The sequence below is a fragment of the Pelophylax lessonae genome (genome assembly GCF_965119305.1).
Source record: "Pelophylax lessonae genome assembly, chromosome: 11".
Lineage (NCBI taxonomy): Eukaryota > Metazoa > Chordata > Amphibia > Anura > Ranidae > Pelophylax > Pelophylax lessonae.
In genome coordinates, this window is record NC_138778.1 from 190,224,427 (window position 1) to 190,296,515 (window position 72,089).

Consider the following 72,089-nt stretch of genomic DNA (forward strand, 5'->3'; position numbering starts at 1 on the left):
TTGATTTCAATTTTTTCCAGCAGAATTTCCCAAATCCCCGTAATACGCAGGGCCCCTCTCTGCTATGCGGGGATAAAACTGAGCTCTGCTCCATCTGGAAACCGCCGTAATTCATTCAAACTCCTTATCATCACTTTCTAAACAGACCTCTGAAGTCCTGGAAGGGGCAGATTTCTATGAAACCAAATCAGGGTTATTAAAAGTTTGGGAGCTGCCAATCCACCGTATGTTATTAAGCAGATTTTTTGCCTTTTGTTATTAAACCAACGTTTGCCGGTCATGCTATTTTGTCTGGTTAGGGTCTCTGTTTGCTGCTTTTCGTTACCTTAGGGTCATTGTTCTTCAAGCGTAAACCTATTTTATTGCAGTCACTCCCTGGCTGTGAGCAGCGTTTGCTCCCTCTCGGAGGTGGCTGTGTGCTTTGGCAGGAGCCGCAGTCTGGATCGCTGCTCTGCAGGATATTACACCTGGCATGAAATTCTACCAGTTCTTGGAACTCACAGTGATTGCAAGGAGAGCTGCTTAGGAGCTTCAGCAAGCAGCGAATAATGATATATTGTATGCCGTGAACATCTGATGTTGCAGATAAAGTCCACACATTTTGTACAGTGGAATGTCTGCACATATGCTAAGCCTATCTCTGCTAACAAGATCAATTAAAGGACTCTAGGAAGGTGTAGTTTACTTTTTCCACTGCAGGTGGCGCTCTTCTGCTGCAGCATTGTAGTTGGAGAGGAAGTCAAGAGGAACAGGGTTCCTCTATGGTTTCCTGGGTCACTGGGGAAACTATCCTATTGGATGCTGCCGCCCCATGTGATCCTAGCATCTTGGGTCTGGCAAAGCCTATTGAGGCCCTGGAACCCAGGTTTGGTGCACTTTTGTGAGTTGGCAGAGAAGGGATAGGTACCCTGTCTGTTACAGACAGTACTAGTGATAGTTTTTCTATTTTATTGGTTGAACTAGATGGACCTATGTCTTTTTTTAACCTGACTAACTATAAAACTATGTAGGACAGGTTCTTGACAGGGTAGGGTTGCAACTCCTTTGGACATCATCCCGTTTGGGCAAGAGATGGCCAGGCCACACTCTGCTCTCCCTACAGATGCTGTCAGTCCAGCTGATACCCACTCTCTTCACATTACTGTAAACCATGAGTGCACCCGGTGGGCAGCCTTCCCACTGGGTTTGTTGTGAATGGTTTCTGTACTATTTCAATACAAGTTTTACATTGCACCTGACTGTGTAAATTATTGCCGCCGCACCACGCTGCACCCAACTTACAGGGTCATTCCAGGCAAAACCAGAACACTGGACAGGGTCCAGTCCAACATCTTTACTGGTATCTGGGAACCCAAGGGAGGCTTTTCCCTTTACCCTCACCCCGAAAATATATGTTTGGCTTACAAGGTCACAAGGCTTAAAAAATCTGGCAGCACCAAAATGAGCTAACCAAAACCCAGCACCAAAATAGGACCTCAGGCTTGGCTTATCAGCCAAGCTACCAGAGCCACCAGAATCAATGGATCTGACACCACTCCTTAAGTTCATGCTTAGTTTTTCAGTTGATCCACCAAAGTCAGAAGGCTTAATAGGCCTTGAAATGAATGCCAAAATGGGAGCTCAGGCTTGTCTTTTTTAGCCAAGTTACCAAGGTCACCAGACTCAATGGATCTGACACCAAGCATTACTCGAAAACTCAATATTGAAATTTTAGCTGAGCTACCACAGCCACTAGGCTTAAAAGATCTGGGACCCAGAACCAAACTGAGAGCGCAGGTTTGGCTTGTCAGCCAAGCTACCAAAGTCACCAGACCCAAAGAATCAAAGATAATAACCACCAAAAAAGGCTACTGGGACTTTAAAGGCAACTTTAAAGACTTTAAACAACTGAAATTATTGTATAAAAAATTACATTTGATTACATCCATTAAAATATGATAGGTAGTATATACATTTAAAATTGGTAACAAACATATACAGCTGAATAATTCCTTTGCACAGACTTAGTGACAGTATCTCATCTCCATCCCAACGCATTTCAGGAAGAATTCAATCCTTTTGTCAGGGGTATAGTAGGAGAAGATCACATAATTTTTGTCTGGTATATGATGATCAACAATTACTACATCTGTGTATGATATAAAAACAAGATTCACGTTTGCCAGATGGTGGGATATTCATGCGCTACCACACCCAGGACCCAGGGTGACCAACCCAATGGTCCCCCAGTGGTGACTTACCGACCACTAAGCAACAATACCAGAAAATCTTGTTCATAGGAGTGCTGCTGTTTATGTGGTATCAGGCACCCAGGGCAGACTTATGGCTCGTTTCCACTGAGCTTTCTGGTACGGTTCGGTTCGGTACGGTACGCTTTTTATGCGGTTTCCATTATGAATGGTACCCTAATTCCGAACCGTACCGTACCACTTTTTTGGTACCCTTTCGTTGGGGTACCAAGCACATTAGTACCGTACCAACAGGGTGGAGCTACACTCTGCAGAACTTTGATTGGTTGACAGAGAATCGTCTATCACAGCTTTCCTGCTACACCACGCCTATCATGAAAGGGTACTATTGGCAGTGGAAACGCAATGTGTACCGTTCTGAACCGTTCCGAACCGTACCGTACTGAACCGAACCGTACTGTACCGTACCACTCAGTGGAAACGAGGCATTACATTCTGGCTGCCTGATACCACACACACAACAGCACTCCTATGAACATGATCTTCTGGTAGGCCCTGAAGGCTGCTGGGATTCTCAGAAACACAAAGCTCCCAGGGCTTTTTCTTCAATCCCTGCCATGTGCTTGCTGTTCATGAGGCCTCAGATGGGTGACCTGAGGACCTGATTTGCTGAAGTTGTGGAGAGATGACAAAGGGGCTGTTGTCTGAAGATTTGATCTGGTATCAAAGGAAAAGGATGTCGCATGGATTTTGGAAGGAGGCAACCAACTTTCAAGGGAATTTTGTGGGTACAGACAGTGGATAGATCTTTTGGGCTGCTGCCACCCCTCTGGTGGTAGAGAGTCAGCTGTGTGTTTGTTTAAAGGGGACATTGGCTGGTGTCCTGAAGAGCTCAGTCTATCTAATTCTCTGTTTTAAAGAAGAAGCTTTTGTGCTTTTAACTGCTTCCGCTCCAAAGCTAAGTCCGCAGTTTTCTTTTGCAAGGACTTTTGCTTCAGTTCCACGGAAAGAAGTATACTGTCCTCGATTTGTACATAGCTCCTTTTGGAGAATCCCACTCAATTCCCCAAACCTATCCAAGTTAAAAAAACACCAAAAAGAACACCCCTGGACTTGTCATTGAGCCAAAGAGTGGCTGTGATTGTGTGCCTGGTTGTGAGCCAATTACTGGGAAAAAGAAATAAAATGGCCCCTGCCCCCACCTATAACTGGCCTTCACAGCAAGGAGCACATGGAAGGGCAATGCATGTTTACCAACCGAATTAACCTGTCTAACAGTATGCATTAAAAACAGGGGTTTAGTTAGCACACATTTGCAAACACATGCATAAGCTGCAGGGCCACTTCACGGCACCCTGTATTACCTGCAGTCCTAACTCCTGTAAATCTATGAAAATCTCTACAGTGGGAGCATATGCATTCTAATGGATAGATAGGGGGCAATTTTTCTGGTTTTGTCTTGCATGCGTTGCCCTTCCATGTGCTCCTTGCTGTGAAGGCCAGGTATAGGTGCGGGCAGGGGCCATTTTATTTGTTATTGATGTATACTGGTAAGGGGACACACTGGATGCCTTTGCTGCCATTGTGCTATGTGCTGGGCGTCCATTGTGCCCTTGTGCCTTTTAGGAGGGTTGGGCTACCTCCAGACCCACCAGCCCCCTATCTATCCATTAGAATGCATGTGCTTCCACTGTAGAGACTCTCATAGATTTACAGGAGTTAGGACAGCAGGTAATACTGGGTGCCGTGAAGTGGCCCTGCAGCTTACACATGCATTTGCAAATGTGTGCTAACTAAACCCCTGTTTTTAGCGCATACTGTTAGACAGGTACATTCAGTTGGTAAGCAGAATGGTAGGTGAGTTGAGCTGGCAATTTTTATGGTTTTGTCTTACTGGGAAAAAGAACCTGGGCAAATTTCTAAATCCTGCACTACATTTAGTTAAAAAATATACTCACAAGGCTACAAAAGACAGGTAATCGCACTGAGCTAGAAGCACTAAATCACTGCACTGAGAAAAAAGCCAGCCATTCTGTGGACTTCACCCAGACAGCCCAGATCGGCAAATCGCTTCCAGTTCTGCTATTTAACCCTATCCATTCTTAAAATTAAATTCCACATTTTTTTTAGGTAGCGGGAAACCAATTTTCCTTGGGGATCCTAGCAGGTGTTCTCCCCCGCTCCCTCCCTGCCCGCAACCTCCTGGGACACGTCACTGGTCCCAGAAGGCTGCGGGACCATCACAGAGCGCATTGTGGCTCATGCATGCGCAGTGGCGAGCCGGCTGTGAAGCCACAGGAAGTCACAGCCAGCTTCTCGCAGTCAGCATAGCAGCACTGGGGACCGAAGACTGGCAAAGAACCAGCCCGAGTGAGAACGGCGCTGGATCCCTGGACAGGTATCTCTTTTAAAAAGTCAGCAGCTACAGTATTTGTTGCTGACTTTATGTTTTTTAAAAAGTGACTGAAGATCCTCTTTAAACCTATGTTTTTATCCAATGCAGGAGTGAGACATGTTTATTGGATAATTATTTGTTATTTGAAAGCTTACCCAGATCTAAGGACCCTTCCTTTGTACCCATGTGACAGCAGTCAAATCTAGCAATATGTTGGTAGCAGGGTAAGGTCTTCCCACCAGGGCATCTGTACTACCCAGGAACATGACAAATTTACTAAAGTCAAAGGCCCTTTTCAAAGGGGCTTTCTGATCAGGTCTGCCTGTCAGTTTTTCAGCGGACCTGTTCTGACGCTCCATGCACCCCATTGGGGCAGTGGATGTCAGCTGTGACATGTCTGCTGACACCCACTGCTATCCAATCTGATCCTGTCCTTAAAATCCAGATGAATGGTAACCCTTTTTTCCATACGTCTGGAGGATCAGATCGGATAGGATAGGATTGGATGGAAACAGACAGGCGGTCCTTTTTCATCTGATCTCCCCATAGAGGAGAAGCAGGTCAGCCGGGCGGAATGCCCATGTGCAAGGACCCAAAAAGTCTACTTATTTCATCTTTAAATAGTTTTTTTTAATTAATTTCGGCCAAAGCAGGCTTCTAGAAGGACTGTACCTTGTCACATGATTCTGTGCTGTACAGCTTCCCTCTCATACTGCAATATCAGTGGGCAAGGCTCAGAGGTCTCCCAGTGAGTAGTGCTGGAACCAGGGGACACATTGGCCTCCAAGTTGAGATGCAGGATCATTCATTAGGTGAAGATACGGGCAACCTTTGCGATTAAGGCAGGCCATAGATTAAAGAAAATAGCTACATTTCCCTATAAACACAGTCGGTGTTGATGGGGGAATCCTTCCCCCGGAGCTATTGTCTTCTCCCGACGGGGAAGAGGGGGTTGGGGGAAAACAATGATTATTGCAATGGCAATAATCGCATTTAAAAATCTGACATGTTGATTGTGTAGCACCCTACATGGTAGGTGCTAGGCAAAGTATAGTGGGCCTTGGCTGCCTAACAGCAGGGCCATGATTTTCAGCTGGGCTGTCATGTCTCCCAGGTGTTGCTATTGAGACTGGGGAGTCTCCTCACTGTGCTCCATGAGAGGGTTCTCATTGGGCAGTGGAGGAAACCCAGCCAATGGCACACTCAGGCTTGTATCTACTCCAGAAAGGCAGAGTCTTCCGCACAGGATTCTGGGAGTAGGTATAAGTTTGAGGGGAGCGCATGATGCAGCGTCTTTGGCGAGAAGCAGAGTCCCAGGAGGGAGAGTACGGCTGTCTCTCCTCCTGTCAGCAGGATTGGGTGTCCCGGGCGGCTTGCCTGAGAGGACGGAGTGAGCTGAGCTGAGCTGTAGAAAGGATCCAGTGTGCCGAGGACCAGCGGGTAAACTACCCATGAGGGTCTGCCTAGCAGAGGGGACCACTCTGGTGATGGTCCAAGGGATCCAGGAGCCAGCTAGCAGTAAAGGGGGTGCCAGTGTTGACCCTAAAGTGTAGAGGGTGTGCCTAGTGAGAGGACCCTGAAGTTCAGAGGGGGGCGCCTAGTGAGAGGACCCTGAAGTGTAGAGGGGGTGCCTAGTGAGAGGACCCTGAAGTGTAGAGGGGGTGCCTAGTGAGAGGACCCTGAAGTGTAGAGGGGGTGCCTAGTGAGAGGACCCTGAATTTCAGAGGGGGTGCCTAGTGAGAGGACCCTGAAGTTCAGAGTGGGTGCCTAGTGAGAGGACACTGAAGTGTCAAAGGGGGCGCCAGTGGTTGGGCCCTGAAGAGTTAAGTGTACAGTGTTGAGAGTTGCAGCAGCACAAGCAGTTACAAAGAGCTACTTCAGTCAGTGAAGGGCTGGAGGGAGCTGTTTACAGGACTTTTGCGCTAACCAGAGTGTCAAAAGTCAAGTTCAAGCACAAGTTCAGCAAGTTAGTATTTTTCAAGCGCCAGCAAGCGTTGGTCGGTATTCAGCTGGCGTCAAGACAGTGCTAACAGGCATTTTTCTGCAAAGTGTACCTAGTTGTACTTTATCTTTATCTTTGACACGCTGTCGATGCATGTTGATTTTTGCCTCCACACCCGTCGGTGAGACATATGATTTGGGCGGTTCTCCTTTCCCCCACACCTATCGGGGCTCCCTGGGACGTTTTGGTTGGTGCGCTTGAGACATCAGGTCCTCCTTATATAAAAATGTTTACTATATTGTAATATTGTAATACAAACTAACATTATTATCGTTATACAGGAATACTCAGGAAAATTGAATGTTACAGCACAAATTAATATATATCCCTGAAGAAGCAGTAAGAAAAACTGCGAAACATGTCGGGTTTATCCGGTAGTTATATCGGATGTATTAATTATTAAGATCTCTTATGTACTCCTGTATTTACAATGTTTCATGTATGTCTTGTGCTTTTTATTGCTTGTCATTTTAAAATTTTGGAATAAACTTTATGAATTTTAATATATTCTCCTTACTTATGCAATACTCTATATATTAGAGCTAAGTACCATTTAAAAATCCCAATTGCCCTCACATGTTCTATTCCCTCCTTTTCTGGCCTATCCGTTTCTAGGAAGGTTCCTTCCCTCTTTATCTTGAGGAGGACAGACCTTGTCACCTGGTCTTGCCTTTCCTCTTCTTTGGGGTCTTTCCCAACTCTTTAAAAACTGATCCTATGGGATGTCGGTACAATTTACTAAGTATTTTTTCAAACACTATATTCACTAGTTGTACCTAGTTGAGCCAGAGGAGTATCCCACTCATTCCCTTCTCCCATCCTCAATATCAAATAAACAAAACAAACCAAAGATGCCGGAATGGTCATTGTCTCCAATCTCACACTTGGGCATTCAGCTTAAATGGGCTGAAAGTGTCACCGCAAACAATGGCAGACCCACATCAGGCCCAATGCCTGGAAAAACTGCTACGGGATTGACTTGGGTACAATCAACCTACCCATAGATAGTTCAAATCTTGGGCAGTCCCTGCCTTCTATGGCTGGCTTTAGCTAGTGTGGCAGTCATTTTCAGAGGATGAATGCCTGGATGTGAGTTAGAGGCACTTAGCAGGTAGGCTGTCAATTTCAATAAAATATGACCCTACTTGAACAAAGCACCTTTAAAGAAAACCTTCAAAGAGAGAAATATGTAATCTGCCACTTCTGATTTCCCCTATAAAAATGCTATATTCTTGGTTTCATGAGCCATGGACACAGCATGCAGGAGTTATTTTGGTCATAGTCAAAAATATCAAAAAGTGTTGAAGCCACCGGATTAGAATGAATGCCGGCAAGGTAGCATTTTCAGAAGAAGCTTTATTTGTAATAAAATTTCCTTATATATTAAATGAAAATGCTCTTTTATATTAAAGCTGTTTGGTGCATGAGATCTGTCCCCTCCTGGAAATTGGACTGCTCCCAGTTAGATGGATTTACAGTTCTTGGCTGGTTGGGGTTTTATGCCATTTCCAAAAGGTATCAATTATTTTTGCATAACTCCGCTGGGTGTTGTTTGTTTCTAAAGATTGCCATGCAACAAAATCACGTCACAGTTCCCGAAAAGAAAGAGAAAACTATTAAGAAAAATCCTTTTCGTGGCAGGACTGTCTAAAGAAATAGTCAATCTCCCATGGTGCAATGTGAACGTGGACAACCTTTTCACACCCTTGGCGTACATGGTGTCTCTGCCTTCTATACATACCCACCAACGCTAAAGTTAACACCTAAGCTGACACCTAAAATTGAACCTGATCCAAACGCTTTCCGGGCCTTAATCCTTATTTCTTATTTGGACCTTAACCCTTGAAGAAACCCTGTCACTAGCAGTGTTAATTTTGGCATCAAATTTCAGTTCAGTTTTAGTCATAGTCTTAATCTGCAATTGTTTTAGTATTAGTCATTTTTAGTCAACTAAAATCTCCAGTACATTTTAGTAGACTAAAATCATTTTAGTTGTCTAAAATTGAATGGGTTTATTTAAATTGTAATTATTGCATTATTTAAGCATTTCTCTACAATTTCCAAACTCATTATATACTCCTGGAGTAAAAAAAAAAAAAATATAATATCATGTTATTATTTATGGTATTAAGGGTTGAACTAAGTATCATCTCAGGAAGCCTGTAATGCTGCACAGTGCTCTGGATGGTCTGAGGAGGCCTGTAATGCTGCACAGTGCTCTGGATGGTCTGAGGGGCCCTGTAATGCTGCACAGTGCACTGGAGGATGGTCTGAAAGGCCTGTAATGCTGCACAGTGCTCTGGAGGGTGGTCTGAAAGACCTGTAATGCTGCACAGTTTTCTGGACGGTGGTCTGAGAGGCCTGTATTGCTACACAGTGCTCTGGATGGTCTGAGGAGGCCTGTAATGCTGCACAGTGCACTGGAGGATGGTCTGAAAGGCCTGTAATGCTGCACAGTGCTCTGGAGGATGGTCTGAAAGGCCTGTAATGCTGCACAGTACTCTGGATGGTCTGAGGAGGCCTGTAATGCTGCACAGTGCTCTGGATGGTCTGAGGAGGCCTGTAATGCTGCACAGTGCACTGGAGGATGGTCTGAAAGGCCTGTAATGCTGCACAGTGCTCTGGAGGGTGGTCTGAAAGACCTGTAATGCTGCACAGTTCTCTGGACGGTGGTCTGAGAGGCCTGTATTGCTACGCAGTGCTCTGGATGGTCTGAGGAGGCCTGTAATGCTGCACAGTGCACTGGAGGATGGTCTGAAAGGCCTGTAATGCTGCACAGTGCTCTGGGTGGTCTGAGGAGACCTGTATTGCTGCACAGTGCTCTGGATGGTCTGAGGAGGCCTGTAATGCTGCACAGTGCACTGGAGGATGGTCTGAAAGGCCTGTAATGCTGTACAGTGCTCTGGATGGTCTGAGGAGGCCTGTAATGCTGCACAGTGCACTGGAGGAGGGTCGGAAAGGCCTGTAATGCTGCACAGTGCTCTGGATGGTCTGAGGAGACCTGTAATACTGCACAGTGCTCTGGAGGGTGGTCTGAAAGGCCTATAATGCTGCACAGTGCTCTGGACAGTGGTCTGAGAGGCCTGTATTACTCAGAGATGTATAGTAACGAAGTAGAACTACTTAAGTACTGTACTTAAGTACCGAAATGCGGTATCTGTACTTTCCTAGAGTAGAATTTTTTTCTCCTACTTCTACTTTTACTTCACTACATTTTTTCGATGATTTCGATACTTCTACTCAAGTATTTTTTTTTTGTGCTGCATAGTTACTCGTTACTTTTAAAAAAATTACCACTGCCAGAACAGTAGATGGCAGGTTGCATAAAGCTCAAAAAAATGTGTATGTCATTTGTAAATCAGCGCATACGAAAATAAAGGCTGTGTATAATAAAAGCTGCTATACCAAATCTTTCCAATAAAAAGAAAATATGAAACAAACAAATAAATGGTGCTACAGCGCTTAAAGTGCATCAAGAAACTACTAACAAACACAGGTTAATCATTTGAATAAATCATTTGAAATAATAAAAAACAATATGATGTTCAAACTTTTGACTTCTTTCTTTAATAACTACATAACACAGTACTTGTACTTCTACTTTCAGTACTTGAGTAGAATTTTTTTTTCAAAACTACTGGTACTTTTTACTTTTAGTACTTAAGTAGCAAATTTTTTGAAAAAACTACTTGCAATACTTAAGTAAAAAAAATGTTGAATACTTTAGTACTTCTACTTAAGTAACTTTTTCTGTGAGCACTTCCACTTCTACTCAAGTCACTTTTTGATCGAGCACTTGTACTTTTACTCAAGTAGAAATTTCGAGTACTTTATACAAGTCTGGTATTACTACACAGTGCTCTGGATGGTCTGAGGAGGCCTGTAATGCACAGTGCTCTGGACAGTCGGAGGAGGCCTGTACTGCTGCACAGAGCTCTAGACGGAAGTCTGAAAAGCCTGTAATGTTGCACAATGCCCTGGACGGTGGCCTAAAAGGCCTGTAATGCTGCACAGTGCTGGATGGTCTCAGGTCTGAGGGGAGACCTTACTTTCACAGTGACACTGACAGCAGTGTGCAGCAGCACTGATCACCGACACGTCCCCTCCTTAGTCACAGTGCCACTCTCTCTCCACCCCAAGTGGTCCCTTCAGTCCACTCCAATCCAACAGCACTGACAGTCCAGCTCCCGGCTTGCCTTGCTCCCTTCCCGCAGATCTGCACATGAGGCTCCAGCCACTCCGTTCGGCTCCCTTGCGTCATGACATCACACGACACACGCTCAGGCACAGCCTCTGCCAGACCCGCCCCTCGTCAGCCCTGCCTGAACACACTGTAGCTGTTACTCGGATGGTCTCGGCTGGCCCTGGAACAGAACTACGTATGCGCAGTTCCGAACTGAGCGTCACATCCGTCACATTTTTTACTGGCAACCTTTTCTAATCACTGCCATTGACTGGCAGGAGAAAAGTGCCCATTTTTTACTGGCTGCCAGTAAAAATACTGACGGTTGGCAACACTGATCCAGAAAGTAAATGCTGACCCTAGGTAATGTGTAAACAAAGGTGGCGCCATCCTTCTGGAAAAGTTGCATTATCAGGGGAAGTATTGTGATCTCTGTGAGAGGTAATAAATACCTTGAAATATTTCACTTACAGTATCTCACAAAAGTGAGTACACCCCTCACACTTTTGTAAATATTTTATTATATATTTTCATGAGACACTGAAGAAATGACACTTTGCTACAATGTAAAGTAGTGAGTGTACAGCTTGTATAACAGTGTAAATTTGCTGTCCCCTAAAAATAATTCAACACTAATTAATGTCTAAACCGCTGGCAACAAAAGTGAGTACACCCCTAAGTGAAAATGTCCAAATTGGACACAATTAGCCATCATCCCTCCATGTCATGTGACTCGTTAGTGTTAAAAGGTCTCAGGTGTGAATGGTGAGCAAGTGTGTGTGTTAAATTTGGTGTTATCGCTCTCACTCTCTCATACTGGTCAATGGAAGTTCAACATGGCACCTCATGGCAAAGAACTCTCTGAGGATTTTAAAAAAAAGTTGTTGCTCTACATAAAGATGGCCTAGGCTATAAGAAGATTGCCAAGACCCTGAAACTGAGCTGCAGCACAGTGGCCAAGACCATACAGTGGTTTAACAGCACAGGTTCCACTCAGAACAGGCCTCGCCTTGGTAGACCAAAGAAGTTGAGTGCACATGCTCAGCGTCATATTCAGAAGGTGTCTTTGGGAAATAGATGTGTACTGCCAGCGTTGCTGCAGAGGTTGAAGGGGTGGGGGGTCAGCCTGTCAGTGCTCAGATCATATGCCGTACACTGCATCAAATTAGTCTGCATGGCTGTCATCCCAGAAGGAAGCTTTGTCTAAAGATGACGCACAAGAAAGCCTACAGTTTGCTGAAGACAAGAAGACTAAGGATATGGATTACTGGAACCATGTCCTGTGGTCTGATGAGAACAAGATAAACTTATTTGGTTCAGATGGTGTCAAGCGTGTGTGGCAGCAACCAGGTAAAGAGTACAAAGACAAGTGTGTCTTACCTACAGTCAAGCATGGTGGTGGGAGTGTCATTGTCTGGGGCTGCATGAGTGCTGATGGGACTGGGAAGTTACAGTTCATTGAGGGAACCATGAATGCCAACATTTACTGTGACATACTGAAGCAGATCACGATCCCCTCCCTTCAGAAACTGGGCCACAGGGCAGTATTCCAACATATGAACAACCCCAAACACACCTCCAAGATGACCAATGCTTTGCTAAAGAAGCTGAGGGTAAACTCCAGACCTAAACCCTATTAAGCATCTGTGGGGCATCCTCATACAGAAGGTGGAGGAGTGCAAGGTCTCTAACATCCACCAGCTCTGTGATATCGTCATGGAGGAGTGGAAGAGGACTCAAGTGGCAACCTGTGAAGCTCTGATGAACTCCATGCCCAAGAGGTTTTAAGGCAGTGCTGGAAAATAACGATGGCCACACAAAATATTGACACTTTGGGTCCAATTTGGACATTTACACTTAGGGGGGTATGCACTTTTGTTGCCAGTGGTTTCGACATTAATGGCTGTGTGTTGAATTATTTTGAGGGGACAGCAAATTTACACTGTTATACAAGCTGTGCACTCACTATTTTACATTGTAGCAAAATGTCATTTCTTCAGTGTTGTCACATGAAAAGGAATAATAAAATATTTACAAAAATGTGAGGGGTGTACTCACTTTTGTGAGATACTGTAAGTGAAATATTTCAAGGTATTAATTACCTTTCACAGAGATCACAATACTTTCCCTGATAATGCCATTTTTCCAGAAGGACGGCGCCATCTTTGTTTACACAAATCATTTTCAGTGTTGTCACATGAAAAGATAAAATAAAATATTTACAAAAATGTGAGGGGTGTACTCACTTTTGTGAGATACTGTATATATCACCTACCTGCATACCTGTAACATAAATGTAACCCTTATCCTAACACTAATCTAATGTCTAAAGTTCACTGAAGCTAAATACTTACCTAGTCAGTGATGACTCCTGAGAGTCCCAGGTCTTATGGCGCCAATATCTTGGCGCTGAAATGAGAAGTTTCGGCTTTATATAACCCAAAATAAGACAAGGCTCTCAAGAAAATCTTGAACAAATTACCTACTGGCATGCTCTAATCCAATAATTAGATGCACAAAAAAGTAGTTGGCACAATTTTTCACCCTGAGCCCATTTGGGCCCTATATTCTGAGAATCTCCCGTCCTGGACTGCCTAGCACTCACTCTGTCTCTATAGCCAAAAAATGTTAATTGGACCTATTTAGCAAGTTCAGCAATGCCGGGTCTGAAATCCGAATCTGGCTTTTTAATTAGACTGGAGTTCATCAAAAAAAATATCTCTCCCCACCTCAGTTTTTCCGTATTTCCAAAAATTGTTGCGTAATAGCAGCCAATTTCAGCATAACGGCTTTCCAGGGAAATGGTCAAATATCCAGCAGCAGTGGGCCGCCGTTTGGCTTGTCAGATCGCTGAACGCAACTTCTGCTTTTCATTTTGGCCTTTTACAATGCCGGCAGCTAGAGGAGCTCAAGCTACTGTGATTTGTAAGTCTCTGCAGATGTCATTTGTCTGTCTGGACCAGAACACTGCTTGTAAAACCTGGAAAACTGATACCAACAAAAATTCCAGGCAGGCGCTTATTAAAAAAAAAAAAAAAACCCAATCGGTTCACAAATTCACCAAAAAAAAAAGCTTAAAGGGTAACTCCACTTTCATGGTAAAAAAAAAATAGCAAATAAAAAAATAATAATATAGCGTATACAATTGCGACAACAGTCATATTGTAATTGAATGTTATTAAAAATTACCTTTCCTTTTCAATCTACGGCGCTGTCATTTTCTGTAGAATTCAATATGGCTACCTGGAGGTGTTCTGTACATAGAATGTATACTGACCACACCCCAGAAACAACATTTCCTGCTTGTGTGATTGGCTGACTGATTTTCCCAGAAGTCTGCATTAAGATACAAGTCAGATTTTTGGTATTTTTGCAACAAAAATATTTTTTGGTGAGATACTCTCAAAGGAAAATCAGGTCTTAAGGGATGCAAACCCTACAAGTTTCCTCATTAGAGCCCTGCAGGTGCAGCAGCTGATTGATAATTATAAAAGCACTCCCATACTGATTCACTGCGCCCATGGACACAGACAAACAAACATCTATTCCTTCAGAATAACAAAAGGTAGGAATCTGCAACAAAGTGTGTTAAAATACCCGCAATGTACATACATCACCCAGGGGGGAATGTTATTTTCTCAATAAAAGTGGAGTTACTCTTTATTCACTTGCCGACCAACCCACGTACATATACTGCAGGGCGGCAGCTCTTCTACATGAAATCACATACAGGTACGTCAGCTCATGCTTCTAGGTCTGTGGTGCGCACGAGTGTTGCCGGCGACCTGCTCTCGCTGTGATTGGACAGCGGGAGCCGATCCTTCCCGAGAGAGGCAGAAACAAGGCAGATCGCCGTTCTGTGACAAGGGAAGATAAAGATCTTGTGTTTCTGCTAAGCAGGAACATGGATCTCTGTCTTTTCACAGTTAAAGCACCCCTACAGAGTTAGAAAGCACTCCCTAGGCACACATTTAACCCTTTGATCGCCCCTGATGTTAACCCCTTCCCTGAAAGTGTCATTAGTACAGTGACAGTGCATACAAAAGTGTCACTTATAATGAGTCTAGCTTGGAGTTAGTTTTGGAGAAGTGAGCAGCTCTAGTCCTTTCTCTTAGTGAATTAGACCGGGGCCCCATGTCCGATTTGTCCGCCACAATGTCGCAGTCCCGTTATAAGTCGCTGATTGCCGCCATTACTTGTAAAAAAAAATAAAAAATAAAAATTCCATAAGACCACAAAGGCATCAAGAGGTCCACCAAGACAGACTTTTTTGATTGGCAAGTTTTTTTTAATTACATTTTTTTTTTTTGTCTATGTTTATTAAATCATGACTGCTTTAGAGTCTGCCTACCTCTTGGCTGGATTCACTAAATGTAATGGAATAAGCTCCAAGGCCTCTTCTTTACTCACTGTAGAGGGCAGTGCCCTCTGAAGAGTGATACGCTTACGGTATATGACAGGCAGTGAGGAAACTATATAACGCCTCCTTATCAGCTGATTTAACCCCTATAATGCATTGCACGCAAGTGTGGTGCAGCCACATTGAACTCAACAGGCGAGTTTGACAGGCAGTACCACCTGTCAAACTCTGCACATCAAGGTAAAAATGCACCAGCCACAAAGCAAAGCCAAAGCTAGACAAAAGCTAGACTGTGGAATGGATTGGAGTGGAGTGGACACTAGTACTATTCTACTACACTTTCAATACTCCCAATTAAGTAGAACAATATTATAGTGCAGAAAGCATAACATTTCAGCATGTTCACCAGTTAAACAACTTCTGTTTTTTTCATAAATTGCTGCCACTTCTCTAAAAACACGCTCCCTTGGTATCGAGAAAGGAGGAGCAGAAAGGTATCTTCTAGCATGAGAAGCAAGTTTTTTGTAGCGTGCCTCATTTTCTTTCCACCACTGAAGAGGATCACCACTTCTTCTGTCAATTACTGGTTCCTTCAAATAGAGATGAAGTTCATCATCCAGGCTCATTATTGCAGATTCTGAAGAATCCTCCACATGAGGCCACAATAAAACACTGAACATGGCATTTATTCGACCACAATGAGGTTTCTCTTCTGTCCGTTGTCTTTTTGGACATTTTTCTCTTTTTGAAGCATCCTGCTCTTCCACATTAGAAACCTGCTCTTCTTGACTTTTCTTTTCGGCAGGAACCTCCTGCACCTCCTGTTGAATATCTTCTATCAGCCATTGTTTTGCCTTGGCCAATACATCATCAGAAGAGAAAGGATGGTTCTTGTATCGAGGATCCAAAAGACATGCAAGCACAACATTTTTATTCTCTTCATGCTTCTCAAAACGTTTGGCGAGGCTGTCCCTCATGGCCTGCCTACATGTTTTAGTGTTACGTGTGTTGGGTCCCCTTCATTCTCATGCAGAAGCATCTTCAGCGCTCTCACACATGGGATGACAGATGACAAAGATGAGATGACTCACCTCTAGTGTCACTTCTTCTATGGGGAGGAGGGTCTCAATGATATTGGCTACAATGTCCCACTGATCAGCAGTAGGACAAGAATATCCTTCATATTCACCTGAATATATGGTAAGAGCTCGCTTCTACTGCAGCATTCTTTGCAGCATGTGAAGTGTTGAGTTCCATCGTGTTGGAACAGCATTAATCAAGTTGTTTTTGGGTAGGCCAAGGTCTTCCTGAATGCACCTCAGTCGCTGCTTGTCAAGGATTGAATGGTGGAAATGGCCTGCGCACCTCTTCAGCATGCTAATTATGTCAAGCAAAGCTTTCTAGGTTTGACATACCATCATTTACCACAAGTTGGAGGGTGTGTGCCATGCAACTGAGGTCTGACACTTCAGCAAGTCTCATTCCTTTCACCATGTTCGCTCCGCTGTCTCGAAGCACAAGCATCACTCAGTCTTTGGTGATTCCCCATTCTTCTAGCATGCCTAGAAACATTTCTCTAATGTACTCCCCAGTGTGGGATCCTTGCATCACTTTTGTATTCAACAACAAATGTCTTCTTGTCATCCGCTGTCAATGAAGTGGCATGTAAGACTCATTAGTGTCCTGACCAGCAGTCAGTCGTGAATAAGAGTGAGTTGTCAGCATTCTCTGGTTTCAGCATAGCCTTTACTTTCTCAAAGACTTGTCACTCTTCAGTGTGTACCTTGGCTCAACTATGGACATCAACCGCTTAAATCCAGAGTCAGACACTATTGTAAATGACTGGTTATCAGTGACCATCATCTCTGTCCAGCAGTTGGGATCTTCCATCCGATTTTTGCCACCTGTTTTTTTTCTGAAACATATCTGTTATTGTTGCCTGGGATAGTGATGTCTCACCTTGTGATTCATTTTGTTTTTTCCCTGCTGCATGATATAATTCAACATGATGAACTCTTAAATGGGCCCAAAGATTTGACGTATTTTTGGTTTTTGCAGTTATTGATCCCATGCTTACATTGTTTGTGCATGTGTTGCACACTGCTGCTGCTTTTCCTAGAGATGGAGATGAGAAATAGTCCCAGACCACACTTTTAATTTTTTTATCTGCATCAATCTCCATTGAAATTTGAAAGACACTACTGAAATTGAATATTGGCTTAAAAAACTGTCTGGCTGGCACCCTGTGGTGATGAGAGGCTGGCACCCTTTGGTGGGTGGCTGGCTGGCACCCTTTGGTGGGTGGCTGGCTGTCTGGCACCCTATGGTGGGTGGCTGGCTGGCTGGCACCCTATGGTGGGTGGCTGGCTGTCTGGCACCCTATGGTGGGTGGCTGGCTGGCACCCTTTGGTGGGTGGCCGTCTGGCACCCTTTGGTGGGTGGGTGGCTGGCTGGCACCCTTTGGTGGGTGGGTGGCTGGCTTGCACCCTTTGGTGGGTGGCTGGCTGGCTGGCACCCTTTGGTGGGTGGGTGGCTGGCTGGCACCCTGTGGTGGGTGGCTGGCTGGCACCCTTTTGTGGCTGGCTGGCTTGCACCCTGTGGTGGGTGGCTGGCTGGCACCCTGTGGTGGGTGGCTGGCTGGCACCCTTTGATGGGTGGCTGGCACATTGTGTGGTGGGCGACTGGCTGGTACAGACCCAGGGCCTGTGGCTGGCTAGCTGGTACAGGCAGGGCCTGTGGCTGGCTGGCTGGTACAGGCCTGTGGGTGTGTGGGTGTCTGGCTGGCCCTGGGCACCTGTGGGTGGGTGTATGTATGGTGGCTGTGTTAAAGACACTGTGTGCACTGTACACTGCACTGTACACTCACTGTCCCAAAACTCCCCGACTCCAGACGAGGCTGAGGGAGGCGGCCTAAGAAGGCAGAAGCTGTCCCAGTGCATGGAGGCGCGTGGCGCAACATACGCAATGGCGTCACGACAATATCTTCAATATCGGTAACCTCTGGGGCCAATTCCGATATATCGGGGAAAGTGCATATCGGCCCTCGATATATCGGCCTCGCCGATACTCGGTCGATCCCTAGTAGGGAGCAGAACCAAGGAATGGTGCAGAAGGTGGGTAGGGGGTGATACCAAGGAATGGGGAATGGTGCAGGAAGTGGCAGAACCAAGGAATGGTGCAGGAGGTGGGTAGGAGGCAGAACCAAGGAATGATGCAGGAGGTGTGTAGGGGGGAGAACCAAGGAATGGTGCAGAAGGTGGGTAGGGGAGGAACCTGTCAGGGCTTACCTTGGTTGGAGTCTGTAGCGCAGAGATGTACGCTCACCCTTGCAGATATGGACAGTCCAAGGTGACCAGGTAAGAAAGCCACCTGGGCTGGGAATCTGTGCAGGGGGGCTTGGCAGGAAAAGTGCTCCAATTAGCAGTACCGGCAGGAATACCAACGGAAGGATAGTCCAAGAATAACCATAGTCAAAAGATGCCACAAGTCAGGATAAACACGGAGTGGAGGCAAGGTAAGAAGCCAGAGTCAGTCTGGAAAACACAGGTGACAAGAACACAGGAACTAAATCTGTCAACCAGGAACAATGAACTGACACTGCTGTCAGGGAGGCAGTGTTTTATACCTTACTTAAAGGAGCAATTAGCTTCAGACGGACAATGTGAGACAGGAGCATTCTCAGGTAAAGTCTAGCCCCCTACGGTGCAGGAGGTGGGTAGGGGGCGCAATTAAGGAATGGTGCAGGAGGTGGGAAGGGGGCAGAACCAAGGAATGGTGCAGGAGGTGAGTAGGGGCGGAACCAAGGAATGGTGCAGGAGGTGGGTAGGAGGTGGAACCAAGGAATGGTGCAGGAGGTGGGTAGGGGACAGAACCAAAGAATGGTGCAGGAGGTGGGTAGGGGACAGAACCAAGGAATGGTGCAGGAGGTGGGTAGGGGGTAGAACAAAGGAATGGTGCAGGAGGTGGGTAGGGAATGGAACCAAGAAATGGTGCAGGAGGTGGGTAGGGGATAGAACCAAGGAATGGTGCAGGAGGTGGGTAGGGGCGGAACCAAGGAATGGTGCAGGAGATGGGTAGGGGCGGAACCAAGGAATGGTGCAGGAGGTGGGTAGGGGATAGATCCAAGGAATGATGTGGGAGGTGGATAGGGGCGGAACCAAGGAATGGTGCAGGAGGTGGGTAGGGCGTGGAACCAAGGAATGGTGCAGTAGGTGGGTAGCGGGTAGATCAAAGGAATGGTGCAGGAGGTAGGTAGGGGGCAGAACCAGAGAATGGTGCAGGAGGTGGGTAGGGGACGGAACCAAGGAATGGTGCAGGAGGTGGGTAGGGGATGGAACCAAGAAATGGTGCAGGAGGTGGGTAGGGGCGTAACCAAGGAATGGTGCAGGAGGTGGGTAGGGGATGGAACCAAGGAATGGTGCAGGAGGTGGGTAGGGGCGGAACCAAGGAATAGTGCAGGAGGTGGGTAGGGGGGTGAGTTCCTGTATCTTTTGTCTTTCTAGCTAGTTTCATACAGTTCAGAACATCTGCCATATTTTCTTGATTTTTTTCAAGCTGTAATAAAAACATTTTGCGGGTAGACTTTTATATCAGCTGGGAAAACAAAGCTATAGATCCACTTGGGTCCCCCTTTAATTCCCATAAAAGAAACGTTTTAAATTCGAGCCAAGCCTCAGCTACCTGCCAAGGGTTTTTGTCCAGACGGTACTAACAAATCCTTTCGTTTCCATTTACAGAATATCTAGATACGCCGACTCGAAAAATACGCTTAAAACTATGTTGAGGTCATTTAAGGAGAATTATTTTCGTCATAGGAGAACAAAAAAAAAAACAAAAACAGTGGAAGGGAGTACAACTGAGGATTTAAGTTGATTCTGGTGGAATATTCCTGCATTTCAAATGAATTTCTGTTCCTTTCTGTACACACAAGGCTTACAAGCCCTACGCCAGCAGAAGGTTTGCAGTGTGTGTAACTGTTTGCTAAATGTGTACAGCCAGGCACTAAATCACCAAACCTATCTCCTTCCCAAACTTTAAGACATTCCCTGAGGTGGGGTGGGGGGAGTCAAGATGCAGATTCAGTTTCAGATGCCATCAAAGACTTGTAGGATTTGCCCACGTTAAAAATTCTCTCTTCTACTTGTGGATGAACAGGTTGCTGACAAAAGGTCATTCTCTCTCTCTCTCTGCAGCAGCTAACACTGTTCAGCTGTCCCTGACCCGCTGCTTCAGGTATGTGGATTAATGTATGAGCCCAATACAATCCTCTGTTATCAGATGCTCCTTTTTCCTTATCCTCTCTGATTTTTTATTTTTTTTTTCAAACATTAATTTTTTTTTTTTTACAAATTTTAATACATTTATAAATATTTCAGGGTTTTTTGTTCCAATTATTTAAAATTTTATAGGCATACAGTAAGTACAGTACAGCTTTTATTTTTCTATGTTTTTTTTTTTTTTTTTTTTGCTTTTTTAACTGTATTGTAGTTTTACATTTTAATTTTAGAGTATGTGTAAATTACGCCTAGGCAAAAAATAATAATAACTACATCTAGTAATATTTATGTGGCTTTTAAATACTGATATACACTATGGTAAACAGTCTATATTTATGATATATTTTAAATATGCTATATTTTAAATGTATATACTTTACTCAATTACTTGTGTTTTATATATATATATATATATATATATATCTATATCTATAGTGTAAATCTATAAAATCTAGTAGTAGTAGTAGCAGTAAATAAAAGTGTATAAATAAGTATTAAATACTGCACAGAGATCCCTTTTGATACATTTTGTAATGTATAGATTTTATTTACTTGCTTGTGTAATATATATATATAATATATATATATATATATATAAATAGACAGACAGATAGAAAGATAGATCTATATGTATCTATATAGATATATACAGATATAGATATATATACTTTTATTTATTTTTTATTATATAAATCCAAGTGTATGAGTATGTATCAAATGCTGTAGATATAAAATATTGCAATCCTTTTTATACATAATCCTTGTTATACATAAGCCATATAATAATAGGATTAGGTAAATATATTCTTTTTCTTGAACATTTATTTATTTTATTATTGTTTTCCTGTTTACTTATTCCTTTCGGTATACATTTAAAAATGTATTAGGTCAATAATAATAATGATAATTTGCTATTTTTTAATTTACTGTTTTGCTATTTTTTAATTTACTGTTTTTTATGGCATTTATTTACACCTAATGTGTAAAGCTCTGATTTATTATTAATTTCTTATGATTGTTTACGGTTTATCTTAATGCAAAAAATGTAAATTATGCTCTGCATTTACCTATAATATGATATGCAGTTTTTTTATCCTGTAACACCATATTGTAGCCAGTAGATGTCATTATTGACAATATTATTCGAAGATAAGAAGATCCATCACATGCACAACAAATGCAGCTACAATATAAGCACAGCCCACATAAAGGTAGCAGTAACTATTAACCTTAGGAAGAGATAGAAAAGGAATGACTACCCTTTACAGCTATGATAGCATCATATTTCATGTTCTGATGTTAGGTGGAGCAGTTGGGAAAGCACAGATGAGGCAGTATTTACATGCTTGTCAGGAGATTCCTAGAAAAATACCTGCAGACTTATAGACTGGTAGTCTCAATCTTTAGGTTTTTCTGGTGACTACTACAGATCCAAGCATTAGGTACCTAGTAAGATGTTGCAAATACATTGGATATTGCTGTGTGAGTCCCTTTATTTCTTTCATACATTCCTTGCACACATAACTTTAACTTACCAATACAGTATTGAGTAGGGTAGAGGAGGTAGACATTATACTTTCGGTGGTGAAGGTTTTGGTGTATTTTGGAATTGCCATGTTTCAAAAAAGTCTACCTCTGTCCAGAGTTGTATAAAGTACTCAAAACCCATACTTGAGTAAAAGTACAAGTGCTCGATCAAAAAGTGACTTGAGTAGAAGTGGAAGTGCTCAATCAAAAAGTGACTTTAGTAGAAGTACTAAAGAATTCAACATTTTTTGTACTTACGTATTGCAAGTAGTTTTTAAAAAAAAATTGCTACTCAAGTACTGAAAGTAAAAGTACCAGTAGTTTTGAAAAAAAATTGCTACTCAAGTACTGAAAGTAAAAGTACAAGTACTGTGTTATGTAGTTATTAAAGAAAGAAGTCAAAAGTTTAAACATCATATTGTTTTTTTATTATTTCAAATGCAGCTTTTATTTATACATACAGTAGCATTTATTTTCGTATGCGCTGATAATACACATGTTTTGAGCTTCATGAAACCTGCCATCTACTGTTCTGGTAGTGGTAATTTTTATAATAGTAACGAGTAACTATGCAGCACAAAAAAAAAATATTGGAGTAGAAGTATTGAAATAATCGAAAAATGTAGTGAAGTAAAAGTGGAAGTAGGAGAAAAAAATTCTACTCTAGGAAAGTACAGATACCGCCTTTCGGTACTTAAGTACAGTAGTGAAGTAGTTCTACTTAGTTACTATACATCTCTGCCTCTGTCTACCTCTACTTTAGAAACAATTGTAGTAACAGAAAAAAGCCGCTCAGGTGAGGCAAAGCACTCCGGTGCAGGTCGGATCCGCCATCCAGTAGTCAAGTAATCAAAGAGAAAGTTTGACCGTACTCAGGAGAAGATGAAAATGGAAGTGTTTAATTCCCCATAGAACTTGAATACATACAGTGCATCATACAGACATGGGACAGGTTGACGGGTTTCACGATTCTTTAGATCGGTTACTCATAACCAAATGATGGCTATGAGTAAGCGATCTAAAGAATCGTGAAACGCGTCAACCTGTCCCATGTCTGTATGATGCACTGTATGTATTCAAGTTCTATGGGGAATTAAACACTTCCATTTTCATCTTCTCCTGAGTACGGTCAAACTTTTTCTTTGATTACTTTACCTCTACTTTAACCTTGCTTCCTTGTCCTTTAAATCCTCAATTGTAATGCTCTAAAAATGCCACGTAAATACAGCCTTTGTAAATGTCAGGATGTACGTAGGGCAAAGGGACCTAATGTGACTTCGGACCTAATGTGACTTCCCCAGGCTGGCAGTAGGCTCTCAGGCACGGACCTGGAATAGTGGAGAGCTACTCTACGCACTTACTCTTAGGAACCGGGTTTTTCTCAGGGCTGACATGTCTGATACAAGAGGATTGGATGCAAGGGTGTCTGTTAACAAACTTCAACGTTACTTTAATATACAGCAGTGATTTCCAGAGTCCTGTATTGCAAACCAAACTTAGCATCTACATGTAAAACAGTGACTAGGATTTAGCATCATCTTATGGCCATATGTTTTTTTCTGGAGAGCTAGCACTCTGTCTGAGCTAGGAAAGAGGGTATCAGGACAATATCCCCCCGGACAATATCCCCCAGACAATACCCCCCCCCCCCGGAAAACATCCCCCTGGACATAATCCCCCCAGGACAACATCCCCGCGAATAATTTCCCCCCAGGACAACATCCCCTGGGCAATATCCCCCGGGCAATATCCCCTGGGACATAGGGTTAGGGTTAGAGGGTTAGGGTTAGAGGGGGGATATTGTCCAGGGGGATATTGTCCAGGGAGGATATTGTCCAGGGGGATATTGTCTGGGGGGGATATTGTTCAGGGGGATATTGTCCGGGGGGATATTGTCCTGGGGGATATTGTCCGGGGGGGATATTGTCCTAGAATCAGGCAAGAGCACCTACCTAACAATGCAGATGTGCCATGGTCAATATGGTGGTGTCTAGGTTGATGCTGGATGAGTCAGAGATCAGGATGGAGGAGCAGTAAGTACCACACCTCTGATGGCCAAATGGTTATATTTATTTAGATGTACGTATATCTTGAAGGCTACTTTAATTCCATAAGTCTTCTTGATGTTTGCATCCTACCATGGAAGTTCTTGGATGTTAGGCTGTGTAAGGATTATGACAAGCTCAGGTGTCATTGCTCCCTAAATGTCTATGTAAGTAGCACCAACCTAACCTTCCTAGGTTGTCCATTGACCTATGGCATGCAGGCGCATTCCAGTCACTCTCTGGCTCTAGAGTTGCACAAACATAACAGTAGGCTCAGCCATTCATCTCTTTTTAGAAGAGTCTGGGTAAGTGGTTCTGTGAACTCTATAGCATCTTATTTTAGAGGTACCATTTAAGACCTGTGTGGCCAGACTTTGGGCTTGTGTTGATGACATCAGTTTCAGATGCTTCTCAGATCATTCAGAATAAATTGACAGGTGCCTATGGCTTCCAGTTGGCCACCTTCAAATCTACATTTGATTTGCTTCAAGTGGGAGTTATATACTCATAGATTTGTGCGGCAATGCAAAAACTGCTTGAAATGGCACAACCAAAAGCCCGTCAATCCAGGCTCTAACAATCTCGGTACTGTTTCTGACAGCCATTAGACTATTCCCTCTGACATTAGTTGGCCAATACGTTTAGAGTCCTCTAATAGATATAATATAATATAATATGATGGTATATAATAATATAATATACCATCAAATACAAGGTGAATAGGGGACGAATTGCATTAACTGGTACCTAAACCGCTTCCAGTATTATAATTTTTCCACAAATACCCAAAACCATCATTTTCGAAAAGAGTTGACTTTGCTTTACCACCCCTACCCTCATCAATTGCATATTATTGTTTGCACCTAAACTGCAAATGTTGTTTAAAATGGGGGAGAATTAGAGACCCATTGAATGATGGTTGACTTTTTCTTTTTGTAGCTATAAGCTCTCCTGCCAAATTCAGAGATGACACTGATACACATACATCCATATGTCCCTGGCTTGCTCCTGTGGATTATGAAGCTCTCAAGCTCCTTTGCTTTGGCCAGTGATACCGAACTACTGCATCCATCCAACAGCACTGCTGCGGATCTCATGTTTGATCTCGGAATCCCAAGAAGCCGAAGGAAGCGATACATTTCCCCCAGAGACATGAATGCCTTGCTGGACTATCACAACCAGGTGCGCTCCAAAGTCTTCCCCCCAGCTGCCAATATGGAATACATGGTAAGTGCACAGTCCTGGGAGACATAAGATAAATGGACACTCTATTAAAAAGAACCTCTAGAGTTTAGGTGGTGCCCAAAAAAGGCAGGCATAGGGTAAAGGACTAGTCTTTTCTCCCTTACCATGTGTCTGTGAGTGGAGGCGGCCATCTTCACAGAGAGCAGGGTTTTGCTTCGTCATGTCAGAGTTGCCCTCTTGAGAACAGATAATCAAGTGACTGGTGGTTAAATATTATATATAAGTAGTAGGAGAGGTGCAGAAAACTAAGCTCCACAGAATAGAGGAATGAGAAGCAGGGAAATTCTTGCACTGCAGGTCCTCAGGTGCAGCTTCCTCTCCAGCAAGGAGAACAATGAGCAACACAGTAGAGATATCACCAAATCTTAATCCAAATCTCCAGAGACTAGCAGTCGGAAGTGCAGTGCCTTAGATCACATACTGCAGGCTCAAGGCCTCGGGGTGCCTAGACACAGGACGTGCACTGGTATTTTTTCAGTTTGAATTCAAGACAAATGTTTTTTCAGGTCACAATTCACATTCCTAGATGTTACCTATTTTCCACTTTAAAAGAAAAATATGATTGTTTTAGTTCAGATAAATGTTCATCTGTTTCTTTTCTTAAAGCTTTCTTACTAAAGGAAAAAGTGCATTGTTCAAGTTCAGCTAAATTTGCATCTTTTCTTTTTTCCTAAAGTGTTACTAAACCCCAGACCCTGCATTCACTATATCCGGTCTCCCACAGTACACAGAACATGGAAATGCAAATATTTTAGTAAATATAAACTGCTAAATACCTTTTGCTCATCAGCAGTATATAGCAGTCATGTGATGTCTATTAGTGTCTGGCCGAGCACTGGTTAAAGCTTGTAGGAGGAGTTTTCATTCTCCTCTGATTGACCTATGAGGCTGCATGACTCCTGACCCTCGGTCTGGACAGTGCTGATTGGCCCTGTGCTGATTACCGTCACCCCCCCCCCCCCCAAAAAAAAAAAACTCTCTAGCAATACACACCAAATTGAACATGTGCAGAGTACCTCTTATGGCTCTGTACTATCAGCAAATGGATTGGAGACAGTAAAAGAAGGGGAGGATCAGAGAAAACAGGATCAAACACCCTTTTTACACAATGCAGAGGATTAATCTCTTATGTTCCACAGTGAGTATAACAAGCATGATTTATTGCAAATACAGACTGATATTACTGTTGTGAGTTTAGTAACACTTTAACCACCTAAGGACCAGGCCTATTTCTGACACTTGTTGTTACAAGTTCGAATCAGTATATTTTGCTAAAAAATTACTTTATATATATTATTTTTTAGCAGAGACCCTAGAGAATAAAATGGAGATCGTTGCAATACTTTATGTCACACCACATTTGCACAGTGGTCTTACAAACGCAATTTTTTTGGAAAAAAAATACACTTTTTAAAAAAAACGAAAAACAGTAAAGTTAGCCCAATTTTTTTCTATAATGTAAAGGATAATGTTACACCGAATAAATAGATACCCAACATGTCATGCTTCAAAATTGTGCACGCTCGTGGAATGACGACAAATAGTGGTACCTAAAAATCTCCATAGGCAACGTTTTAACATTTTTTACAGGTTACCAGTTTAGAGTTACAGAGGAGGTCTAGGGCTCAAATTATTGCTCTCGTTCTAGCGATCGCGGCGATACCTCACATGTGTGGTTTGAACACCGTTTACATATGTGGGCGCAACTTGCGTATTTGCTTCTGCGCGAGAGCGAGGAGAAACAGGGTGCTTTACTTTTTTTTTTTTCCTTTTTATTTTACTTTTATTTTTACACTGTCCCTTTAAGACATTTTTTTTTTATCACTTTTTTTCCTATTACAAGTAATGTAAACATCCCTTGTAATAGAAATAAGCAGGACAGGTGCTCTTTAATGTGAGATCCGGGGTCAAAAAGACCTCAGATGTCACATCTACACTTAAAAGCAAAAAAAAATTTTACCCTTTAAGCCCGTTGGGAGGAAGTGACGTATGATGTCGTGCCGTTACTCCAAGGCCATAGAGTCGAGTGGGGGCCATCTTGCCCTCACTCGACTTCCTGCCTGAGACTATCTGCTGCCATAACACCGGTATTTAACGTCAAAGTACTGATGTAAAACTGCTGTGGGTGATCCGAAAGTGGTTAAAGTATACAAGTTAAAAAAAAAAAAAAAGCAATTTTTTTTAAGGGTTTTTTTTTACTCCAATAATAGAAGTACCAAAAAAGGACCACTTTGGGAGGTACTAAACAGATGAAAATTTGGAATAATAAGAGTAGCATATTGAAATTATACATATATATATAAATATATATATATATATATATATATACGATATCTCACAAAAGTGAGTACACCCCTCACATTTTTGTATATATTTTATTCTATCTTTTCATGTGACAACACTGAAGAAATGACACTTTGCTACAATGCAAAGTAGTGAGTGTACAGCTTGTATAACAGTGTACATTTGCTGTCCCCTCAAAATAACTCAATACACAACCATTAATGTCTAAACCTCTGGCAACAAAAGTGAATACACCCCTTAGCCATTTTCCCTCACCAGTGTGATATGTGACTCATTCGTTTTACAAGGTCTCAGGTGTGAATGGGGAGCAGGTGTGTTACATTTTGGTGTTATCGCTCTCACCCTCTCATACTGGTTACTGGAAGTTCAATATGGCACCTCATGACAAAGAACTCTCTGAGGATCTGAAAAAAAGAATTGATGCTCTACATAAAGATGGCAAAGGCTATAAGAAGATTGCCAAGACCCTGAAGCTGAGCTGCAGCATGGTGGCCAAGACCATACAGCGGTCTAACAGGACAGGTTCCACTCAGAACAGGCCTCACCATGGTCAATCAAAGAAGTTGAGTGCACATGCTTAGCGTCATATACAGATGTTGTCTTTGGGAAATAGACATATGAGTGCTGCCAGCATTGCTGCAGAGGTTGAATGGGTGGGGGGTCAGCCTGTCAGTGCTCAGACCATACGCCACACACTGCATCAAATTGGTCTGCATGGCTGTGGTCCCAGAAGAAAGCCTCTTCTAATGATGATGCACAAAAAAGCCCGCAAACAGTTTATGGAAGACAAGCAGACTAAGGACATGGATTACTGGAACCATGTTCTGTGGTCTGATGAGACCAAGATAAACTTATTTGGTTCAAATGGTGTGAAGCGTGTGTCGCGGCAACCAGGTGAGGAGTACAAAGACAAGTGTGTCTTGCCTACAGTCAAGCATGGTGGTGGGAGTGTCATGGTCTGGGGCTGCATGAGTGCTGCCAGCACTGGGGAGCTACAGTTCATTGAGGGAACCATGAATGCCAACATGTACTGTGACATACTGAAGCAGAGCATGATCCCCTCCCTTCAGAGACTGGGCCGCAGGGCAGTATTCCAACATAACGACCCCAAACACACCTCCAAGACGACCACTGCCTTGCTAAAGAAGCTGAGGGTAAAGGTGATGGACTGGCCAAGCATGTCTACAGACCTAAACCCTATTGAATATCTGTTAGGCATCCTCAAACGGGGGATGGAGGAGTGGAAAGTCTGTAACATCCACCAGCTCCGTGATGTTGTCATGGAGGAGTGGAAGGACTCCAGGGGCAACCTGTGAAGCTCTGGTGAACTCCATGCCCAAGAGGGTTAAGGCAGTGCTGGAAAATAATGGTGGCTACACAAAATATTAACATCTTGGGCCCAATTTGGAGATTGTCACTTAGGGGTGTACTCAATTTTGTTGCCAGCGGTTCAGACATTAATGGCTGTGTTCTAAGTTATTTTGAGAGGACAGCAAATTTACACGGTTATACAAGTTGTACACTCACTACTTTACATTGTAGCAAAGTGTCATTTCTTCAGTGTTGTCATCTGAAATTATATAATAAAATATTTACAAAAATGTTATGGGGTGTACTCACTTTGTGAGATACTTTATTATAAAAAACAGTAAGGCTCCTTTCACACGGCCGCTCCGCTGCTTTCCGTATGTCCGCAAATCATCCTATTTTTTTGCGGATGATTTGCGGACATAATGTAAGTGAATGGCATTGCGGATGTCAGTGGAATACCATCCGCTGACATCCGATTTTCCTCCTTTCAGTTCTGTTCCGTTTTTTGGAACGGAACAGAACCCCATTTTTCCATCCGTGTAAAAAACGGAAAGGAAGGAAAATCGGATGTCAGCGGTGTCATCCGCTGATATCCGCAATGCCATATACTTACATTATGTCCGCATATCATCCGCAAACGGATGGGATAATATGCGGGAACACGGAGCGGATGACAGAAATGTCATCCGCTCCGTGGAAAAAAAAAAAAAAAGTCCCGCAGCGGACCTTTAACACGGAGCGGCCGTGTGAAAGGAGCCTTAGAACAGAAAATTAACTCAATAAAACGACAACTATTTTTTATTTTTATATATATATATATATATATGTATATATATATATATATATATATATATATATATATATATATATATATATATATTACTTTATTACTTATTATATATTCTGTATCTATATACATAGATACAGAGGGGAAAAGGACGAATTGAAAAAAAAAATCAACAAAAAATTAAATTATCTTTATCAATAGGCCCATTTTCTATGTTTGGTAGACCTTCACATCCATACGTCATGGAGCAACACCTGGCTGACTTTTAAACTGAAAAGGACTTTTCTGACATAGCACAGTCTGATCAAACAGTAACCATGTCTGAAAATATTATTTTTCCAAATTTAGCTGTTCTTAAAATCTTCCTCTGAGTATGACATTCTAGGAAGCTGCTCGCTTCATCTTAAGAACATGAACATCCCGATGTTGAACTTTCTCGTTTACCCAGGTGGCTATGTTCTTGCACTAGAAAGCCTAAAGCTGACACTAGAGAATGTGATCATGTATTTATTAAAATCCTGAGATACATTTTTAAATGTAAGGAGAGTAAAAATGTAAATTTGACTTTGAATCAGCCTCTGTATTCCCTGTACAACAGTATTTAGTCTGGGAGAGAAGCAGCACCGGGAGCCAATCAAATGTGCTACATACACATGCTGACAGGAGGAGAATGTAGAGAGATGAATTTATTATCCTTCACTGTCCAGTCACAGGCTGTGGGTGGGGAGATGACCAGGCTGTAATAAATGACTGCAGTAGAGAAAAGTCAGGTCTTGCTGTGCTGTCTTTCAAGGATGAATAGAAATAAAAATCCTTTACGTCAGTGGTTCTCAACCAGGGTTCCATGGAGCTCTAGGGTTCCTCCAGAGGTTGCTGGGGGTTGCTTGAGCAATGGGCGATTTCTGCCTCTCAGATAAGTTCTCCTGACACCATTGATCTTTTTAGCTATCTGGAAGAAGGTAAAGCTGGATAAACACAATACAACTTTTGTGGTCAGATTTCCTTTAGATTTACCTTCAACTATGTAGTGCAAGGGCCTGCCAGATTGCATACAAATTGGAAGTGTTTACGTTTGACCTCCTATTATATGATTTTGGTAAGTCTAAAGGAAAAAGTCTTCAGAAAATCTTATAGTGTGTATGGCCCATATCCCACTGATCATCACACTTATGTATCATGAGTTGTAAATATAGTCATTTTAAGGGTTCCTCTGTGTTGAAAAGGTTGAGAAAATCTGCTTTACGTGATAAAACAGTTCCCACCAATGCTACAGTTTTAAATGTATAATTAGGCGTTTGTCTGGAAGTTAACCACTCTACTACCGCTCACAGTAATACTACTGCGGCAGAGTGGCTCGTTCCCGTCCAGTCACGTAGTATTAACGTGACTGGACTCCTCCCCTTCTGGGCGGCGCTTGCGCGCCGCCGGAGGCTCGCTCCCGCTGTTTTCATTCACAGCGGGAGTCGGGCCAGGGGAGGAGCAGCGGCGATCGTCGGGGATCGAGTCTGGAGATCCGCCCGCTGTGTGTAAACACAGCGGGCGGATCTCCATAGTGACAGGGAGTGACAGATCGGACTGTTCAGCATAGCTGGACATCCGATCTGTCCATGAATCACATAGTCACCTCCCCCCCTACACGTCAGTAAGCACCAGGCATACATTAACCCCTCCCTCTCCAATAAAATTAACCCCTTCCCTGCCAGTGTCATTTTTACAGTAACAGTGCATATATATAGCACTGATTACTGCAGTAATGTCACTGGTACCCCCAAAAGTGTCAAAAATGTCAGTCAGGGGTCCGGTCTGTCCGCCGCAATGTCGCAGTCCCGCAAAAAAAATCGCAGATCGCCGCCATTACGCGTTAAAAAAAAAACACCAAAAATGACAGAAATCTTTCCCTTTGTTAGTAAACGCAATAACTTTTGCGCAAACCAATCAAAATACGCTTATTGCGATTTTTTTTACCAAACATATGTAGCATAAAACAAATTGGCCAAAAACTTTTAAAAAAATTGGTTTTTACATCTTTTTTGGGGGGAATTTCATATAAAAAAATGTGAAAAATATTGTTATTTTTTCAAAATAAACGCTCTTTTTTTGTTTATAGCGCAAAAAGTAAAAATCGCACAGGTGATCAAATACCACCAAAAGAAAGCTCTGTTTGTGGGAAAAAAAGGACGTAAATTTCGTTTGGGTACGGCGTCGCACGACCGCGCAATTGTCAGTTGAAGTCGCACAGCGCCGAATCGCAAAAAGTGGCCTGGACGAAAGACAGCAAAATCCTCCGGTTGTAAAGTGGTTAAAAAGGATCTTTACCTTAGAAAGAAGAAATTAAAAGTCAGCAGCTACAAATACTGTAGCTGCTGACTTTTAACCACTTCTGGAACGGAAGATTTCCCCCCCTTAATGACCAGGCCATATTTTGCGATTTGGCACTGTGTTATTTTAACAGACAATTGCGCGGTTGTGCGGCGCTGTACCTAAATAAAATTCATGTCATTTTTTCCCACAAACAGAGCTTTCTTTTGGTGGTATTTGATCACCTGTGCAATTTTTATTTTTTGCGCTATAAACAAAAAAAGAGCGTCAATTTTGAAAAAAAAAACAATATTTTTCACATTCTGCTATGTAGGCCGATGTGACCGATTGAAGGTCTACGTCGGTTTGCACAGGAGAGCCACACTTCCACAGTAAAAAGGCGGCGTGTGGTCAGCAACCGGTTAATAAAAGGACACTTACCTATCCAGAGATCCAGTGTCGTCATGTGAATGTTGGGTGGGGGGGCAACTTCCACTCACATCGCCTAGGCGATTTGAGTGGAAGTGGGAGCAGGTACCTATTAAAACTGGGATCGTGCTCCCCCCCAAAAAATGTTATATGGTAGAAGAGAGAGAAGGACATGAAGCAGAACTTTCCCTTGAGACTCGATTCACATCTATGCATGTTGCTTTTTAGCGTTTCTGCAGTGCTTTTTGCGTTTTTTACTGTAATTTTGCCGTGTTTTTACCACGATTTGCATTTTGTGTTTTTAAATCTGCCCAACAGCAAATTTTCCCCCCCAAAAAAGCAAAAAAAAATGCAAATTGCAGCAAAATCACTGCAGCAACTCGCAGTAAAATCGTAGTAAGGACTCTTTCACACGGGCGATCCGATCAGATTTGCCTGTCAGTTTTTTAGGCGGATCTGATCGGATCCTCCATGCAACTCTATGGGGCAGCGGATGTCAGCGGAGACACCTCCGCTGACACCCGCGGCCATCCGTATCCGATCCTGTCCGTGAAATCCGGACGGATGGAAACCCTATTTTTCCATCCGTTCAGGGATCGGATCAAATCGGATCGGATGAGAGCGGACAGGCGGTCCCCTCTCATCCGATCCCCCATAGAGGGCAGCGAGAGCTGTGACACCTCCCTCTCTGCACTGCAAGCGGAGACGGAGCTGTCATCCACCGGCTCAGTGGGGATCGGCGGATCGATCCCCGCTGAGCAGCACGCATCCGCCTACGGAGGCGGACCGTGTGGAAGAGCCCTAAAAGAAAGCGGAAAGCACAGCAAAAAACGCTGCAGAAATGCTCAAAAGCAACATGCAGATGTGAATCAAGCCTAAAAATGCACAAATGTTAAAAACCATTTATCATTTTCCTTCCACTTCACAATTATGTGCCACTTAGTGTTTGTCTATCACACAAAATCCCCCAAAAATACACGTTTTTGGTTGTAACATGACAAAATGTGGAAAATGTCAAGGGGTATGAATACTTTTTCAAGGCACTGTATTAACCACTTGCCGACCGCCGCAAGTACATATACTGCGGCGGTCAGCCCCTCACAGGCAAAGTGACGTACCGGTATGTCACTAGCCTGTGAGGCTCTGGGGAGCGAGCGCGCGCCGCCGGAGGCGCGCTCCCGCGCGGTTACGGACCCCCCCGCGCGTGTGACCGGTGGACCCGATGTCCGCCGCTCCCTCACGATCGTCCGTGACAGCGGGAGAAAGGCAGGCGGCTGATGTAAACAAACCGCCTGTCATTCTCCCCTGTGTAGGAACAGTGATCATACAGTTCTACTATGTAGAACCGTCGATCACTGTTCCTACACCTCAAGTCACAGCCAATCACAGTTAGAATCACGCCCCTAGGGACACACACCACCCCTCCCTCTCAAAAAAAGTTAACCCCTTCACTACCAGTGTCATTTTACAGTAACAGTGCATATGTATAGCACTGATTACTGTAGTAATGTCCGCCGGGCACTCGCGATCGTCCGTTACACCGGAAGAAAGGCAGGCGGCTGATGTAAACAAAGCCGCCTGTCATTCTCCCCTATGTAGGACCGTTGATCGCTGTTCTTACACCAGGTGCCATGTCCAATTAGAAGCACGCCCCTAGGACACACTTAACCCCTCCCTCTCCAATACAGTTAACCCCTTCACTGCCAGTGGCATTTTTACAGTAACAGTGCATATGTATAGCACTGATTACTGCAGTAATGTCACTGGTAACCCCAAAAGTGTCAAAAATGTCAGTCAAGGGTCCGATCTGTCCGTCCCAATGTCGCAGTCCCGCAAAAAAAATTGCAGATCGCCGCCATTATGCGTTAAAAAAAAAAACAACAAAAATGACAAAAATCTTTCCCGTAGTTAGTAAACGCAATAACTTTTGCGCAAACCAATCAAAATACGCTTTTTGCGTTTTTTTTTTACCAAACATATGTAGCATAAAACAAATTGGCTGAAAATGTTAAAAAATTTGGATTTTTACTTTTTTTTTTTGGGAATTTCATATAAAAAAATGTGAAAAATATTGTTATTTTTGCAAAATTGACGCTTTTTTTTGTTTATAGCACATGATCAAAAAATCGCACAGGTGATCAAATACCACCAAAAGAAAGCTCTGTTTGTGGGAAAAAAAGGACGTCAAATTCGTTTAGGTACAGCGTCGCACGACCGCGCAATTGTCCGTTAAAGTCATGCAGTGCCGAATCGCAAAATACCCCCTGGTCAGGAAGGGGGTAAAATCTTCCGGGGCTTAAGTGGTTAAGGCCTCTTTCACATGGGCTTCATGATTGGGTACTCCTGTCTGTTTTTCAGGCTACCCTGATATGAAGCTCTATGGGCAGGTGGATGTAAATGGACTTACGTCAGTTTACATCTGCCTTCCTTCGGGTCTGTCCAGGTCCCGAAACAAAAATGGAAAAGGACTGCTTCTTTTTCCACTTTTCCAGACCTAATAGTGACGGATCGGAGGCAGCCTGATGCAAACAGACACACGTTTAACTCATAGAGACATCACAGGTCCACCATAGTGCACTGTTAAATGAGGACACAAACTGAATGGGTACAGAGATCATAACACTGACATTCGTCCCAATCTGCTCATGGATCCCCTGCCAAACAGAGCGAAACACCGATGTGTGAAAGGACCATAACTGGTGTATTTAGCTACGGTATTTGCCTGAAGTTAAGCTTTAAGTAGGTGTCAGTAGATATACTGCAACTTGTCTACTTTAAAACTGAGTGATTAAATTCATTAGCTGATGAGAGATTTAATTACATTTTATGCAGTCACATCATTGAGCTACATAAAAGATTTTTATTGGCTCAGTTAAATTTTCCCTTGGAGTAGCAAATGAGTGCTACATACTGTAGATGGGACAAATGGCTCTCTATGGAATGAGAGCACAAGTAGCATGCACTAATGTTTATTGCTGCCACATACATCTTGTGTAGCCTTCTCCATAAGGAGACACTTGTGCCATCATCTGATGATTATTGGTACTCTAGCAATTGATTAATAGCGGTTTTATTAGTACAATTAGGCTAGTTAAATTTGATGTGCAGCTCTAGCCTAATGATGTGGTTGGCAATGATCTTCCAGTAATAAAAAAATACAATTGCCCCTGTAGCACCTGCTTAAATCTACTAAATTTGATTCAGTTCATTTAAGCTTCACACAACTGCTTCAGAATGTAATTGAAATATGCAGTCAAGCTTTATATAATGGTCTGTTCTGTTGGAAAGGCTGAGCTTGTGTTGTAGTATGCCTTACTGCAGGGGTTGTCATCTTATAAGGTATAGGGGGTCTCTGATGTTCCCAAATGGCCACCTATAATATTTATTATATTTAATACTACAGAAGGCTGCCATAGACAGAATACTTATTAGAGGAAATGGTCAGAGACTGTTCTTCAGGAGTGTTTGGAGACTGAAGTCATATTATTGGAGACAGTAAGATACTAGGGACATGTTACATCAGGGGTGTCAAACTAAATTTCATTGCGGGCCGCATCAGCATTATGGTTGCCCTTTTTTTCCCAGAGAATAGAATACAGGAACTCAACTCAAGCCCCTGCCAAACTGCATTAAACGGTGGGTGTGGCCAAATTGCACAGTGGGAGGATCCTAAAGGGGCAATAAATATCAGGAGTGCATTATGTGAAGAGTTCAATGGTGTCCTGGGCAAAGTTCAAGGGTGCCCTATGCACAGAGTGCAGAGTTCAGGGGTGCATTACTCACAGAGTTCATGTGTGCTCTGTGTACAGAGTGCAGGCTTGAGAAGTGGGCAGGGTTTAGGGGTGCGCTATGCACAGTGTGCAGGGTTCAGTTATATTTCACAGGCCGTCCACATCTCACTTACACCCCTCCCCAGCTATGACCTCTGCAACACTGTTCCCCAGCCCCACCACTGCACACATCTCCTTCCACAGCCTTCATCTCTCCCCTCCCTCCTCAAAAGCTTCCTTGCGTCTCACCTACATGGCTCAGCTCTAGTACCTCCCATCTGTGCACCCAGGCACAGATGGGGATAACAGTGCATCTTACCACGTGATACCCTATCCTTTATTGCACCTGTATCTCCCTTGTCCCTGCCGTGAGTGCAGGGCAGGCAGAGATTTGTGAGAATTTCCTCCACATTCTGGCTGAAAAAAACCCTGGGCAACATGAAATGGCCTGGAGGGCCAGATTCGGCCTGTGTTTGACATTTTTGCGCAGGGCCGTCTTTAATACAGGGCAAAAGGGGCAGCTGCCCCGGGTCCAGTCATTGTTGTGGGGCCCAAAGCAGCTGCCCCTTGAGCCTGCACTGCCTCTAAATAGTTAATAAGTGGTTTGAGGAGGGCCCGAGAAAATATTTGACCAGGGTCCAATCAATAAAAAAGATGGCCCTGCGTGTGCGTTACATGAAACTGCTAAATAATATGTTTTTTTAAGGACCATGTACAAATCGGTGCTGCCACTGATGGCTTCTGGGACCTGAGAGCTGCACGTCAAACACCAAAGGGTTGCCAGTTGGGCTAATAAAAAGCTATGTTTTAGCAAAGACATATGTCAGATGCGCACCTTCTTATCTTGGAGTAGTATCACTTGCTGGGTATCATCACCCCAGGCTGCAGCACCGACCTCTACACCTACTTAGCTTGGTTTTAGAGGTGGAGCGCGTTTTTTGGGATTGCAATGGGTGGCCCTCAGGCTGCAGGTTATGCACCAGGGACCTATTGTATTCCCTTCTACATTGCCGGCCTGCACATAATTAACAAGTGAACCAATTCAGAGAAATGTTTATGATTTCCCAAATACGGACTTCAGAACTGTTCTATGATTGACAACCAAAACCCACTGAATTTTAGGAATGCACAGGATCAAACCACCCCAATTTTCCCAGGCTTTCATAGTAGGATCCCTAAACAGGTCACACAATGTAGTGCTGATACGGTCATTTCCTCTTTAAAGGATAATTCCAGCCTACAAACTTCTCTGTGCTCCCCCCAGAAGTGACCCTTCTTTCCCCCTTAGTGCGTATGTTCTGCTTATATTTAATATTCTCACCATTTTCCAATGCCTTCTGAACAGTCAAGTGATGCACTTGCACCAAGCCTGATCTTCTCAGGTGCCGAAAGGTTCACTGATCAGCAATATTCTGAGCATGAATACACAGTGAATGCAGGATGCCCCCTCGGGGGTGGTGTTATGACACACATTGCCGCCCATGACATTCACAGTAATGTCCTCAGTCTTCTGGGTTTAAGTTGGATTAGACATCTTTAAGACTGGACAGTTTGTGGGGGGCCACAACTCAGGACTGAAACCTGGACTGTTTTTTTTTTAATATTGATGGGGGGAAAATAATATAAAAAATATAGCCTGGAGTCCAGCTTTAAATAGGAGGGTGTATGTGAATCCCACACTTGTAGAAACCTAATGGGGGTGATTTACTAAATGAGTACTGGTAAATTGAATAAGGTGCAACTGAGTTCACTATGGGCAATGATTTGCAATGGAAATTAAAAACAGGATTTTTGCTAGCACTTGTTTGGGTGAACACTCTATTCATTTAGGAGATCCACCCCAATGTGTAGATTTAAAGTGTTACTAAACCCACAACAGTAAAATCAGTCTGTAAATGCAGTAAAGCATGCTTGTTGAATTCACTGATAAACTTAAAGAGGTTGTAAACCTTAAAAATTCAAAAAAGAAAAACCTGAAAGACAAAGGCATAATGAGCTAGTATGCATCACATACTAGCTCACTATGTAATACTTACCTAAAAATGAAGCCCCCGTAGTGCCGCCCGTTCCCCGACATTTTGGCCGTCCTTCTTCCTGGTCCGTGTCCTCCAGCCATCTGATTGGCCGGAGGCGCAATGACATCACTCCCACGCATGCGCGTGGGAGCCGCCGTTCACGGCACAGGGCTCTGAAGGAACGGCACGTTCCTTCAGGGTGCATGCACTGATGACATCATCGGCTGCATGTAAGGTAAATATCTCCTAAACGGTACATGTTTAGGAGATATTTACAGTACCTATAGGTAAGCCTTATTATAGGCTTACCTATAGGCAAAAGTCATGAAGGGGGGTTTACAACCTCTTTAAGGGGTTAACCCTCTGCATTGTGTAAAAAGGCTGTTTGATCCTGCCTTCCCTGATCCTCACCTTCTTCCAGTGTCCCCAATCCATCGCCTATTAGTACAGAGCTCTGCATATGCTCAGTTTGGTGTGTATTGCTAGAGAGCTTTTTTTTTTTGGGAGTGTGCATGTGATCAGCACAGGGCCAACCAGCACTGTCAAGACAGAGGGTCAGGGGTCTTGCACCCTCATAGGACTTTCAAGGGAGAATGAAAACTCCTCCTACAAGCTTTAACCAGACACTGATAGAATTCACAAGACTGCTATATACTGCTGATGAGGAAAGGTATTTATCAGTTTATATTTAACTAAAATAATTGCATTTCCATGTTCTGTGTACTGTGGGAGACCAGATATAGTGAATGCAGGATCACTGAGCCTAAGAGATGCTACTATTGCACCCATTCCAAAGACATATGGAGAAACATTCCAATACTTTTAATTTTGTGGGGACATCTAGTGTTGAATGGGGGCACAACACATTTCTCCTCTACCACAACACTGGCGCTGTAAATGCAACATGCAAACCTTTGGCACAGTAGCAGTGCTTGCTGGATGGCAAAAAAAATGTAGTTGTCACTATTTATTCATTTATTTTCATTTTTTTTCAGCACAGAAACCCTTTAATGCTGATCTTTTATTTCATTAAGGTGTGGGATGAGCGGCTAGCCAAATCTGCGGAGTCCTGGGCCAACCAGTGTAAGTGGGACCATGGGCCAAACCAACTGATGCGTTACATAGGGCAGAATCTGTCCATCCACTCTGGAAGGTAACTCATTCCTCTGTATTTGCTGTATGTATGAATAATTGCTAAAAAGATAATGGTGCCAGCCAGGCAACATGGCAGGAAGCCATTCCCATCATCCACAGCCTTGTATTTGGTTCATTGTGTATATTATGGATCTGATCTGATATGTTCTCTGAATACAGCTAGGCCGAAGATCAATTAATCTAAATGTAACATTGTTTTTTTCTTAATTTGGGTGAGCGGAGCACCACGTCGATGTTGGGAATATATTTATTTATTAAGAAAATCTTCAATTTGCAGCAACCCATTACAGCCAATTGGAATTCATCTTTCTCTGATCTGAGCGCAAATGATGCTCTCTAAAGAGCAAAGAAAACTTTTAAATGCCATATTTTTTTTCATGACAGCTGTTTAATTGAATGTGTCACCTATTTGTTGTTTAACCACTTCTGCACTAGAAGTTTTTACCCCCTTAACGACTAGGCTATTTTTTGCGATACGGCACTGTGTTACTTTAACAATTGCGCGGTCGTGCGACGCTGTACCCAAACAAAATGTATGTCCTTTTTTTCCAACAAACAGAGCTTTCTTTTGGTGGTATTTGATCTCCTCTGCAGTTTTTATTTTTTGCGCTATAAACAAAAAAAGAGCGCCAATTTTGAAAAAAACAATATTTATCACATTCTGCTATAAAACACAGCCAAAAAAAAAAAATGTAAAAAAAAAGAAGACCGGATGAAGATTTTTAATAAACTTTCCAAAACGTCTCCTGTCGTTATTTACATACACTGCCTTTTATGGGGTGAATGGGTAGGGGTACAGTGTACCCTATACCCATTCACATAGGGAGGGGGTCCGGGATCTGGGGGGCCCCCTTGTTAAAGGGGGTTACCAGATTCCGATGAGCCCCCTGCCCGCAGACTCCCACAACCACCGGCCAGGGTTGTGGGGATGAGGCCCTTGTCCTCATCAACATGGGGGCAAGGTGGCAGAGCTCCCCCTGCCCCAAAGCACCAACAACCCCCTCCCCCATGTTGATGGCATGTGGCCTGGTATGGTCCAGGGGGGGGTGGGGCCGCTCGCTCGTCCCCTCCCCCTTCCTGCCCTACCGGGCTGCATGCTCGGATAAGGGTCTGGTATGGATTTTGGGGGGCTACCCTCAAATTCCGTACCAGACCTGAAGGGCCGGGTTTGGAACCCGGGGGGGACCCCAACGCAGTTTTTTTCCCATTTTTTGGCGTGGAGTCCCCCCTCAAGATTCTCACAGTGCAAGTCGCGCCGCAAGTCAGATCATCCTGATCTGACTTGCGGTGCGACCTCCTTTCAAATCAATAGGCTCCCATAGGGAACCATTGATTTTGAATGGAAAAAAAAAACTTATAATGTGGCTGAACGTACGTTCATCGCGTTCGGTCACGTTTGGTCACGTTCGGCCGCGTTTCTGCATTTGAAACGCCGGGAAACACACGTTCGAACGCAAATAATTGCGTTCCAAAAAACGTCCCTGAACTCAACTGCCTGCAAATGACTGTAAACGACCCTGTGTACATGGACAGATAAGATAAAATGTAGATGGGTTCAGGGGCTTCTGAAAAAAACGCCCACCTGCTCCTAAACGGCCATTTACAACGTCCCGTGTACATGGAGCCTTATACAGTGATCAGTGCTAAAAAAAATGCACTGTCACTGCACTAATGACACTGGCATCGAAGGGGTTAACATCAGGGGCGATCAAAGGGTTTAGTGTGTCCCTAGGGGGTGCTTGCTAACTGTGGTGGGGTTGCTCTGACTGGGGGAAGACAGATATCTATGTTCCTGCTTAGCAGAAACACACAATCTCATTCTTCCTCCCTGTCGGAATGGCGATCTTGATCACCATTCTGCCTCTCCCAGGAATGATCGCAGGTGGCGGGCAGACATTTGGTCTGCAGGACCCGTTGACTGACATCCCCGCTAGCCAGTCACGGCGCAAAGGCGCCTTCGGCGGTGCAATTGCGTCTTCTAGTTGCTATTGAAGGAAACGACATACAGGTACGTCATTCCACACAATAGAGCCACACTGCTGCAGTATATACACATCGGGCGATCGGCAAGTGCTTAAGGTTTTACACGGTCTCTACTGAACCAGAAGAATAGTATTGTTTTGGCCTAATGGGCATAATCTAAATGGGGCTGGTCAACACCTGTATCTCCAAAGAGTGACTTCACTGGGTTACAAAATATAGATAAGGAAATGTCAGGAATACCACCTGGGAAATGCAAATAACTCGTTGCAAAAAGAGGAAGGCTCTCTGGGTAATATCATTAGTGCCTGTTAGGCCTTTAAAGTGTACTGCCAAATCTTTTTGTTTAATTTTGGATTGAGTAGGGCCGGGTTAAGAGGAAGTAAGAAGTGATCTCTCTTTCTCTTCCTTCTCCTCCTACTATTACTACTACTACTGCTGCTGCTACTACTACATCTGGTGCTATTCCTTCTACTACTGCAACCACTGCTACTGCTGCTGCTGCTACAACTACTACTACTACTACTGATGCTACTACTATATCAAGTGCTATTCCTTCTACTACTGCTACCACTGCTACTGCTGCTGCTGCTACTACTACTTCTACTGCTGCTACTACTATATCTAGTGCTATTCCTTCTACTACTGCTACCACTGCTGCTGCTGCTGCTACTACTAGTACTACTGCTGCTATTACTACATCTAGTGCTATTCCTTCTACTGCTACCACTGCTGCTGCTACTACTGCTACTCAAAAATTTTGGAACTCCCAACACTTTCTGCAACAGTGGTCACCAGGATAAATATAGAGGGTGAATCACCACCTCAGGAACACAGACAGCAATAAAATCCTGACAGAGGTTCTAGCCAGTGGCTGCCCGTCCATTGAGGGCGCAGGGGCGCCACCCCCCTATCCATGCCCCCTATTCTACATGCAGGGCACCGGATGCATGGATTCCAATGGGGGATTTTTTTTTTTTGAAGCATGTGATAAGAGCCAGAGTCTCTAATAGGCTTCAAAAAAGGGTGGGCTCAGGGCACAGAGCACTGCGCCCTGAGCCCACCCAGTTGTATGACAATAGCGAATGAATATTTGCTATTATCACACTGATTTGCCTCCCAGCCGATCAGGAAGCCGGTCGTGAGACCCCTTTCCTGATTGGCTGAAAAGAGACGTGATTTTACTGGCCATTGGCCAGGAAGAGGGAGGAGACGTACAGCCAGAGGAGACTCAGGATGGTGGCTATCCGGCTAGGCAGCCGGCCGTCCGTCCCGGGAGGGGGTGGTAGATTTGATTGCCGTGGGGGGGATGGTTTTGCCGCCACTGGTCCTAACCCTTCCAAACTCCATCCAAAATAAGTAAAAATTTGTTTAGAAAATTTTGATTGCATTTGGCTTTCTTCTCTTATTTGAAGAGGAAGCACATTCTCCACCGGCTGTGTCATGAACCTGGTCTGGAGCCTCAGATCCCTCACCCCATGCCTATCTTTATGAAACATCTGCCCATTGCAGTTCAGTTGACGAGGGCAGTGTCATTTGGTAAAGAAACTCAGGGTCACGTTACAGAAGGTTTCCATATACGTAGGTGAAAAACATGCAAAAGATAACTGTTGACTTCTCTCATAAACAACATAAAAAAATATGTGACTCTATCCCAGCAAATCCTAAAAGAGGAAGTATCCTGACAACCCATCTGTCTACAGGAGAAAGGCAATCCATAATTCCTGGTTATTGTAAGCATCTATCTAAGAGCTGATAAGGTTCCCATGAGACTGCCAACTGACACCTTTGTGTGCCCAACCTAGCCAGGACAGAGTTGTCATTCATGGGTTCGTACTATTGTAACGTGTCTCGTACACAGCTTTGCATGCCTCTATAGCTAGAACATTATTTTATTATGGTTTTACTTTTTAACTTTTAGTTCACTCTATTGTAAGGCATCTCATGGGCATTCAGCTAAACAACTTTACACCTCTATAACCAACGCATAGCTTAGATTTTTTTTCATTTTTATTTATTTTGTTTTTATTATTTGGAGCATAATTTATTTTAAGGTGTCTGAGGTCCGGTTCACACTTATGCGATGCGGGGACAGGCTGCGGACACGCACCCCCGGCAGTTCACACTGCCATATGCGATACGCTGGGGGTGTCAATGTAATCTTAACGACACCCCCAGTTTGATCGCATATCGCAGTGCGATCGTGCAGTTCGCACAGGATCGGATCGCACAAGTGTGAACCGCTGTGCGATCCGATCCTGATGCGGCTTCCAAAAAGGGTCCTGTGCGTGTTTGCTGCAGCTGTGGTGCAAATTTAGCCATACAAAGTGTATCGCATGTAATTTAGCCGATCGCATGTAATGAAAGAGCAGTGCGCTCCGACATTACATGCGAACCCCGCACTCGCATAAGTGTGAACCGGGGCTTAAGGACATTCATCTAGACCAGCCTTTCTCAACCAGGGTGCCCAGACATCCTGGGGTGCCTTGAGGTTTCTTCAGGGGTGCTTTGAAAAAATGCCTAAAAATTGATCAAAAATTGTATAAAAGCCAACAGGTGGATAAAGCCTGCCTTTTAGTTACACAAAGAGATGGGATTTCATTATGCACCTTTATGACTTTCTAGACACTGGCATCCTAACAACCAATGACGTCATCAGCTAAAGTGATTGCAAAGTCTCATTTTTAGAATGCATTAAGATAAAAAAAAAACTTCTGACTTTACAACCCCTTTAATAAGGAGGATGTATGTTGCCTCCACAGCATCCTTCTTTGATCCTCCTGGGTGCCTTTCCTCAGCCAAGGGGTGACATTAGCTGACTGATGGAGAGAAATTGAGGGAGAAACATTGGAATACTAGTCAGTAACAGTATGCAAAAGTGTACTTGTTTTGGAAGAATAAATCACCTCTAACATTAGTAGTTCTATGTGTGGATGTTGCTGCATTATAAAAAGGTATTAGATAGTTTTTTACCTTTTAGAATAGCCTTGAGACTGTCCATAATTATAAAGGATGCCTTGACTAAAAGAAGGTTGAGAAACACCGATCTAGACAACTTCATATATCTCTATAGCTGGAACATAGTTTTATTTTAATTTTTATTCTTTTATTTATTTTTAGTTCACGCTGTGGTATGGGGTTTCACAAACATTCATCTAAACAACTTCTCTATAGCCAGATCTCATTTTATACGTCTTAGGGTGTTGAAGGGCCAAATCACTATTTTTGCTAGTGACCATTGTCACAGGATTGAAAGCGACAGAAAGTCTCAAATTTTGTTGCCACCAGAACAGGAATAGTGGAATCTTCCCATGCAGACACTTGTCCTGGTGACACCTGTCTAAGAAGGGAATTCCCTTAACTTTGGAGACCTTCCTTCTCACTTTCTGTTGTGTCCACGGGACAGGAAGGAATGGCAAGTCTTCCCTGTGAAACAAAGATGGCAAAAAAAATTGACTGTATTTCTTTTTTTCATTTTGGATGGAGTAATGAAACCCAAATACGTTTTGGTTTGAGATATAATTTAGGAAGTCTTGCCTCCCAAACTTCCCCATTGATTTATTTATGTAATGGTAGGTATGGATGAGCTTGGGTTTGGTATGAAATTGGATTTCTGGAACCGAATCCCGGAAGGAAGCTGTCACACCCAACTGCCACCTACATGTACACAAAGTGCCAGAGATGCTCATGACATCATTGATCTTATACTGTGTGAGCAACACAGTGGCTAAGTGCTTAGCACTTTCTCTTAGCAGCTCCTAGCAGCACTAGCAGCAACCACAACAATGAGACCTCCATTGAGTGTCTCATTGTGCCTGCGCATGGGTTTCCTCCCACACGCCAAAGACATGCTGGTAGGTTAATTGGCTCTAGACTAAATTGGCCCTAATATATGTAAGAATGTGAGTTAGGGACCTTAGATTGTAAGCTCCTTGAGTGTAGATACTGATGTGAATGTACAATAAATATGTAAAGTGCTGCGTACATTGACTGCGCTGTATAAGTACCTACAATAAATAAATAAATATGGGTACATGGCCATGCTGGTCAATGTCACTGACTGTCACACAGCAAAATCTTGTTTGATGGAGCAGGTGACCTGTTACTCTTCTGTAGTTAATACTTACATGCCTTTTGCCTCCCTCAGCCTTTGACTAGACAGAATAAGGAGAAGCAGAGGTCTGATCAGCTCAATTTCTTTGTCACCCTACTTTCTCTCCCGTCAATTGCAAGAGACAGATACTAGGCCAATTTCACAGCATTACACTGCCTGAATTTAAAAATGCATTTAAAGATGTATTAATGAATACAAAACTATATAAGGGGGGTTCAGGTTTAAGGGTTGGAACCATAGGCTGCTTTAAAAACCATGCATTGGGCCTGATGAAGAAACTAAAATCAGAGGTGTTCCTGTTGAATTCCATTGTTTTCATGGTAGGTTTCCAAAATCAAAGACAGCCCAGTAGTTATCAGATCATTGATAGCCTTGAGCAAAGTTGACCAAAAAAAAAAAAAAAAGCTGTTGCTTGGATGTATGTCTGCCAGACCCGTGAATGGCTCAATACCTGTTTTGGATCACTAATAGCCTCATAGCTTCTCAGCAGTTCTGTTAGCAGGTATAGGTTGCTAGCATAGAGACACATTGAGCTAGGGGGAGGGGGGGGGGGGGAGGGGTATGTCAATAGATCTTACATTTTCTAGCCAAAAATTAGAGGACGTTCCCCTAAAAGAGGCAGCGGGTTTCGAGATAAGGAAAGTGTCTCCAGTTTTCCAGCTGTGATCAGCCTGTTCTCTTCACTAGAGTAAATAGACCAGTGCAAACACTGATATCTCCACACTAACAGATGTGAAAGCTATGTATCTAGACCTGACAATGGCGGTGAGCACTTTTTTTGGTCACTCAGAGTCTCCTTGTTCAACTTTGGTGACATACTACAGAAAATACTTTTGCAGTTTTCAGTGATTTGGCTATTCAATATCATATCCATAAATAGTTGTAAATCACAATTTAGGCAACTAACGAAAATTAATGTGATATTTAAATTAAAGGTATTGTATGGTCAGTTCACAGTTTCTTATCTGTCTTTTATACAATCTGATCAGTAATCAAGAAAAGTCAATTGAGGCCTTCCTGATGTTATTGGCCTGTATATGGTTTGAACCCTGTCTTCTCACCCACTTGCTATCTGCTCAAATTGAGCATGACAGACAACCCAAATGCACAGTACCTGTTGTTGGCTGTGGATGTGGTCCCCGCTAAAAAGCTTAGTGAGCTTACCAAACAAACAAATGATCCATATTTAGTCTTGTGTTTATTGTGTTAAAATTGTCCCACATCACGTTAAGTCCAAGTTGGGTGGGTGGCCTTGGTGGCATTCCAACTCAAATTTTTGGAGTTGTAAAATTGTGCTAAATTTGGGTTAAAGCCATGAGTGATGGCGCACCAATGTATTCCCCCTGTCATGAGAGTCTGCATTGATCATGGCAGCCCAGTTGCTGAGGGCTATTGGTTCATTTAGTGTCACGACTCTGGATGGAGGCCAAAGTGCAGAGAGGGCTACCCTTGCAGCTCAGTGTGAGTCACCCCTGGGAGTGGTACAGGAGGGGAAGCGTCCCAAGAAGCACAGGTCGCCTGTGGTGAACACCAGATGATTCCCAGGAACTCCGGGTATAGCAGGCAACTATGAGCAGTAGTAAAAGCCGGGCCGAGGGTCATGCACAGGTGATCAGTCCGAGAGCAAGACAAGTGGCAGCACAGGGACAAGCCGGGGTCATACACAGGAGAACAGGCAGGCAGAAGCAGAGTCCTTTAGGCAAGCCCGGGTCCTACACAGGAAATCAGAGCAGGTTGGTAGCAGGAGCAAAGTCCGTAAGGCAAGCCGACAGTCAAACACCAGGAGAGAGATCAGACAGGCCAGAAGCAAGCCGGGTCACAACAGGAAGTCCAAGGAAGTAAACAAGGTTCAGGTCACAGGAAACTGAGGATAATCCAGCAATTTGATGGGGCCAGAGGTGGGTTTATATAGGCCAGCAAATGAGCTCAATTGGCGCCGATGCGCATGCGCGCACGCGCGTGCTCACTTCCGCGCACAGGCATTCGCCTGTAGCGTCCATGACTAGTACTGGTATTCACGCCAGTACTTCTACGGCTATGTCCCTGACATTTAGAGTGGCAGAAGTGGGACAGGCATTTGGAACTGTGCCCTACAACAGCGATAATGCACACTGCAGAGGTGGCAGTGTCCACATCCTTTGGTGCCATGGAGCAATCTCAGACCTTAGCCTATTAGAAGAAGAGCACCCATTTCTGAAAACTGCCAATGAAATTAGTATCCATGAGAGCCTATGTGGAAAGAGGGGGGAAAGCACCATACCACCCAATGCCTCTCTTACAGTGAGCTGTTCCTGTACCTAATTATTGTCCCTGTGAGTACTAGTCTATTTTAAAGGTCTGTAAATGAAACCAGTCTGTGTGTATTACATGGAGATATTATTGATGCATGCTGATGATCTATCATGCTCACGGAAACTTTGTTTTTGCAGGTATAGGTCAATTGTGGATCTAGTCAAGTCTTGGTACGACGAGAGACAACATTACTCTTTTCCTTATCCTCGGGAGTGTAACCCCAGCTGTCCCAACAAATGTAGCGGCTCCGTGTGCAGCCATTACACACAGGTATGGCCTCAATCCAATCACAGCTCCCCAAGACATGATACAACATATACAGTATCCTCCTGGTCAGGAATGTCAGGCTTATAATTCCTAATCTGTAGACTTGTTGAGATCACCGACTCAGAAAGTTATGAAATCTTAGCTTTAAGGGCCATCTAACTAGCTTTTTTGAATAAATAGTTTATCAATGGCAGATTATATAGTTTGCAACTGCAGGTTACCTCATTAGGGAAATATGCTATATTAAAGCAGAATATGCTACTTCCCGGTCAGCAAGAAGAAGGAGAGGAGAGCATGTGCGCTTGCCTCCCTCTCCAATACCCAGCGGCACCTGCCATGCCAGTCCCAGGTGTGCCAGTGGGTGTGTGGCACCCAGGATGTGAGCAGAGAAGTTGGGGGACTTCACTGAGGGAGGGGTGAGAAGGAATCGGATGGCTGCATAGCTGTTGGATTACTTTCATTTGACATCTGGCAGTCAGCTTGTCAGATTTCCCCCCCCCCCCCCTCCTTCACCCGCTGTCAATGTTGTACAACGTCTGGACCTGGTAGTAAAATAGTTGGTACATGATATTTGTTTAATACATATCTTGAGTTCACCTTTAAGGTATATCTATAACCCAACCCTTTTTTTTTAGTTTTGGCACTGAAATGACAATAACTCTGTGCCTATTTTTCATATGTAAATCATATTTATATAAGTGTAGCACATACCCCTAGAGGGGCTGCATGAAATACACAGGTTGCAATGCATACTAGCACATTATGTCTTTACCTTGCAGGTCCAGAAAAAAAAAAAAAACAACCAGCGGTTTACAGCTGCTTTAAGATTGGGAACTAATCTGGTTCCTGATTGTCGGTGGGCGCTGGAGCTCTAAGTGACAGCCGAGATTCAGAGCCAACAGCCATGCAAAGTGTTAACAAGGTGGCTCTCAAAGTGAAGACAATTTTTAAACAAACCCTTGGCATGGGCATCATGCTTGGTAGCATTAATATATAGATTTAGTCTGAAATGGGGTTAAGAGCCTTTTTACAAATATTTAAAGGAACACGCATTGCAAAGTTCTCTTGACTGTCTAACCACCCCCCTTTACGATGAAACTTACCTTGGCCTAGCCACCCAATTCTTTGCTCTCTTGAAACCCGTGGGAATATCTGGCGCTTCGACATATGGAGGAATATGTGACCTCCTCCTCTTCCTCAAAGGATGCAACCCTATGGCCTGAACAGCCAATCACCAGGCCCCAACACTTTCATGAGAGGGAGCCATCCCTCGACCCTGTGTGGGTGTCATTTTTGAATAAATAGTTCATCAATGGCAGATGATATACTTTGTAACTGCAGGTTACCTCATTAGGGAAATATGCTATATTAAAGCAGAATATGCCACTTTCGGGTCAGCAAGAAGAAGGAGAGGAGAGGGGATGCATGTGCGCTTGGCTCCCTCTCCAATACCCAGCAAAGTTCTCTTGACTGTCTAACCACCCCCCTTTACGATGAAACTTACCTTGGCCTAGCCACCCAATTCTTTGCTCTCTTGGAACCCGTGGGAATATCTGGCGCTTCCACATATGGAGGAATATGTGACCTCCTCCTCTTCCTCAAAGAATGCAACCCTATGGCCTGAACAGCCAATCACCAGGCCCCAACACTGGGGAGCCATCCCTTGACCCTGTGTGGGTGTCATTTTTGAATAAATAGTTCATCAATGGCAGATGACATCCCTCGACCCTGTGTAAACTCCGACACCATCCATTATGGAGCTTCAAGAAGGTTTGGACTCTGATGATGGAATGAGCAACGTAAGAGCAAGAGATGGCTGAGCATCACTGGGCAAAGTGAAAAATACCACTGCTTGCAATCATGCTTATCCCCGGCTTCAATACATTTAAATACAGATCCGCACGCCTGTTCCAAGTCACAAAGTATTTTCAGGTAGACAAATGGCAGACCCTATGTTTCTCCTAGAAAAGGTTTACTTTACACCAACCACAAGGTAGGAGTTTGGCCACCAAAGACCCCATATTGATATGAGTGATCAGATGATGAATGTTACAGCCTCTGTGACTTTTTTCGAGTGGCAGTAATATATTGCCATCTCTGTGGGGTTATTCTTGGAGTTCTGCTTTATTGCCGCTGAATAAATGTGTTTGCACTGAAGCATTTACAATAGTTTAGAAATCAGACTGAGCCTCCTACTCCTATGCCTTATTCCTAAAATTCTTGAAACATTTATAGCTGAGTCTTTCTAGTAAGGTCTTGAGAACCCCATTCGCTCACACCCCCTCCTCTGGCACCTTCGTGTACATCTGCAGGCAGTTAAAAATGTTTCCATAAACGGTTCTCCTGCACCTGATCGTACAGCCAGATATTTATTTTTTAAGGAAGAAAGTCTTCCTCTCACATTTCAGTTTTACCATCAGCAGAAGCGTGCAAGGTGACAGCTGGTTGTTCGTATTCCTTATAAAACATGAAACTCAAGGTCGCCTTCTTTTTTAATGGTGGTTGGCCTCGGGTTCCATGGCATCCCCTACTTCTATTAAAGTAGTTTACAGATGTTGGTGGAAAGGAGAGGTTGAAAACACATTTGGTTCCCCGATGATAAACTTTGCTTAATTTTTTTTCCTGACGTGGCAGGACACGTAGGCAGTTTAAATGCCATCTAAGGTTCAACCCGATTCCTATACATTCTAAAATTCTGTGGATCCAGAGGAAGGCTAAATAAGCCCAGTGCATCAGCAAATGTTAATGCACTATATACAAAGTTCAGTAGTTAGTTACCAAGGTTGGAAAAGACAGCTGTGTATATTGGTTAAACTATTCTTTGTCTGGATGATCCACAATAAGGAAGTTAACATCACACATAGAAATCTGAATTCAGTTACATAGATTCAAGGTTGAAACAAAGACAGCAAGTTATACCTACCCATATATGTTCTAAGGTTTTGTTGATCTAGAACATATAAAAATGAAAACCGTAGGTTGAAAAAACCTTTAGAATGAAGTTGCTTATATAGTGGAGCCAGAAGAAAAAAGGCACTATGTCCCTAATTCACGCAACCAACATTTTGTTGATCCAGGAAATGAAAATTAGAAAAGAAAAAGAGAAAAGAAAAACCTATCAGGAGGCATTTACGGATATACTATCCCCTTGTCCATTCTGGATGATGTGACAATATGTTTCTAAAGGCCCCCCAATACCTTCCTTACTCACAATACAATACCAGTGATCTCCAACTACTCCTGCTTTTGCCGATGCTGGGTAAAAAAAAACGTGTTTCTGGATATGGGGGAACATGTGACCACCTCCTATTTACAGTGCTATGATTTTGCACTGAATCAATACACCCCATCACTGTCACTTAGTTTAGAGGGTGATGTCACTGCTCCCCCTAGCCTCTGACACAGGTGAATCCTCAGTGCCAGATGCAGCGGAGGCCAGAGCTGTAAGGTGAGGTATGGTGAGTATAACTAGGGCAGGGGACCCTTTCAAAAAACATTTGCTCTGCATGGGTAAGGTTGTGGGTGGGTTCAGCGTGGTGCGGCGGCATTAATTCACACACAGTCCAGGTGCAATCAGTAGAACTTGTATTGTAGCAAAGGCAGAACTTGCACTGCAGAAGAGACAGATCTTGCCTCATAGAAAAGGCAGAACTGGTATTGTAGTCAAAGCAAACAGTTCACAACAAACCTGGTGAGAGAGCATCTAATCAGGAGCACTTATGAATACCAATAGTGTGTAGCGGAGCAGGTATCAGCCGAACTAACAACATCTGTCTGGAGGGGCAGAATGTCGCCTGGCCATCTTGTACAATTGCGAGCCCTACGCTTTACCTTCTTGTCTGAAACCTCTCCCTGACCGAGGGTAAACCTGTCCCTACACTACCCACACATGAATACACACAAAAACCTGTGGAGTAGGGGCTTTAAAAGAATCTGTATGCCGAGCTGGATACAGAGCAGAAGAAAGGAAAACACTGTCTCCAGGAAACTCCAGAGAAACCAAATTTTTCTGCTGACTTTCGCCCAAAGCTGGGATTTCGCTCCAGTCGGGCGCCACCTATATTGGAGAAAGCAGACTGCACCTGCCTGCCCAAGGTGACAGTGTTTCTTTAAAGTCCATTACATACCATTGGACACCATTAACAACCAACAACAACAATCCAATTTCTAATTCCTTATTTACTCCAAAGCACTTTGCCAATGTCATAAACAACAACTCACCCTAGCTCAACCGCACTGTGAGAAGATAAAGAGATAAGTGTCGGTGCTCAGGCTGAACGTCCAAACCAAATGTTATATGAACAAAGCCGGCACACTTTGCCAATGTGGCAAAATCTGGCCAAAATATCCATATTTTGTTTTAATTTCGGGGAAATGAGAACTCTCAGTTTTGCTCATCCCTAGTTATCTAAATGTCATCCTTTACCTTTCCATATCCTACTGCCAGAGGCAGATACTCCTGCGATCATGTTATCTTACATCATCAATCAACAAGCCCAATTGGTGGTAAGGTATCCAGCTGTTCCAGTAGACCCATCTGTCTTCTCATTTTCAGAGCAGGCTCATTTTTCAGCAATCGTTGCTTCAAGCCTTAAATGGAATCTTAAAACATTTACCCTGGCAGCAGAAGATCAATCATCTTTTAGGAAAGAGGGTGGAAAAATAGGGGGTGAAAAAAGAAAATGTTATGTTTGAGCTGTTTTTCCAACCTTTCCGAGGCAGAGATATTGTAACATTGAAAGGTTTAAAATAAGCGATTACAGCATCGTATTTGGCAAGAGCCGGGAGTTTGAACTCAGCAAGTGCCATCACTGACGCACGAGTCCCGGGCATGGATTCCACTAAGGGCTTTCATTTAGGCATATCTATTGCCTTGTTTGTGTTGGCCATAGACCTTAATAGAGCCGCAGCTTCTCCCGAGGTTCAGACTTTGATTAACGTTATCCTGTTTCCCTCTGTCATTTGTCCTAAAATTTCTGCATCTACCATGACAGAATACAAGAGTGCAATTAGTCTCTGTGGCCTGTTTAACTTTGGTGAAGCTCAGATTTTGTTTAATTTGGACTTTATGGATGAAACAAGTCCAAAACCAAATACCACCCCACAAGGCCAAGTCCAAGTACCACCCTTAACAAAAAAAAAACAGAGAGATACATATCTGCTGACTGAAAGGCTGAGACAAAAATGAAGCAACACCTTTTCTGTAATATGACTTGTACCTAAAGTGACGTAGGAGGAGTAGTTAGCTATTGCTAAAGAAATTGACTTTTCCGGCACAGTAATCGACACTAATGTCATAAAAATTGATATTGTTTATTGATAATTCATTAAAAAAGTTTATAATTGTATATACATCACAAAATTACATATAGTTACAATAAGACTAAAACAGACCATAGCATCACAATTGTAATAATGTGGATATCCCTCAATCACCACTAAGTTAAGTTAATCCTATGAGAACCTTATACTTAGATATGATCATCATGTACACGGGTATAAATCCGGTGTTGAGGGAGCCACTGTGGAATATTTATCCTCTACATGTTTCGCGTTCAGATGTAACGCTTCTTCAGGAGAGTGTAATAAATTGAGAAAATATACAAGATCAACATGGTGTATGAATATTAAAAAAGAATAGCGCGCAAATGCAAAAGAAATTACTACCAAATCTGAAGAGAGTCCATAAATAAAAATGGGGGTTTGGTCCCACCATATGGCCATATCGTGCTCAAGCCCACTACTGCGTCAAAGTACCCCATTATCAGTGGGTCCTACACTATCCATGAAAAAGAGATGAATCCAGCCCTTCTAACCCTTGGAGACAACACTCCTTGCTGGGAAAAATGTGCAAATGCACTACAGGGGACTCCTCCTATATCCATTTGATGGTGGACACTGATTGAGTACAGGTGTATGTGGGGGGTGGGGAGGGCTGCTCAACCTCGATAGTGTATGAATATCAATGACAACAGGTCACAATGTAGACCCAAATCAAACGATTTGTATTGCAGTACTGGATAGGCGGGCACCCAAGGCTAGGATATATTCCTTGATGAAGGACGTGTTCAGTTAGAAAGTAATCAACTTAGGCCAGCAGTTTTTTATTTTTAGATTCCGATAACTTGAAGCACTAGATGGTGATAATTTGTCCCGGTCTGTCCAGTGTCAAGTATAATTATTCCCTTGGCCCACAGACTGTAGGACGGGTGTTCAAGTGATTGGTAATCATACAAATTTGTATCTTAGTATAGCTATTATAATTCCACAGGAATGTCCACGGTATAGAAAACCGCACCTTGTGTGCAGTATGTATGTAATCTAGCCAGGTCCCGTAAGGCAGAGGGTTGGTGGTGTCCCTGTTGTCAGTCCTCCTACGTCAAATATAGAGGATGTGGCACATTTATCAAGAGTGTCCACAAGGGCCATCTTGTGGTGACACTGTATCACTTTATTTGTACCTAAAGTGTATCTATCTACCAGTCCTTAGATGAAGGGACTTCAGTTGTTTTCTTTTTTTGAGCTTTTTTCGCTTTGAAGAAAGAATATATGTACAAGTCCACTATACTGTACATTTTCATATTAATGAGTTGGTCCTTCTCACTTTCAGATGGTGTGGGCATCATCAAATAAATTAGGCTGTGCCCTCAACACATGTCACAACATCAACGTATGGGGAAGTACGTGGAGACAAGCTGTCCTTTTGGTGTGTAATTATTCCATCAAGTAAGTTAGAAAATATCTTTCGTGTGTCTTTCTTTTACTACACAACAAACCATAATGCACAAATCTGAATTCTGCTTGTAGCAGGGCTGTTTCCGCATTCACAGGGTGTCATTTAGGGAATTCGGCCAACCAAAACAGATATCTGAAATTTTCAGTTCATGTTGATTAATTTTGTTCGGCTCCTAAATTCTTTTACCTTTGCGGGTGCTAGGATGTGGATGTAAATATATTGTTTTACAAAGAAGTCTTAACAGTAACCTTTATCAAGGCAAATGTACTGGATTGTAATCCATATACAGTATTCTTAAATAAAAACCTTTCCTGAAAGAAATATGGGGCTACTATTACTTACCTCCTGGTTGCCTGGCCATTGCTGACCTCTTAGTCATGGCAGCCTCATAGAATGGTTTTCTTTAAAGGGTTAAGCCAGCCATACATGGATCCATATTTGGCCAGTTCATCAGGAACCAGACAAATTTTGATCCACCAGGCAGGCTGACTGTACCCAAGTAGACCGATTAGACTACTTGGTCACAACCAGCCTGTTCGATTTTTTTTTACATGTGATTAGTGTCCGCTATAGCTGCTACTAGTATTCATTGTGTTCTCCCGGCCAGGAGAGCTCCCCATTTCACCCTTGGTGGAAAGAAAGAAAATTGAATCCTCTATGAACGGCCTTAGTTCACCTTTAATGACATTTTCCAAAAACACCCCTATGCAATACAGCAGGTGTTTTTAACCTGTGGCCTAAGGACCAGATACAGCCCCTTGCTACCTTTTATCCAGTTCTTTGAGGCATTATTCCTTCCAATGATTTTAGGCACTATTCCTCCCACGGAAACCAACAATGAGGGACTATTTCTTCCACAGAGACCAATAATAGAGCACTATTCTTCCCACTTACACCAACAGTGGAGCACTATTTCTTCCACTGATACCAATGATAGAGCACTATTCCTCCCACTTATACCAACAATGGGGCACTATTTCTTCCACTGATACCAATGATAGAGCACTATTCCTCCCACTTATACCAACAATGGAGCACTATTTCTTCCACTGATACCAATGATAGAGAACTATTCCTCCCACTTACACCAACAATGGGGCACTATTTCTTCCACTGATACCAATGATAGAGCACTATTCCTCCCACTTATACCAACAATGGGGCACTATTTCTTGCACTGATACCAATGATGGAGAACTATTCCTCCCACTTACACCAACAATGGGGCACTATTTCTTCCACTGATACCAATGATAGAGCACTATTCCTCCCACTTACACCAACAGTGGGGTCCTATTTCTTCCACTGACACCAATAATGGGATACCATTCCTCCTACTAATAGGGGCACTACTCGTCCTCCCACTAGCCACCAACCCTGAGGCCATATTTATTCTCACTGATGCTGGGCCTGGGACATTTTCTACCCCGGCCAGCAACAGGCCAGCCTGCCTATAGTCTGAAGGACAGTAAACTGACCCTTTGTTTAAAAAGTTTGTAGAACCCTGCAATACAGCTTCCTCTGTACAATAACATGCAGAGCACATTTTTGTTTTAAAGAATGCTTTTTATATAAGCCGCTTATTCAATTACCCTCCCCTGTCTGACCAAGAGGAGGACGTACTGAGTGTTGTATGTGTGGTCTCAGCAACTCGTGAATGAAGATTCAACTTAATTCCCTACCCACGTCTGCACGGTTCACTCTCTTTCAACCTCGCAGAACTTTGATCTGCGATAGAGAGTGGACTGCGCATCCATGGGGAGGGAACAAAACTGGACAGAGTGGGGGGAGCAATAAAATAAGCTGCTTAAAAAGTAAGCATTATTTTACAAAACGGAGGACTGCGTATCAATTTACTGAGAAAGCTGTAATGAGTCATGGTGTTTTGGGCAAATGCCATTAAAGGTGAACAATCCTTTTAAAGAGTCATTGTCCTTTCAATGTCTCCTAAAAATACTTGTGATATACTTACCACTATAGACTTTGTTGAAGATAAGGACCACTTCCCAGAGTCCTTAATGCGTGAAAGTATTGATCTATATCCAGCGCTTCAACGAAGCTCCTGCACAGTCACAACAATCATGCTCAAATCAAGAGGAAGTGTATGCGTTCCTGATTGGAGCACAATAGGGGGCATGTCGGAGGGATGGAAATAGACTGCTGCTTTCACACAAGGAGTAGCGGCTCCTCATCTCCAGTGCGCAGCACAGGAGCAATATTATGCAAAAAATAAAAGAGAGACCATAAGATAACTATTATTTTGCCCCAGCTTTAGCCTGTGAATGCTAAAACTACAGTTAATCTTTGACACATATTTAAAACATTCTTTTTTTAAATATAGCAAAAGAAGTTTGAATATAAAGAATATTGTACTGACTTGTCTTATGTAATATATGTGATGATGTAGTACATCCCTTGGTCTGTGTTGGCTGGTAGTAGATATTGAGCTTTGGATCATAGTTACCGGCTTTGCTTGCTGTTAGATAAAATATTGGATATGAAGGAACATTACATCTGTATAATTGTTTCTTTGTCTTTAATATACATGTCCACCCCTGGTAACAAGCAAAATCTGAACATTACCCAGTGGGCACTGTGAACTCTGGAAAGAAAGTGAAAGAAAAGACCTAGACCAGGCTTCCATTGTACCCTAAGGCAGGGTTCAAAATATCAAGTCCTGGGCTACCAGCCAGGCCTTAAGAGTTACACACCACCAGTCTCCCCAACCAACCCACTGACCATCAATGTATCATGAGTTGCAGATAAAGCCATTTTTAGCAGGGGTTCCCTGAGACTGGAAAGATATTTCAAGCGTTTCTGTGAGTTGGGAAAGGCTGACCCAGAAGATAAAATAAATAATAAAGTTGGTGATTTCACTGCCCTGACTTACTACATCACATTTGTAAGAAAGGAGGAATGACACTTTAAGGATGTTCTTGTTTGGTGACTAGAGGAAGGAATGTCACACTGTAAATATGGGAAATGTGCTATTAAATGCTGCTTGTTCAAACTGGTCACAAGCACATTGTTTAGTCACTACCAGCAGTCAGAACCTCAGAGTCTGCAACAGGCACTGCCTACCACATCCCGCCTGTGTACATGGCCATCTATCTTCTACAATGTAGTCTAGACTGCATTATATCGCTGGGGCGGGTTTATTGGCTAGTTTATGGCAAGGGTCAGCCAACGGCCAAGGTTACGCCATTCAATAAATATCTCTGTGAACTTTCTCTACAGTTTACCACTTGTGTCTTTCATGATGTATTAGTTTTGGATATTGTAGGGAAGAGTTGACATTTCTGTTAGCTTATTTCTGTCTGTGACACCATTGCAAAGATCTTCCCTCAATTGCTGTTCCTGTGACACCTGTACAAGGATTAGGGGTTGGGTATACCCAGGACAGGAACACGCAGGGAGCAAATGGGGACACCTATTCCAGTGACTATTCCATTTTAATCACCAATGTCACCAAGACAAAGGGAAATCCAAAATTGTATAATTGGAACTAGAATTGGGGACAGCTCTCGAAGATGGGATAGCCCTTATTTTGGAGAGGTTTCCCCTCACTTCCCATTTTTTTGTCTCCAGGGCAGGAAGTAAAGGGAAATTTTTCCAATTTTCCCAATGGGGACATGGCATTTAATTCAACTTGACTTTGTTCAAAACTAAAAAAAAGCTTTGCCCTAGATACACCAGATGTTTCTAATATGCAGGTTATTCCTCTTTATGTTACTATTCATATCCTTTTTTTCTAGGGGTAACTGGATAGGAGAAGCCCCTTACAAGCTGGGAAGACCATGTTCGGCGTGTCCGCCCAGTTATGGAGGTGTCTGCAGCAATAACATGTGTTTCTCCGGAGTAAAAAACAACAAGCTCAGCTGGTTTTAAGTGAATGAACGTCCACTTCATATTTTTTTTTCCCAAAAACCACAACGTTGAATGTCTCATATGTGTTTAGTGCAAGGTAGGTAGGTTGGAGTTCCAAGCCTACTTACAATTGACATACAGGGGCCGGTAATGCTACCAGAGTGCAATGGAAGATGTCAAAGAGGGCAGGTCTTGTCCTCTTGTCAAAATCTGCTGCTCAGCCAATCAATGACAAGACTACTTCATTGTAATTGGCTCAGGAATTTTGGCATATATACTCTTGACTCTGTCACAAAACACATCTACTTGGCGGCTCGGCCAATTGCTTTTGGGTTGCAGCTTCAATGCTATTGGACAGAACTGCAAAAGAAGGGTGCTATCTCATATATTTAAATGACACAATCTGTGGCTGAATGAGTTAACCTGCCAGAAAGACACTCCAGAGTAGTAAAGTTCCTTTAATATTGTAGAATATTTATGATCTAAAGGTAACCCAACACGTTTTAGGGATCTGCTTCTGCTTCCTCAGGGCTAACGGTAAACATCACTTTTTTCTTACTTCCAGTAACCAATCAGTTTGCTCTTTTCATGAAAAGCAGATGTTGATTGGTCACTATGGTCTAAGAGTTTCTTTCAGGCCTGAGCATTCACAAATGGGGTCTTTGGACAAGTTCATTGGACAAATGGCACACACACTCATGCAGGCTGGTCAACTTTTTTCTGTATTTTCTATAATAGATGAATTCCTATGATCGTCAGCTCCATCTAGTGCCCAAAAAGCAGTTTATTTTCTCATTCAGGTATTTCAGAAAACTGTACTGTATTTTGGCCATTGGATGGAGCTGGAAAACTTGTCCAACTGGTCCAGGTTTGTGTGACATTCATCTAGCTCCATGTGTTTTGCGTGATACATTTTGCTATAGAAATTCAATATTTTTGTGGTAGTGACATGTGCAAATGCTTTAGGTATGTCCTGTCCAGTGGTGGAACTGTTGAGGCACGACTCCAGCCAATTTTTTGTTGTTTTGGACAGAGTGAGTAAGGGTCAGGACCTCTGTTGGATTTTTATTGTTGTTTCTGTGTATTCACTAAGACAGGAAATGAGCAAAAGTTCTCCAAAGGAAGGTGCAGACATTTATATACTTGGGCAGAAGGAGAACCTCTTTTAGGTTGTCTGTGTTATTGGAGTTGTCATCCCTTTCTGTGTCGTCACCAGGACAGGAAATGAGGTGAAATCTCATAACAGGGGCAAAGAAGGCAATAAAAATTATTTTCCAAGCTAACCAAATAAAAATGTGTTGGGTGATGTTGAGGTACACTATATTACTAAAAGTATTAGGACACCTGCATTTACACACACATGAACTTTAATGGCATCCCAGTCTTCGTCTGTAGGGTTCAATATTGAGTTGGCCCACCCTTTGCAGCAATAACAGCTTCATCTTTTCTGGGAAGGCTGTCCACAAGGTTTAGGAGTGTGTCTATGGAAATGTTTGACCATTCTTCCAGAAGGGCATTTGGGAGGTCAGTCACTGATGTGTTTGAGAAGGCCTGGCTCGAAGTCTGCGCTCTAGTTCATCCCAAAGGTGTTCTATCGTTTTGAGGTCAGGACTCCACCCCAAACTCGCTCATCCATGTCTTTATGGACCTTGCTTTGTGCACGGATCCAAATCATTCGGTCAAGGTGGGATTATGGTGTGGGACTGTATTTCAGAGGTTGGGCTTGGCCCCTTAGCTCCAGTGAAGGGAATTCTTAAGGCATCAGCATACCAAGACGTATTCATGCTCCCAACTTTATGGGAACAGTTTGGGGATGGCCTGTTCCTGTTCCAACATGACTGTGCACCATTACACAAAGCAAGGTCCATAAAGACATGGATGAGCGAGTTTGGGGTGGAGGAACTTGACTGGCCTGACCTCAACCCCGTAGAACACCTTTGGGATGAATACGAGCGGAGACTTCAAGCCAGACCTTCTCAAACACAGTGCCTGACCTCCCAAATGTGCTTCTGGAAGAATGGTCAAACATTCCCATAGGCACTCCTAAACCTTGTGGACAGCCTTCCCAGAAGAGTTGAAGCTGTTATAGCTGCAAAGGGTGGGCCCACTCAATATTGAACCCTAATGACTAAGACTGGGATGCCATTAAAGTTCATGTGTGTGTAATGGCAGGCGTCCCAATACTTTTAGTAATACAGTGTATAATAGGAATTGCAAACTTTTTTTTTTTTTTGCTAGCTAGTTTTGATGTCAAGATCAGTACAACGAGCCCTAGTGCAGTTAAGTGCGGTTGAGGCTTAGTGACCCATATTAGGAAAAAATCTGCCATGGGTTACGGCCCTTGCCCAGGGCTGTTTATTGCAACCCATATTTCCGACCTAGCGAATAGAGTGCCACTGTAACCCACAGACAGAGGAGGCAACTGCTACTGTATATTTGCAGCCATTTGTCTACATATACGTATATATACAGCGGCGCCAGTTCTGAGGAAGCCATGATGGAACTGTTGGCCTTCCATTACCTTTAGCACCTTCCTGATTAAAATTATTCCTTTTCCATTTATAACCTGCTTCTTGTGATGGAACCCATAGAAGAACATTGAGGGCCCCATGCTTCCCGATACTCTATCTCAAATTCCAGTGCTAGTGATGTAAAATACCAACTACTTCCATGCCAGCAAAGTGGAGGTCCTCATACTCAATCACAATTCACTTAATCTGAATGGCAGTGCCGGGACAAGATCATCCAGTGCCCAGGGGAAAGATGCCAAATGGCACCCCTTCCCCCATTCATTATGTGCAATTTTATAGGGTCCTACACTCGGTAAACCATTGCGCCCAGGGCAACCGTCCCTCCTGCCCACCCCCTGTCCCGGCCCTGCTGAATGGAAGAGTCCAGTGGCTTGCTGTCCTAATCACAGTGTAGCCAGTGCTTTGAGCCCTATAGCAGCCATATGGCTTGCTTTGGCCTTAGTTACGTCCTGAACCATGATCAATATAACAATGGAACAATTTCCAGCAGTCAGTGGGGGACAGTCACATTTGACACAACTTAAAGTTTATGTTAAGCCAAAACAAAGGATTGAACCAAAACTTTTTTTATAGTTTCAGATGCGGGGAAGAATCAGAATCCCTGTCTGCTTTTTACTGATCTCTAGGACTCTATCACAGAGATTTCACCCTCACTTCCTGTCCAGGTGACAACTGTTTCACTAGACAGGTATTAAAGACAGGAACACAAATCTGACAGGAGCGCTATATTTCCCCTTCTCTGCTAAAAAAAAAAAAAAAAAAAAAGAAGATTGTTGAATAAATGCATACATTTTTTTTTTTTCATTGTGTTTTGCTAATTGTTGCCATTTTGTACCCAAGCTGGGTATTGGCTATGTTGGAATTTTTATGGTTCCTCCATTCAGAAAGCTGTGAATTTCTTTTTTTTTTTTTCTTTAAAAAGCACTTATGTCTGTAAATAAAATCCCTGCATTTATATGTTCATGCAGTGGTCGTTTTTAAGAGGGAAAAAGCATTGGCTGTAGATAATTTAATCATAATCCATTTTTGGAAGTATTTTGGCCCCCGCAGAACAACTCTTATATCAGTTTGCTGTAATTTAATAAGGAGCAATCTGGGGATATCAATAAAAATGCATCAACAAGGGCCCAACCCAATGGTTGTCATGTGTCTTGATGAATTCCCCTTTCTGGAATACTGAATGACAGCAGGCTCTTGCTGAGTTTAGGTTCCCCCAAAACTTCCAGTATCAATAGGTCATCTACTCACAGTTCAGTGGTAAGGCTTCGAAATACTTGCTAAATTTATGCCAAGGGATACCTGGAGCTTATCCCTAAGGCTGACCTCACACCTACAGTGCCTTGAAAAAAGTATTCATACCCCTTGACATTTTCCACATTTTGTAATGTTAAAACCAAAAACGTAAATGTATTTTATTGGGATTTTATGTGATAGACCGACACAAAGTGGCACATAATTGTGAAGTGGAAGGAAAATGATAAATGGTTTTCAACATTTTTTACAAATAAATCAGTGAACAGTGTGGTTTACATTTGTATTCACCCCCCTGAGTCAATACTTTGTAGGACCACCTTTCACTGCAATTACAGCTCCAAGTCTTTTTGGGGATGTCTCTACAAGCTTTGCACAGTTTTGCCCATTCTTCTTTGAAAAATAGCTCAAGCTCTGTCAGATTGGATGGAGAGCGTCTGTGAATAGCAATTTTCAAGTCTTGCTACAGATTCTCAATTGGATTTAATTCTGGACTTTGACTGGGCCATTCTAACACATGAATATGCTTTGATCTAAACCAGGGTTTCTTAAATCCAGTCCTCAGGGCACACTAACAGGCCAGATTTTAAGTAATACCTTGGGGAGATGCAGACTAGAATACTGCAATCACTGAGCAGAAAATTATATCACCTGTGATGTATTTCAGTTTTCTTGCAAACCTGGCTTGTTAGTGTGCCCTGAGGACTGGAGTTGAGAAACACTGATCTAAACCATTCCATTGTAGCTCTGGCTGTATGTTTAGGGTCGTTGTCCTGCTGAAAGGTGAACCTCCGCCCCAGTCTCAAGTCTTTTGCAGACTCTAACAGATGTTCTTCTAAGATTGCCCTGTATTTGGCTCCATCCCCTCTTCCCATCAATTCTGACCAACTTCCCTGTCCCTGCTGAAGAAAAGCATCCCCACACCATGATGCTGCCACCACCATGTTTCACAGTGGGGATGGTGTGTTCAGGGTGATGTGCAGAGTTAGTTTTCCGCCACACATAGCATTTTGATTTTAGGCCAAAAAGTTAAATTTTGGTCTCATCTGAGCAGAGCACCTTCTTCCACATGTTTGCTGTGTCCCCCACATGGCTTCTTGCAAACTACAAATGGGACTTTTCATGGCTTTCTTTCAACAATTACTTTCTTCTTCCACTCTTCCATAAAGTACAAGACTAATAGTTGTCTTGTGGATAGATTTTTCTACCTGAGCTGTGGATCTCTGCAGGTCCTCCAGAGTTACCATGGGCCTCTTGGCTGCTTCTCTGATTAATGCTCTCCTTGCCCGGCCTGTCAGTTTAGGTGGACAGCCATGTCTTGGTAGGTTTGCAGTTGTCCCATACTCTTTACATTTTACGGATGATGGATTGAACAGTGCTTCGTCAGATGTTCAAAGCTTGTGGTATTTTTTTAACCCTGCTCTAAACTTCTCCACAACTTCCCTGACCTGTCTGGTGTGTTCCTTGGCCTTTATGATGCTGTTTGTTCACTAAGCTTCTCTAACAAACCTCTGAGGGCTTCACAGAACAGCTGTATTTTTCTGAGATTAAATTACACACAGTTGGACTCTATTTACTAATTAGGTGACTTCTGAAGGCAATCGGTTCCATTAGATTTTAGTTGGGGGTATCAGAGTAAAGGGGGTTGAATACAAATGCAGGCCACACTTTTCAGATATTTATTTGTAAAACATGTTGAAAACCATTTATCATTTTCCTTCCACGTCACAATTATGTGGCACTTTGTGTTGGTCTATCACATAAAATTCCAATAAAATATATTTACTTTTTTTGGTTGTAACGTGACAAAAAAGTGGAACATTTTAAGGGGTATGAATACTTTTTCAAGGCACTGTATGTCCTGGGGGTAAAAATGCATTACTGCTTGTGGTGTTGTATTAATGCAGCCAATTCATTCTAAATAGAATTTTAAAAAAGACCTTTTTTTCAACACCGCGCACAAATTGTTCCCATCTGTGCACTGTGGTGCGCTAAAACACGGGCGCGTAAATCCGCAAAGCGTAAGTATGAAGCCAGCCCTAGTGCTTCCATTCTAGAATCATGGTTCTTACAATAAAGCAAACTTCCATCTATGGCCAATGTAGAGTTTAATATTCCTATTGTGTATATACGTATAACAATTGTATGTGAACATGGCGGAATACAGTCTATAAAGTGGGGTGTTTTACAAATTCATGTGTTTCTATAACTTAATAAAAAGATCATGAAAAAAATCACACAGTGTCTGTCTGTAACATTCTTTATTCTGAGGGGGAAGGGGGGATGGGGGTGTAAACTTAAACAATTACAACAGTAGTGAAGGGCAGCACAGGCAGAATCTTTGCTGAACAGCTGCTGCAAGCAAATCACTTACAGGACAAGCTCTGTATGCAGTATGGCATTTTCACAGAAATACTATTTGTTGGAGGTTTCGCACAGATCTGTTGGAATAAAAGAAGGTGTGCAACACAACCACTGTGCTCTGCTATTGGGCAGCAACCAAACCTAAAGCAAATCTTCACTGCATCTGAGCACCACAAACCAAAAACGTTATTTAATTCATTTTTAATATTCAAAGCAAATTTCCCTAGCAATCCATATTCTGGTGAGAAATCACTTTGAAAAACAGCCCCCTAGCATTTCTGGCAGTGGCCATCTTAAATAAGGGCAAATGATTCATGTAGCACAGGCATCACTAAATGGCGGCCCGCTCAATCAATGTTCCATCCGGCCCCGCAGCGGTCGCGCCATTTAGGATCTGTTTATTTTTCCTCTGCCGCCGCTGCTGCATCTCTGTCTTTACAGAGCTGACATCGGAGGAGCAGCGCAGTGATTCACGGAGAACGGGGGCTGGTACAGTTAACTGATTGGTTGCTAGAACTGTCCTGTATTCTAGCAACCAATCAGTTACCTGGGGCAGGTCCCGCCCTCCGTCCATCCCTTTGCTGCACTTCAGATGTCAGCTGCTGTGCCTCCGATGTCCGCCACGCTGCCCTGTTTAAGGTAGGACAGGGAAGAGGGCACTGCTAATGTAAAGGGGGAACGAGGGGTGATATCAAAGAGGCAGGGCAGAAATGTAAATGAGTGATATGAAGGGGGATGGGGTTCTACAAAAGGGGTGAGGATTGGAATGTGAAGGGGGGCTGGAGACTGCAGTGTGAAGAGGGTTTTTAAAAAAAAAAGGGATGAGCACAGGAATGTTGGGGGGTGCTATAAAGGGAGTGAGGACAGGAATGTGAAGGGGGTGCTATAAAGGGGGTGAGGACAGGAATGTGAAGGGGGGTGCTGTACAGGGGGTGAGGACAGGAATGTTAATGGGGGGCTGGGGACTGCAGTGTGAAGAGGGTGTGGTAAAATGGGGGAGGACAGTTATGTGAAGCGGGGTGCTATAAAGGGGGTAAGGACAGTTATGTGAATGGGGGTGCTATAAAGGGGTGAGGACAGTTATGTGAAGGGGGGTGCTATAAAGGGGGTAAGGACAGTTATGTGAAGGGGGGTGCTATAAAGGGGGTAAGGACAGTTATGTGAAGGGGGGTGCTATAAAGGGGTGAGGACAGTTATGTGAAGGGGGGTGCTATAAAGGGGTGAGGACAGTTATGTGAAGGGGGGTGCTATAAAGGGGGTAAGGACAGTTATGTGAAGGGGGGTGCTATAAAGGGAGTAAGGACAGTTATGTGAAGGGGGTGCTATAAAGGGGGTAAGGACAGTTATGTGAAGGGGGGTGCTATAAAGGGGGTAAGGACAGTTATGAAGGGGGGGTGCTATAAAGGGGGTAAGGACAGTTATGTGAAGGGGGTGCTATAAAGGGGGTAAGGACAGTTATGTGAAGGGGGTGCTATAAAGGGGGTAAGGACAGTTATGTGAAGGGGGGTGCTATAAAGGGAGTAAGGACAGTTATGTGAAGGGGGTGCTATAAAGGGGGTAAGGACAGTTATGTGAAGGGGGGTGCTATAAAGGGGTGAGGACAGTTATGTGAAGGGGGGGTGCTATAAAGGGGTGAGGACAGTTATGTGAAGGGGGGGTGCTATAAAGGGGGTAAGGACAGTTATGTGAAGGGGGGGTGCTATAAAGGGGGTAAGGACAGTTATGTGAAGGGGGTTGCTATAAAGGGGTGAGGACAGTTATGTGAAGGGGGTTGCTATAAAGGGGGTAAGGACAGTTATGTGAAGGGGGGTGCTATAAAGGGGTGAGGACAGTTATGTGAAGGGGGATGCTATGAAGTGGGTGAGGACAGTTATGTGAAGGGGGTGCTATGAAGGGGTTGAGGACAGTTATGTGAAGGGGGGTGCTATAAAGAGGGTGAGGACAGTTATGTGAAGGGGGGTGCTATAAAGGGGTGAGGACAGTTATGTGAAGGGGGGTGCTATAAATGGATGGGACAGTTATGTGAAGGGGGTGCTATAAAGGGGGGGCAGTTATGTGAAGGGGGTGCTATAAAGAGGATGAGGACAGGAATGTGAAGGGGGTGCTGTACAGGGGGTGAGGACAGGAATGTGAAGGGGGTGCTGTACAGGTAAAGAGCACAGGAATCTGAAGGGGGGCTGGGGACTGCAATGTGAAGGAGAGGTACTATAAAGGGGGCGAGAACAGGAATGTGAAGGGTGGGTGATATGAAAGGGGCTTGGAATTGCAATTTAAAGTAGGGGGTGATATAAAGGGGGGCCGCAGACAAAAATGTGAAGGGAAGAGGACTGTAATGTGAAGGGGGAATGATGTGCAGGAGGACTGAGAACACTGATGTAATAAAAAGGATTGTGATGTGAAGGATCGTAGACTAGGTTCACATTATTGCGTAACGTGTGTAGGCGGCCCATTTATTTCAGTGGGCTGCCTTGTAAGCAGAAAGGCAGAAAAATAAGTCCCTGACCTTTGTGATGTGGCACTGGTAAAGACGCGCCATGTTTGCGCATTGTGCAGAGGTGCCATTGAGAGCCAAACATATGATTCGGACCTCGGTTTGGAAGAAAATTTTACCTACTGGACCTTCGTGAATTTTATTTTATTACCCCTGATGTAGCATTTACTTCCTTCTTAGCTGAAGTTTGCATGCAGGAGAGTGTGCTGAGCTATGAAAACCCCTCCCCCTCTCCTGAAGACTCCTGGGATGTATGACATCATTTTCCTAGGCAGGAAACCAGGAAGTAAATGAAGAAATGTAAAAAAAAAAAAAAAAAGTTTAAATCTGATATACTTTCCTATCTATTTACTAATGGATTAAAAATAATAAATGCTGATTGGGAGAGTGAAGTTCCACTTTAAGGTTAACTCAAACCAAGAACAAATCACATTAAAAACACAGCAATGAGGAAATAAATGGTATCTGCAGAGCCATTTCCGATAATATTTGTAACATTATTATAACGTTCGCCTGAAAATGATTTCTGAAATGACTTTCACACCTCCCTATTCATGCTGTTCTGTATTCTAATTAAAGGACTTCATATCCAAATTTATAGATTCTCCCTCTAGTGGTCATTTGTATATCAGCCAATGTAATACCCTGATAAAAGGGGCGGCTATCAAAATTGAAAATGAAACCTTGAGAAACAAAGGGAGCAGAGACTACCTGCTCAGCAGTGTTGCCAACCTCTCACAGCATGTTTTACTGACAAAATATGGTAAATTTACTGACGAAGCACATCTTTTTTACTGACAATACATGGTAAACTTACTGACGAAGCACATTTTTTACTGACAAAACATGGTAAATTTAAGGTTAAAGCACATTTTTTACTGTCAACTTAAAAAAAATTACAGAACTTCAATTAAAAACTAAGACGATCGATATTTAAACAGTACAGACACAATATGTGGACACTGACAAAATCCATAACAATAATTTGCCTGGTTTACACTTAAAACGTCAACACAACATGACAAATTATTGGCTTCTGATATTTACAGACAGTTGTAAAAATCACAAACAGAGTTTTACAAACTGTCAGTAAATTGAATAACAGTTGGCAACCCATTGGCAACCCTGCTGCCCAGTCCAGTATTTCATTCCGGTTCCATTTACTCCAGTGGTGTGTGCTGTGTGTGCTGTGTAGGGGCTGTGTAGGGTCTGTGTAGGGGCTGTGTAGGGTCTGTGTAGGGACTGTGTAGGGGCTGTGTAGGGTCTGTGTAGGGACTGTGTAGGGTCTGTATAGGGGCTGTGTAGGGTCTGTGTAGGGACTGTGTAGGGGCTGTGTAGGAGCTGTGTAGGGGCTGCGTAAGGGCTGCGTAGGGGCTGTGTAGGGGCTGTGTAATGCATTGTTGCAACCCATCACACAGGTTTGTTTCTTTTACACATATTGAAATAAATGTGTTTCAGTAAGAACTAAATCATCAGACATTAAAGGCACCAGTACACAGTGATAAAGGAGAACATACCAAATGTATTATAGAGTATTTTTATTATATGTTATGAATGGGAAGGCAGTGATTCCCCCTGAGGGAGATGGACGGATAGGAGGTGAAACCCCCCCCCCCCCCCGAGAGAGATGGATGGGAAGGTGGTGATTTCCCCCCAGAGAGATGGATGGGAAGGCGGTTATTCTTCCCCCCCCTCCCCGAGGGAGATGGATGGAAAGGCGGTGACTCCCCCCCCCTATGGAAGATGGATAGGAAGGTGGTGATTCTTCCCCCCCAAGGGAGATGGATGGGAAGGCGGTGATTCCCCCCCCCCCCAAGGGAGATGGATGGGAAGGCGGTGATTCCCCCCCCAAGGGAGATGGATGAGAAGACGGTGATTCTTCCCCCCCAGGGAGATGAATGGGAAGGGGGTGATTTCCCCCCAGAGAGATGGATGGGAAGGCGGTTATTCTTCCCCCCCCTCCCCGAGGGAGACGGATGGAAATGCAGTGATCCCCCCCTGCGGAAGATGGATGAATGGTGATGATCCCCCCCCAAGGGAGATGGATGGGAAGGCGGTGATTCCCCCCCCCCCCCCCCCAAGGGAGATGGATGAGAAGACGGTGATTCTCCCCCCCCCCCCCAGGGAGATGAATGGGAAGGGGGTGACCCCCCCCCAAGGGAGATGGATGGGAAGGTGGTGATTTCCCCTCCCCTAAAGGAGATGGATGGGAAGGCGGTGATTCCCCCCCCCCTCCCCAAGGGAGATGGATGGGAAGGCAGTGATTTCCCCACCCCCCTCCCGAGGGAGATGGATGAGAAGGCAGTGAGTCTTCCCCCCCTCGAGGGAAATGGATGGAAAGGCGGTGATTCCCCCCCCCCTGCGGAAGATGGATGGGAAGGCAGTGATTCTTCCCCCCCCCCCCGGGGGAGATGGATGAATGGTGATGATCCCCCCCAAGGGAGATGGATGGGAAGGTGGTGATTTCCCCTCCCCTAAAGGAGATGGATGGGAAGGCAGTGATTCTATCCCCCCCCCCCCCCCGAGGGAGATGGATGGGAAGGCGGTGATTCTCTCCCCCCCCCTTCCCCCGATTGAAATGGATGGGAAGGCAGTGATTCTCCCCCGAGGGAGATGGATGGGAAGGCGGTGATTCTCTCCCCCCCCCCCCCTTCCCCCGATTGAAATGGATGGGAAGGCAGTGATTCTCCCCCGAGGGAGATGGATGGGAAGGCGGTGATTCCCATCTCCCCCTAGGAAGATGGATGGGAAGGCGGTGATTTCCTCCCCATGTCTTCCCATAGTAAAAGCACCTCCCCCATTGTACACAAAATCACCAGCTAGACACACGGTTAACCCTTTGGTCACCTGTGATGTTAACCCCTTCCCAGATATATTTTTAGCACTGATCACTCTATTAGTGTCACTGGTCCCCAAAAAATGTCAGTTAGTGTCTAAATTGTCTGCCACAATGTCGCAGTCCCACTATAAGTCGCTGATTGCACCATTACTAGTGAAAAATAAATAAATAAATAAAAATATTCCATCGTTTGTGAAGACTGTAACTTTTGCGCAAATCAATATACACTTGTTGGGGGTTTTTTTATATAAAAAAAGTGGCAGAACACATATTGGCCTAAATTGATGAAGAAATTGGATTTTTTTTTTTTATTTTATTGAATATGATTTATAGCAGAATGTAAAAAATATTGTTATTTTTTTTTTTTCGAAATTGTCGTTTTTTTGTTTATAGAGCAAAAAATAGAAACGCAGAGGTGATCAAATAACACCAAAAGAAAGCTCTATTTGTGGGAAAAAAGACATCAATTTTATTTGGGTACAGTGTCGCACAACCGTGCAATTGTCAGTTAAAGTAATGCAGTGCCGCATCACAAAAAAATGGCCTGGTCATGAAGGGAGATAAATCTTCCTGAAGTCAAGTGGTTAAAGTGGTTGTCTTCATTTTTTTACAATTTTGGTCAGATTGGAGAAGGGGTTTTCCCATTGGGGGGATTTCCCATCACTTCCTGCCTAGGTGATAACGGGGACACAGAGAGCAAAAAAAATTTGGTAAAGGGAGATTTATCCTCACTTCCTATCATGCTGTTGTAGCCGGGACGGGACTATCATTATCTGATAGTGCAGACTCACCTTCTGTTCCTTCAGATTGTCTTTGTATCCCTCTAGTGTTGGTCTCAGGGTTAAATCATCATATTGCAGAGACTGGGAGAACGGCATCCTGGGAACTTTAGTCCTCTGTAAGGCTATGACTATGCGGCTGGGTTGTTTAGGAACTATATTTCCCAGAAAGCTTTGGATTACAGAGGAGCATCTTGGGAGAGGCTATAAAGGGATTGGCTGAACAGGCCTGAGCTCTCTTGCTTCCCGGGACCCATTGTGTGCACATTGGGCTGCTGTACAGAGAGAGAGAGAGAGATAGCAGACTGTGGCCTACTGCACACCGCCTATCTGCCTGCAGACTCAGCCCTGGCGGGACGGATGCAGCATCGCTGATGGGGTGGAGGCGGTGGGACACACTGAGACAGCAGAGCGCAGCCATCTCGAGGCCACAGAGCGTGGAGGATTGCCATTGCCTGTTTCCCCAGGACCTCCATTGATGGACATCAGGATTTGGTGAAAGGGCACCTACTCAGAGTTCAGACTGCACTTATCACAGTTCTTGTTACACTGAACACGTACACTTTGCAATTGAATCAGCCACCAGATCTTTCAGGATTATTAATCAACTATTCTGCATTGCTTGCTATACACTGAGTCATATTGGAAACTGTTAATTTTATGAGCTCCAACTGCCGGTGAAGATTTTAGCAAGGCCTTGCAAGTAGTATTATTGCTTCTTAAAGGGGACACATTACTGGTATCTAGATTATCTTATCTCTCATCAGGGTACAGTTGGTATAGGCCAGCCCGGGGTTCCACTTTAGTTAGAGTGTGTTACAGTAATAATATATAGTTTTCTTAGAGATCCATATACATATTTCCAGAGACTGTGTTTATTGACATAATTTTGTGTTATTAAAACCTGTTTCGCACTGTCTTTTGATGTCAGTTCAACAGACTGTTTATCCAGGGTCTAGTTGACTGAGATTTTTTGCCAGTTCTTCGTTTGAATAAAGGTAAAACCTCATTCCTATTGTGTCAGTGTGTTACTTAACCGGTTCTGGACCGCCCACCGCATATAAACTGCGGGAGGCTGGCCCTCCTGCACGAATCGACGTAAAGCTACATCAGTCGCGCGCCTGCAGCTAGGGGGTGAGGATGAGCCTCCGCCGGCATGCTCCCGCCCCCGGCAGCGCGGACTCTGATGCACGAGTCAGGTGGCTCCGATTGCCACATCCCACCCGTGATCGTTCCCCGCTGAGAGAGAAGAATGGTCCACTTTGTAAACACAGCTGACCGTTCTTC

General features: G+C 43.6%; 1 protein-coding gene across 1 annotated transcript; it reads left to right on the top strand.

The window, feature by feature from the left end:
- Nucleotides 1-20,258: 20,258 nt before the first annotated feature.
- Nucleotides 20,259-58,726, top strand: R3HDML (R3H domain containing like). The gene is made up of 6 exons (XM_082272002.1): nt 20,259-20,361; nt 24,917-25,204; nt 39,171-39,289; nt 47,815-47,947; nt 54,555-54,670; nt 58,436-58,726. Exons 2-6 carry the CDS (start codon nt 24,944-24,946, stop codon nt 58,566-58,568), a joined length of 762 nt encoding a protein of 253 aa, XP_082128128.1. The 5' UTR covers nt 20,259-20,361; nt 24,917-24,943; the 3' UTR covers nt 58,569-58,726.
- Nucleotides 58,727-72,089: the final 13,363 nt, after the last annotated feature.

Excerpts from the sequence above, each read along its gene's own strand:
- R3HDML (XM_082272002.1), top strand. The coding sequence starts at position 24,944 with ATGACACTGATACACATACATCCATATGTCCCTGGCTTGCTCCTGTGG. Across the intron at positions 25,205-39,170 it reads CTGCCAATATGGAATACATG|GTGTGGGATGAGCGGCTAGC; the intron begins GTAAGTGCACAG and ends TATTTCATTAAG. Across the intron at positions 54,671-58,435 it reads GTGTGTAATTATTCCATCAA|GGGTAACTGGATAGGAGAAG; the intron begins GTAAGTTAGAAA and ends CTTTTTTTCTAG.